This window comes from Leptosomus discolor, unplaced genomic scaffold (genome assembly GCF_034619465.1).
Source record: "Leptosomus discolor isolate bLepDis1 unplaced genomic scaffold, bLepDis1.hap2 HAP2_SCAFFOLD_157, whole genome shotgun sequence".
NCBI classification, from domain to species: Eukaryota; Metazoa; Chordata; class Aves; order Leptosomiformes; family Leptosomidae; genus Leptosomus; species Leptosomus discolor.
Window position 1 is genome coordinate 1 of NW_028237853.1, and position 68,974 is coordinate 68,974.

A 68,974-nucleotide genomic window follows, 5' to 3' on the forward strand; every position below is an offset into this window, starting at 1 on the left:
TGGGTGTCAGGGACCCCCACCCGGGTGCTGGGGTGCCCCTAGGTTGACACTGGGGTGTCCCCAGAGTGGCTCTGGGGTGTCAGGGACCCCCGCCTGGGTGCTGGGGTGCCCCTAGGTTGACACTGGGGTGGCAGAGACCCCCGCCTGGGTGCTGGGGTGCCCCTCGTCTGGGGGGGGGGTGGTGTCAGGGACCCCCATCCGGGTGCTGGGGTGTCCCCAGAGTGGCTCTGGGGTGTCAGGGACCCTTGCCCATGTGCTGGGGTGACCCTAGGTTGACACTGGGGTGTCCCCAGAGTGGCTCTGGGGTGTCAGGGACCCCCGCCCGGGTGCTGGGGTGCCCCCAGGCTGGTGCTGGGGTGGCAGAGACTCCCACCCCGGTGCTGGGGTGCCCCCAGGTTGACACTGGGGTGTCAGGGACCCCCATCCGCGTGCTGGGGTGTCCCCAGAGTGGCTCTGGGGTGTCAGGGACCCTCACCCGGGTGCTGGGGTGCTTCTAGGCTGGGGGGGGGGGTGTGTCAGGGACCCTCGCCCGGGTGCTGGGGTGCTTCTAGGCTGGGGGGGGGGGGGTGTCAGGGACCCCCGCCTGTGTGCTGGGGTGCCCCTAGGTTGACACTGGGGTGTCAGGGACCCTCGCCCACATGCTGGGGTGCCCCTAGGTTGACACTGGGGTGCCGAGGTGTGCCCAGGCTGGCACCAGGATGACATACCCGCCCCCCCCCCCCCCCCCCCCCGGGGGTGCTGGGGTGACCCCCGCGGTGTCCCCGCAGACAGCAAGGCCATCGTGGACGGGAACCTGAAGCTGATCCTGGGGCTGATCTGGACGCTGATCCTGCACTACTCCATCTCCATGCCCATGTGGGAGGATGAGGAGGAGGAGGACGCGCGGCGGCAGACCCCCAAGCAGCGCCTGCTGGGCTGGATCCAGAACAAGGTGCCCCAGTTGCCCATCACCAACTTCCACCGGGACTGGCAGGACGGGAAAGCGCTGGGAGCGCTGGTGGACAACTGCGCCCCCGGTGAGGGGGGGGGAATGCGGGGGGGGGGGGGGGGCTGGGGGGAGGGGGGGGGGGGGCAATTGCACCCGCGGGGGGTGGGGGGTGGGGGTGATTGTGGCTCTGGTAGGTGGGGGGTGGGGGGTATGGGGGGGCGATTGCACCCCCCGTTAGTGGGGGGGGGGGGGTGCGTGGGGTTTGGGGGGTGATTGCACCCCTGGTTAGTGGGGCATGGGGGGGCACAGGGGGTTGGGGGGCGATTGCACCCCCTGTTAGTGGGGGTGGGGGGCGTGGGGTATGGGGGGCAATTGCACCCCCCATTAGTGGGGTATGGGGGGGCACAGGGGGTTGGGGGGCGATCGCACCCCCGGTTAGTGGGGCACGGGGGGCGTGGGGTATGGGGGGGTGATTGCACCCCCGGTTAGTGGGGCACGGGGGGGCACAGGGGTTTGGGGGGCGATTGCACCCCCCGTTAGTGGGGTATGGGGGGCACAGGGGTTTGGGGGGCGATTGCACCCCCCGTTAGTGGGGCATGGGGGGGCACAGGGGGTTGGGGGGTGATTGCACCCCCCCGTTAGTGGGGCATGGGGGGGCACAGGGGATTGGGGGGGCGATTGCACCCCCCGTTAGTGGGGCATGGGGGGGTGGGGTATGGGGGGGCGATTGCACCCCTGGTTAGTGGGGCATGGGGGGGCACAGGGGTTTGGGGGGCGATTGCACCCCCTGTTAGTGGGGGTGGGGGGCACAGGGGTATGGGGGGCAATTGCACCCCCCATTAGTGGAGTATGGGGGGGCACAGGGGGTTGGGGGGCGATTGCACTCCCGGTTAGTGGGGCACGGGGGGCGTGGGGTATGGGGGGGCGATTGCACTCCCCGTTAGTGGGGTATGGGGGGCACAGGGGTTTGGGGGCGATTGCACCCCCCGTTAGTGGGGCATGGGGGGGGCACAGGGGGTTGGGGGGTGATTGCACCCCCGGTTAGTGGGGCATGGGGGGGCACAGGGGTTTGGGGGGCACAGGGCATTGGGGGCAATTGCAGCCCCAGTTAGGGGGTTTGGGGGGCATAGGGGCTGGGGGGGGCAATTGCAGCCCCAGTTAGGGGGTACAGAGGGCACCAGGGTTTGGGGGGGGGGTCAAGTGCACCGTCAGTTTGGGGTTTGGGGGGCAATTGCACCCCCACTTAGTGGTCATGGGGGCAGGGGTGGCAATTGCACCCCCAGTTTGGGGGCATGGGGGGGGGCACCTGACACGGGGGGCAGTTGCATGGGGGGGTGTAGAGATTTGGGGGGGCAATTGCACCCCCGGTTAGTGGGGATGACGTCATGGGGGGGCACAGGGTATGGGGGGACAGTTGCACCCCAGTGCTCAGTGGCCACTGGGGGGGGGGGGGGGCAGGGGTATTGGGGGATCTGCCACCCCCCCCCCCCCAGGCATGGGGTGCTGGGGGGCACTGGGAGGCACTGGGAGGCTCTTGGGGCCAAGGAGAACGGGGGTGGAAAGGGGGGGTGTTGACCCCCCCCCAGGAGGGGTGGGGGTGCCCTCCTGACACCCCCACCCCGTGCCAGGCCTGTGCCCGGACTGGGAGAGCTGGGACCCCAACGAGCCGGTGCAGAACGCCCGGGAGGCCATGCAGCAGGCTGACGACTGGCTGGGCGTTCCTCAGGTACTGGGAGCACTGGGAGCACTGGGAGGGCCTCGTGCCCCCCCCCCCCAGCACAGCAAGGGGCGCGGGGGGGGGCAGGTGGGAAGGGATCCGGGGTGCCAGTGAGACCCACGATGGGGTGCGGGGGCGTGTGGAGGGGGTCCCTGGTCATGGGGGGGGACCCTGGGGGTGTAGGGGGGGGGGTCCCTGGCTTGTCCTTGGCATGGGGGGGACCCTGGGGGTGTCCCTGGTCATGGGGGGGGGACGACTCTGGGGGTGTAGGGGGGTCCCTGGGGGTGCAGGGGGTCCCTGGGGGGGATGTCCCTGAGCATGGAGAGCCCCCACTGGTACAGAGGGGTCTCTAGGGTGTCCCTGAGCATGGGGAGGACCTCGGGGGTGCGGGGGGGTGGGGGGTCCCTGGGGGTTCAGGGGGGTCTCTGTAGGGTCCTTGAGCTTGGAGGGGGCCCTGAGTGTTCAGGAGGGTCCCTGGGGGTGCAGGGGGTCCCTGGGGTGCAGGGGGTCCCTGGACATGGAGGAATCTTGGGGGTACAGGGGGGGATGTCCCTGGAGGGGGGGTCTCTGGGCTGTCTTTGGGCTTGGAGGGGACTCTGGGGGGGGTGCAGGGGGGGTCCCTGGGGGTGCAGGGGGTCCCTGGGCATGGAGGAATCTTGGGGGTACGGGAGGGGGGTGTCATCCCTGGACATGGAGGGGGGGTTCCCTGGGGTGTCTTTGGGCTTGGAGGGGACTCTGGGGGGGGGGGTGCAGTGGGGGTCCCTGGAGGTGTCCCCGGTCACGGAGGGGACCGTGGGTGGGTGCTAGGGGTGCGGGGGGGGTGCCGTGGGGCTCGGGTGGGGGTGTCGCGGGAGAGGCTGACGGGTGTCCCCGTGTGTGTGTCCCCCCCCCCCCCCCCCCTCCCCGCAGGTGATCGCCCCCGAGGAGATCGTGGACCCCAACGTGGACGAGCACTCGGTCATGACCTACCTCTCCCAGTTCCCCAAGGCCAAGCTGAAACCGGGGGCCCCCCCTGCGCGCCCGCCAGCCCCAGCCCGCCCGCGCCCGCGCCTACGGGCCCGGGTACCGGCCCCGGGGGGGGGCGGGGGGTCCCTGGGACCATCGAAGGGGGGACACGGGGATGGGACATGGGGTGTCAGGGCGGGAGGGTGACCCCCGGCTCCTCTCCGAGCACAGCGGGCCCCCTTTCCAACCCTGGGGGGGTGGGGGGTGTCACCCCCCTGCTATACCCCAGGGTCCCCCCTCATACGCACGGACTCCCCTTTGATACCCCCAGGGTCCTTCCCACGCCGAGGGTCCCCCAAGAGTTCCCCCCATGCCCAGGGACCTCCCAGTGTCCCCCTTGCATGCCCAGGGACCACCCAGGGACCCCCAAGGTGCCCCCCATGCTCAGGGACCCCCCCTCCAGGGTCCCCCATATTCCCAGGGACAACCACGGTGCCCCCCCCCCCCCCCCCATGCCTGGGGACACGCCAGGGTCCCCCAAGGTGCCACCCACGCCCAGGGACCCCTTTTGACCCCCAAGGGTCATCCCAGGGACCCCCAAGGTGCCACCCATGCCCAGGGACCCCTTTTGACCCCCAAGGGTCATCCCAGGGACCCCCAAGGTGCCACCCATGCCCAGGGACCCCTTTTGACCCCCAAGGGTCATCCCAGGGACCCCCAAGGTGCCACCCATGCCCAGGGACCCCTTTTGACCCCCAAGGGTCATCCCAGGGACCCCCAAGGTGCCACCCATGCCCAGGGACCCCCCTTTGACCCCCAGGGGTCATCCCAGGGACCCCCAAGGTGCCACCCACGCCCAGGGACCCGCTTTGGCCCCCACATACCCAGGGCTCTCTCAGGGCCCTCTCCATGCTCAGGGACCCCCAGGGAACCCCCAAAGCCCCCCCTCATTCCTAGGGACATCCGTGGTGCCCCCCCCCCATGCCCAGGGACACCCCAAGGTCCCCCAAGGTGCCACCAGGACTCCCCAGACTGCCCCCCCCCCCATATCCAGGGTCCCCCCAGGGGGCCACCCGTACCCCAGGGACCCCCTTTGACACTCCCCCCCCCCTCAAATCCCCTCCATACCTGGGGGGCGGGGGGGTACCCACCTCCCCACCTCCAAGGGCCACCCACCTGGAGGTCCCGAGTTGTGGGGGTGCTGATGGGGTCCCAAGGGCTGGGTCCCCACCGTGGGGTGCTGGGGGTGGGGGTGCCATGGGGAGGGGGTGCACCCTGACACACCCCCCCCCCCCGGGGCACCCCCAGGCATCGAGCCGCAAGGGAACGTGGTGCTGAAGCCGGCGCAGTTCACGGTGGAGACCCTCGAGGCGGGGGGTGGGCGAGGTCCTGGTCTACGTCGAGGACCCCGAGGGCCACACCGAGGAGGTAGGGTGGGGGGGTAGGGGGCTTCCTGCGTGACCCACCCCCCCCCTTCCCCCCAGCACCCCACTGCAGGGCCGGGGGGGGGGGGGGGGGGGGGTGTCCGCGTCTCTCTGGCTCTGTGTCACTCCCCTCCCTCCAAACTGGGGGTCCTCTCCAGGCCAAGGTGGTCCCCAACAACGACAAGAAGCGGACGTACAGCGTCACCTACGTGCCCAAGGTCGGGGGGCTGCACAAGGTGAGTACCCCCCCCACAGCACCGGGGGTTGGGGGGGGGTGGGTGTCCCCGAGGCGAGGGGCCGCGGCCACCCCTGCCCTCCCGTCCTGCCCCGCAGGTGACGGTGCTGTTCGCGGGGCAGAACATCGACAAGAGCCCCTTCGGCGTCAACGTGGGCATGGCCCTGGGCGACGCCAGCAAGGTGACGGCGCGCGGCCCCGGCCTGGAGCCCGTGGGCAACGTGGCCAACAAGCCCACCTACTTCGACATCTACACGGCAGGTGGGCTCCGGTGCCCGCCACGGGGGGCGGGAGGGGGTGGCTGCCGCCGGGGAGCGGTGGGGGGACACGGCGCGGGACGGTGGCGCTGAGGTGTGGCGTGGCCCCGTGGTGGTGCCGGGGGGCGTTGGGGGCGCGTCCTCGTGGTGGGGAGGCCGTGGGATGGCCTGGTGGCACTGGGGATGTGTCCTCGTGGTGGTGTGGCCATGGACTGGTCTGGTGGCACTGGGGACGTGTCCTCATGGTGGTGTGGCCGTGGGATGGCCTGGTGGCACTGGGGACGTGTCCTCATGATGGTGTGGCTGTGGAGTGGCCTGGTGGCACTGGGGACGTGTCCTCATGGTGGTGTGGCCATCGGATGGCCTGCTGGCTCTGGGGGGATGTGTCCTCATGGTGGTGTGGCTGTGGGATGGCCTGGTGGCTCTGGGATGTGTCTTCATGGTGGTGTGGCCATGGGATGGCCTGGTGGCACTGGGGACGTGTCCTCATGGTGGTGTGGCCATGGGATGGCCTGGTGGCTCTGGGGACATGTCCTCATGGTGGTGTGGCCATGGGATGGCCTGGTGGCTCTGGGGGGATGTGTCCTCATGGTGGTGTGGCCGTGGACTGATCTGGTGGCTCTGGAGATGTTTCCTCATGGTGGTGTGGCCATGGGATGGCCTGGTGGCTCTGGGGACATGTCCTCATGGTGGCGTGTCCATGGGACAGCCTGGTGGCTCTGGGGATGTGTCCTCATGGTGGTGTGGCCATGGGATGGCCTGGTGGCTCTGGGGGGATGTGTCCTCATGGTGGTGTGGCCGTGGGATGGCCTGGTGGCTCTGGGGCCATGTCCTCATGGTGGTGTGGCCGTGAGAAGGCCTGGTGGCTCTGGGATGTGTCCTCATGGCAGTGTGTCCATGGACTGGTCTGGTGGCACTGGGGACGTGTCCTCATGGTGGTGTGGCCATCGGATGGCCTGCTGGCTCTGGGGGGATATGTCCTCATGGTGGTGTGGCCATGGGATGGCCTGGTGGCTCGGGGGACGTGTCCTCATGGTGGTGTGGCCGTGGACTGGCCTGGTGGCTCGGGGGACGTGTCCTCACGGTGGTGTGGCCGTGGACTGATCTGGTGGCTCTGGAGATGTTTCCTCATGGTGGTGTGGCTGTGGGATGGCCTGGTGGCTCTGGGATGTGTCCTCATGGTGGGGTGGCCGTGGACTGGCCTGGTAGCTCTGGAGATGTTTCCTCATGGTGGTGTGGCTGTGGGATGGCCCGGTGGCATTGGGCACATTTCCTCATGGTGGTGTGGCCGTGAGAAGGCCTGGTGGCTCTGGGATGTGTCCTCATGGCGGTGTGGCCATGGACTGGTCTGGTGCCACTGGGGACATGTCCTCATGGTGGTGTGGCCATCAGATGGCCTGCTGGCTCTGGGGGGATGTGTCCTCATGGTGGTGTGGCCGTGGACTGACCTGGTGGCTCTGGAGATGTTTCCTCATGGTGGTGTGGCCATGGGATGACCTGGTGGCTCTGGGGGGACATGTCCTCATGGTGGTGTGGCCATGGACTGGTCTGGTGGCACTGGGGACGTGTCCTCATGGTGGTGTGGCCGTGGGATGGCCTGGTGGCACTGGGAATGTGTCCTCATGGTGGTGTGTCCATGGGATGGCCTGGTGGCTCTGGGGACGTGTCCTCATGGTGGTGTGGCCGTGGGATGGCTTGGTGGCTCTGGGGACGTGTCCTCATGATGGTGTGGCTGTGGAGTGGCCTGGTGGCACTGGGAATGTGTCCTCATGGTGGTGTGGCCATCGGATGGCCTGGTGGCTCTGGGGACATGTCCTCATGGTGGTGTGTCCATGGGATGGCCTGCTGGCTCTGGGGGGATGTGTCCTCATGGTGGTGTGGCCATGGGATGGCCTGGTGGCTCTGGGGGGACGTGTCCTCATGGTGGTGTGGCCATGGGATGGCCTGGTGGCTCTGGGATGTGTCCTCATGGTGGTGTGGCCGTGGACTGGCCTGGTGGCTCGGGGGACGTGTCCTCACGGTGGTGTGGCCGTGGGATGGCCTGGTAGAACCAGGGATGTGTCCTCATGGTGGTGTGGCCATGGGATGGCTTGGTGGCACTGGGAATGTGTCCTCATGGTGGTGTGGCTGTGAGATGTTTTGGTGGCACCGGGGCCATGTCCTCATGGTGGTGTGTCCATGGGATGGCCTGGTGGCTCTGGTGCCATGTTCTCATGGTGGCATGGCCATGGCATGGCTGGGTGGCACTGAGCCCGTGTCCTTGTGGTGGCAGGGGCTGGCCCGGGCGACGTGGGGGTGGTGATCGTGGACCCCCAGGGCCGGCGGGACACGGTGGAGGTGATGCTGGAGGACAAAGGGGACAACATCTACCGCTGCACCTACCGGCCCGTCCTGGAGGGGCCACACACCGTCTGTGTCACCTACGCCGGCGCCCAGATCCCCAAGAGCCCCTTCACCGTCAACGTGGCTGAAGGTGAGACCTGGCCCTGGCGTCCCCACCGCGGCCTCACTGTGTCCTCCTGGCACCCATCGGTGCCCACGGTGGCCCCATGACACCCAGGGTGTCCCCATGGGCCCCTTACCTCCCCAGGGTCTCCCCATAGCACCCTTGTGCCCCAGGGTGTCCCCAGAGTGTCCCCATGTCCCTCCTGTATCCCCAGGGTGTCCCCAGGGCACCCTTAGACCCCATGGCACTCCTTTGTCCCCAAGGTGTCCCCAGGGTGTCCCCAGGGCACCCTTAGCCCCCCTGCCACCTCTCTGTCCTCAGCATGTCCCCAGGGTGTCCCCATGGCCCCCTTAGCCCCCATGGCACCCCCCTGTCCCCAAGGTGTCCCCAGGGTGTCCCCATGGCACCCTTAGCCCCCATGGCACCCCCCTGTCCCCAAGGTGTCCCCAGGGCACCCTTAGCCCCCATGGCACCCTCCTGTCCCCAGCATGTCCCCAGTGTGTCCTCATGTCACCCTTAGACCCCATGGCACCCCTCTGTCCCCAAGGTGTCCCCAGGGCACCCTTAGCCCCCATGGCACCCCCCTGTCCCCAAGGTGTCCCCAGGGCACCCTTAGCCCCCATGGCACCCCCCTGTCCCCAAGGTGTCCCCATGGCACCCTTAGCCCCCATGGCACCCCCCTGTCCCCAAGGTGTCCCCATGGCACCCTTAGCCCCCATGGCACCCCCCTGTCCCCAGTGTGTCCCCATGTCACCCTTAGCCCCCATGGCACCCCCCTGTCCCCAAGGTGTCCCCAGGGTGTCCCCATGGCCCCCTTAGCCCCCATGGCACCCCCCTGTCCCCAAGGTGTCCCCAGGGTGTCCCCATGTCACCCTTAGCCCCCCCGGCACCCCGCGTCCCCCCTCTGCCCCCCGCCAACGCCCATGGAGGCCGATCCCCGGGCCCCCCGCGGGCCCCCCCGGGGCGCTGGCGGCGGTGGGTGCTGAGGGTGCCGCCGTGCCGCCAGCGTGTACCCCCTCGGCGTGCCGGGCCACCGGGCGGGGGCTGCAGCCCAAGGGCGTGCGGGTGCAGGAGACGGCGGATTTTCGGGTGCTCACCAAGGGCGCCGGCACCGGGGACCTGCGGGTGCTCGTCAAGGGGCCCAGTGAGTGTGCGAGGGTGGGCGTGCAAGGGCCGGGGCGGGGGGGGGGGGGTGTCACCATGAGGGGGGGGGTACGCTGGAGTGGCACCATGGGGTGGTGCATTGGGGGTGGGGGGTGCCTGATTGCGGGGGGGGGGGTGTGCATGGATGGGGGGACGACACCGTGGGTGTCCCCAGGGAGGGATGTGCAGGATCGGGGGGTGGGGGGGGGGCACCCAGAGGGGTGGAGCGTGGTTGGGGGCGAGGGGGGCACCGTAGGGGTGTCCACGGGTGTTCCCATGGTTGGGGGTCGCAAGGGGGGGTGGGGGTGTTACGCAGTTTGGGAGGGTGCCCATGGTGGGATGGATGATTAGGGGGGCACGTGTAGGGGTGTCCGTGGGGGGGGGGCCATGGTTGAAGGGGGGCACCATGGGGGTCCCTATGGAGGGATGTACGGCATTTGGGGGGGCACCATGGGGTTGTCCACGGGTGGGGGATGCACCGTGGGGGTCCCTATGGAGGGATGTACATGACTGGGGGGGGGGGGGGCGTTATGCCCATGGTGGGCGGGGTATACCCCTTGGGGGGGGGGGGTGTGCCCCCCCCCCGACCCCCCCCCCCTCCCCGCAGAGGGCACGGAGGAGCCGGTGAAGGTGCGGGACGCGGGTGACGGCGTCTACGAGTGCGAGTACCACCCGGTGGTGCCCGGCAAGTACACGGTGGCCATCACCTGGGGCGGCTACGCCATCCCCCGCAGGTCAGCTGGCGCCCCCCCACCCATCGGGGGCACCCCCCCCACCCGTGGGGACCCCCCCACCCCCCACCCCGCGAGCCTGGCGGGGCTGGGTGCAGGCGCGGGGTTGGGGGGGGGGGTGGGGGTGGGGTGGGGTGCACGTTGGGGAAGGGGTGTGCAAGGGGGAGGCGTGCCAGGCACGTGAGGGGGTGTGCCCGGGGGGGGGGGGGGGTGTGCATGTTGGGGGGGGGGGGGGATGCAAGTCACGTGCAAGGCACGTGGACGGCGCACAAGGGGGGGCGGTGTGCAGGGCGTGCAAGAGGGGCGAGGGGTGTGCGAGGTACCAGCCAGCACATGGAGTGTGGGAGGGGCGTGCGAGGGGCGTGCGAGGGGCGTGCGAGGGGCGTGCGAGGGGCGTGCAGGGGGCGTGCAAGGCACAAGCGAGGGGCGTGCAATAGGTGCGAGGGGTGTGCAAGGCACAAGCAAGGGGAGCGCACAGTGTGCGAGTGGCGTGCAACAGGTGCGAGGGGCACGCAAGGGGGCGTGTGATAGGTGCAAGGGGCGTGCAAGGTACGAGCCAGGCACGTGGAGCGTGCAAGTGACACACAGGGTGTGCGAGGGGTGTGGAATAGGCGCGAGGGGCGTGCAAGGGGGCGTGCAAGGGACATGCGTGGGGTGCACGGGGGGCATGCAATGGGTGTGCAATAGGTGCGAGGGGTGTGCAAGGGGCATGTGTGGTGTGCAGTAGGCGTGAGTGGAGCCCAAGCTACAAGCAAGGGGCGTGCAATAGGTGCAAGGGGCGTGCAAGGTACGAGCCAGGCACGTGGAGTGTGCAAGGGGCGTGCAGGGTGTGCGAGGGGTGTGGAGTAGGCGCGAGGGGCGTGCAAGTGGGTGTGCAAAGGATATGTGTAGGGCGCAACAGGTGCGAGGGTTGTGCGAGGGGCGTGCAAGGGGCATGTGTGTTGTGCAATAGGCGTGAGGGGCACTCAGGGTACAAGCAAGGGGCGTGCGCGACGTGCGAGGGGCGTGCAAGGGGCACGTGTGGTGTGCAATAGGTGCGGGGGGTGTGCAAGCTACAAGCAAGGGGCGTGCAATAGGTGCAAGGGGCGTGCAATAGGTGCGAGGGGCGTGCAAGGTACGAGCCAGGCACGTGGAGTGTGCAAGGGGCGTGCAGGCTGTGCGAGGGGTGTGGAGTAGGCGTGAGGGGCGTGCAAGGGGGTGTGTAAGGGATATGTGTAGGGCGCAATAGGTGCGAGGGGTGAGCGAGGGGCGTGCAAGGGGCACGTGTGGTGTGCAATAGGTGCGGGGGGTGTGCAAGGTACAAGCGAGGGGCGCGCGCGACGTGCACGGGGGGGGGGCTGGAGAGGTGCGAGGGGGGTGCGCGAGGGGCGCTCGGGGCACAAGGGGGGTGCCTGGCGTGCGAGGGGCGCGCGCCAGGAGTGAGGGGCGTGCGAGGGGCGTGCGAGGCCCCGCCCCCCGGTGCTGACGCGGTGCCCGCAGCCCCTTCGAGGTGCAGGTGGCCCCCGCGCCGGGGAGCCAGAAGGTGCGGGCCTGGGGGCCGGGGCTGGAGGGCGGCGTGGTGGGCAAGTCGGCCGACTTCGTGGTGGAGGCCATCGGCACCGAAGTGGGCACCCTGGGTGAGCGGGGGCAGGGGGCACCCGGGGCGGGGGGCGGGGGCACCAGGCAGGGGCTGGGGGTGGGGACATGGGTGCGGAGTTGGGGACGTCTTGGGGACAAGGGCTTGGGGTGGGGGCAGCGTGGTGGGGCATGTGGGCCTGGAGTTGGGGGGGCACCATGGTGACGTGGGTGTGGAGTTGGGGACATCTTGGGGACAAGGGCTCGGGGTGGTGGGCATCATGGTGGGGACATGGGCGTGGAGCTGGTGGGGACATGGGCACGGAGCTGGGGGACATCTCGGGGACAAGGGCTCGGGGTGGGGGGCAGCGTGGTGGGGCATGTGGGCCTGGAGTTGGGGAGCAGCGTGGTGGAGACGTGGGTGTGGAGTTGGAGATGTCTTGGGGACAAGGGCTCGGGGTGGTGGGCACCATGGTGGGGACATGGGTGTGGAGCTGGTGGGGACATGGGCACGGAGCTTGGGGGACATCTTGGGGACAAGGGCTTGGGGTGGGGGCAGCGTGGTGGGGCATGTGGGCCTGGAGTTGGGGAGCAGTGTGGTGGGGAGGTGGGCGTGGAGTTGGAGGGGCACCATGGTGGGGACGTGGGTGTGGAGTTGGAGATGTCTTGGGGACAAGGGCTCGGGGTGGGGGGCACCATGGTGGGGACATGGGCGTGGAGCTGGTGGGGACATGGGCACGGAGCTTGGGGGACGTCTTGGGGACAAGGGCTTGGGGTGGGGGCAGCGTGGTGGGGCATGTGGGTGTGGAGTTGGGGGGGCACCGTGGTGATGTGGGTGTGGAGTTGGGGACATCTTGGGGACAAGGGCTTGGGGTGGTGGGCACCATGGTGGGGCATGGCGGCCTGGAGTTGATGGGGACATGGGCATGGAGTGGTGGGCACCATGGCGGAGACACAGGCATGGAGTTGGGGAACATCTTGGGGAGAAAGGCTTGGGGTGGGGGCAGTGTGGTGGGGACGTGGGTGTGGAGTTGTTGGGCACCATGGTGGGGACATGGGTGTGGAGTTGGGGACATCTTGGGGACAAGGGCTCAGGGTGGGGGCAGCATGGTGGGGCATGTGGGCATGGAGTTGGAGGACGTCTTGGGGATGTGGGCGTTGAGTTGGGGGGCACCATGGTGGGGAAGTGGGCTTGGAATTGGGGACATCTTGGGGACAAGGGCTTGGGGTGGGGGCAGTGGGGTGGGGACGTGGGCATGGAGTTGGGGGACAACTTGGGGACGTGTGAACGGAGTGGTGGGCACCATGGTGGAGACACGGTCGTGGAATTTGGGACATCTTGGGGACAAGGGCTCGGGGTGGTGGGCACCATTGTGGGGACACGGGCGTGGAGCTGGTGGGGACATGGGCACGGAGTGGGGGACGCCTTGGAGACGTGGGCATGGAGTTGGGGGGGGCACCGTGGTGGGGACGTGGGTCCAGGCTGAAGGACACCACGATGGGGCCGAGGAACGTGGTCTGGGGGGCACCACCGGGGGGCCACGAAGCCGTACCCCACCCTGGGCCCATGGGGGCGACGCGGTGCCGGGGACCCCGGTGGGTTCTCCCGAGGGACCGCGTCACGCCGGCGGCGCCACCGCCCCCAGGTTTCTCCATCGAGGGCCCGTCGCAGGCCAAGATCGAGTGCGACGACAAGGGGGACGGCTCGTGCGACGTGCGGTACTGGCCGACGGAGGCCGGGGAGTACGCGGTGCACGTGGTGTGCGACGACGAGGACATCAAGGACAGCCCCTTCATCGCCCACATCCTCCCCGCCCCCGCCGACTCCTGGCCCGAGAAGGTGCCCCTGCGCCCCACGGCGCCCCACAGCACCTCCCTCTGCACCCCCCCCGCCCCACCCCATGGGTGCTACCCACCCATCTTCGCACCCCGGTGTGCTGCTCTCCCCGCCGTCACCCTCCACCCTGGCCCCCCCCAGTCTCCCCCCACCTTGCCTCCACCCCCTCCGTGGGTGCTGGGGGGGGGGGGGTGCCAGCACCACCCTGAAACTCCCCCCCCCCCGCCCCGTTACCCCCACCCATAGGTGAAGGCCTTTGGGCCGGGGTTGGAGCCCACCGGGTGCATCGTGGATCGGCCGGCTGAGTTCACCATCGACACCCGCGGTGCCGGCAAGGGCCCCCTCAAGCTCTACGCCCAGGTAGGGTGCTGCTGGGTGCCGTTGAGCATCGTTGGGTGCCATTGGGTGCTCTTGAGTGCCTCTGAGCATTGTCAGGTTCTGCTGAGCATTGTGGGGTGCCACTGGGTGCTGTTGGGTGCCATTGGGTGCCATTGGGTGCCACTGGGTGCCATTGGGTGCTCTTGAGTGCCTCTGAGCATTGTCAGGTTCTGCTGAGTATTGTGGGGTGCCACTGGGTGCTGTTGGGTGCCATTGGGTGTCGTTGGGTGCCACTGGGTGCCATTGGGTGCCGTTGGGTGCTCTTGAGTGCCTCTGAGCATTGTCAGGTTCTGCTGAGCATTGTGGGGTGCCATTGGGTGCCACTGGGTGCCACTGGGTGCCATTGGGTGCCGTTGGGTGCTCTTGAGTGCCTCTGAGCATTGTCAGTTCTGCTGAGCATTGTGGGGTGCCACTGGGTGCCACTGGGTGCCACTGGGTGCCACTGGGTGCCATTGGGTGTCGTTGGGTGCCATTGGGTGCCATTGGGTGCCGTTGGGTGCTCTTGAGTGCCTCTGAGCATAGTCAGGTTCTGCTGAGCATTGTGGGGTGCCATTGGGTGCCACTGGGTGCCATTGGGTGCCACTGGGTGCCATTGGTTGCCACTGGGTGCCATTGGGTGCTCTTGAGTGCCTCTGAGCATTGTCAGGTTCTGCTGAGCATTGTGGGGTGCCACTGGGTGCCACTGGGTGCCATTGGGTGCCACTGGGTGCCATTGGGTGCTCTTGAGTGCCTCTGAGCAGTCAGGTTCTGCTGAGCATTGTGGGGTGCCATTGGGTGCCATTAGGTGTCGTTGGGTGCCATTGGGTGCCATTGGGTGCTCTTGAGTGCCTCTGAGCATTGTCAGGTTCCGCTGAGCATTGTGGGGTGCCACTGGGTGCCACTGGGTGCCACTGGGTGCCATTGGGTGCCATTGGGTGCTCTTGAGTGCCTCTGAGCATTGTTAGGTTCCACTGAGCATTGTGGGGTGCCACTGGGTGCCGTTGGGTGCCGTTGGGTGCCGTTGGGTGCTGTTGGGTTCCCTCACCCCTCTCTGGTGTCCGCAGGATGCCGAGGGCTTCCCCATCGACATCAAGGTGAAGGACAACGGGGACGGCACCTTCCACTGCGTCTATGTGCCCACCAAGGCCATCAAGCACACCATCATCGTCACCTGGGGGGGCGTCAACACCCCCCGCAGCCCCTTCCGGGTGGGTACCATGGCGGGGCGGGGGCCTATGGGGTGCTGGGGTGGCCATAGGAGGGCCCATGGGGTGATGGGCGTGGAGATGGGGGTCCCAGACTTATGGGGGTGGTGGGGAAGGGGATGGGGCTGCCATGGGGTGCCAGGCATGTAGGGTGTTGGGGTGCCAGATGGGGGGGCACGGAGGGTCCCATGGGGTGATGGACACAGGGATGGGGTGCTGGTCATGGAGATGGGGGTCCTAGACCTGCAGGGTGGTGGGGTGGGGATGGGAGTCCCATGGGTGGCGGGGCGCATGGGTGCCAGGCACAAGGAGGGGTTCATGGCACCCTGGGTGCCCACTGGTGACGGTCCCCATGCCCACAGGTGAACGTGGGTGAGGGCAGCCACCCCAGCAGGGTGAAGGTCTACGGGCCGGGCGTGGAGAAGACAGGGCTGAAGGCCAACGAGCCCACCTACTTCACCGTCGACTGCAGCGAGGCCGGGCAAGGTGGGTGCCGACCGCGGGGGGCACCCATGGGGTCCCCTCTGTGGGCATGACACCCATATCCTGCGTCCCTGGTCCTGCTCCATCATCCCTGGTCTTGGTCCTGGTCCTGCATCACTGCTCCATCATCCCTGGTCTTGCTCCATCACCCCTAGTCCTGGTCCACCATTCCTGGTCCTGGTCGACCATCCCTTGTCTTGGTCCTCATCCTGCATCCCTGGTCTGTTATCCCTGGTCCTGGTCCGTTATCCCTGGTCCTGCTCCATCATCCCTGGTCCTGGTCCACCATTCCTGGTCCTGGTCGACCATCCCTGGTCCATCATCCCTGGTCCTGGTCCATCGTCCCTTGTCCTGGTCCTCATCCTGCATCCCTGGTCTGTTATCCCTGGTCCTGCTCCATTATCCCTGGTCCTGCTCCATCATCCCTGGTCCTGCTCCATCATCCCTGGTCTTGCTCCATCACCCCTAGTCCTGGTCCACCATTCCTGGTCTTGGTCGACCATCCCTGGTCCATCATCCCTGGTCCTGGTCCATCATCCCTGGTCCTGGTCCAGCCCCACACCCCTGGTGCAGCCCCACGTCCCTGGTCCCACCCTCCCCTCCGTTGGTGCCACGGTGCTGAACGGTGGGGACACTTCGCAGGGGACGTGAGCATCGGGATCAAGTGCGCCCCCGGGGTGGTGGGACCCCTGGAGGCCGACATTGACTTCGACATCATCAAGAACGACAACGACACCTTCACGGTGAAGTACACGCCGCCCGGCGCCGGGCTCTACACCATCATGGTGCTCTTCGCCAACCAGGTACTGCGCACCCACCCCGCCCTCCTGCCCCACGCCGGGTGCCCTGGGTGGCCCCTCCCTGCCCGCTGACGTCAGAAAGGGGGGGGGGGGGGGGCTCCGTCCCCTGTCCCCTGACCGTGCCACCGTGCCGCTGTGCCACCGTCTCTCCCCGCAGGAGATCCCCAGCAGCCCCTTCCGCATCAAGGTGGACCCGTCCCACGACGCCAGCAAGGTCAAGGCCGAGGGACCCGGGCTCAACCGGACGGGTGAGGGGATGGGGGGACAGGGTGCTGGGGGGGGGGGGGGGGGGGCAGGGACCCTGGGTGCCACGTGGATGGGTGCTGTGGGGCTGGGTGCTGTGGGACAGGGACCCTGGGTGCTGTGGTGGTGGGGTGCTGTGGGGCTGGGTGCTGTGGGGCAGGGACCGTGGGTGCTGTAGGGATGGGTGCTGTGGGGCTGGGTGCTGTGGGACAGGGACCCTGGGTGCTGTGGTGGTGGGGTGCTGTGGGGCTGGGTGCTGTGGGGCAGGGAACCAGGGTGCTGTGGGGCTGGGTGCTGTGGGGCAGGGCCCTTTGGTGCTCATAGGGATGGTGCTGTGGGGCTGGGTGCTGTGGGACAGGGACCCAGGGTGCTGTGGGGCTGGGTGCTGTGGGGCAGGGACCATGGGTGCTGTGGGGCTGGGTGATGTGGGGCTGAGTGCTGGGGGACAGGGACCGTGGGTGCCGTGGGGCTGGGTGCTGTGGGGCTGGGTGCTGTGGGTGCTTGTAGGGCTGGGTGCTGTGGGACAGGGACCCTGGGTGCTGTGGGTGCTGTGGGGCAGGGACCGTGGGTGCTGTGGGTGCTGTGGGGCAGGGACCCTGGGTGCTGTGGTGACGGGTGCTGTGGGGTAGGACCCTTTGGTGCTCGTAGGGGTGGGTGCTATGGGGCTGGGTGCTGTGGGGCAGGGACCGTGGGTGCTTGTAGGGCTGGGTGCTGTGGGGCTGGGGGACAGGGGCCGCGGGTGCCGTGGGGCAGGCCGGCGGGTGCTGACGGCGCTGTGGGGCAGGGGTGGAGGTGGGGAAGCCCACCCACTTCACGGTGCAGACCAAGGGGGCGGGCAAGGCCCCCCTGGACGTGCAGTTTGGGGGCGCGGGGCCCGGCCCGGCCGTACGTGACTTCGAGGTCATCGACAACCACGACTACTCCTACACCGTCAAGTACACGGCCCTGCAGCAGGTGGGTGCTGGGGGGCACCCGCCCCACGGGGCACCCCGCTCCCTGCGAGCATCCCCCTAGGGGCACCCCCACCCCCTAGGGCCACCCCATCCTATAGGGCCGCGCCCTAGGGACACCCCATCCCCTAGGGGTGCTCTATAGGGGCACCCTCGTCGACACCCCATCACCTGGGTACCCCCCATGGGCACCCTCCGTGGGGCACCTGTGCCCCCCCCAGGGACCCCCAGACCTCCATTCCCCCCCTTCCTCGGCTCATGGGTGCTCCCCACCCCCCCCAGACCTGGGACTTTGAAACACCCCCCCAGCACCCATGGGTGGCACCGACTCCCAACCCCACATGCACCACCCCCCCTCCATTGAGCACCCATGGGTGACGCAAACTCCCACCCGCCCCCCACCCCCGGGTAGCTCCCCCCAAGCACCCATGGGTGACCCAAACTCCCACCCGCCCCCCACCCCAGGGTACCTTCCCCCAAGCACCCAGGGGTGACCCAAACTCCCACCCGCCCCCCACCCCCGGGTAGCTCCCCCCAAGCACCCATGGGTGACCCAAACTCCCACCCGCCCCCCACCCCCGGGTAGCTCCCCCCAAGCACCCATGGGTGACCCCCATCCCTCCATTAGCCGCATTCCCCCCTCTCTCTGCCCCCCCCCCCCCAGTGGGTGCGGGTGGGGGGGTGGGGGACCCCCAGCAGCACCCTAAAGGGTGGGTGCACCCACAGGGTCCTCTGGCCGTGGTGGTCACCTATGGGGGGGACCAGATCCCCCGGAGCCCCTTCCCCGTCACCGTCGCCCCCCCCCTGCAGCTCAGCAAGGTCAAGGTGCAGGGGCTCAACAGCAGTGAGTTGGGGGGCACCCATGGGTGGGGGGCAGCCTGGGGTGGGGAACACTGGGGTGCGGGGTGGATCACGGGCTGGGGGGCAACTTTGGGGGTGGGGCGTGGTGTCGGGGCGGGGGGGCACCGTTGGGTGGGGGGTGCACCATGGGGTAGGGTCACCCTGGGGGGGGGGGGGTGGACACGTAGGTATGGGGGGGGCACCCTGGGGTGGAGGGGACACCCTTGGGTGTGCGACACCCTGGGCTGGGGGGGGTGGGGGTGCCCCATAATCCTTGGCGGGGGGGGGTACAATGACATGACCCTTGGGTGTGGGGTGCACTTATAGGGTGGGGGCACCCTGGGGGTGGGCACACTCGGGTGTGGGGTGCACTTATGGGGTGGGGGCACCCTGGGGGTGGGCACACTCGGGTGTGGGGTGCACTTATGGGGTGGGGGCACCCTGGGGTGGGCACACTTGGGTGTGGGGTGCCCTTATGGGGTGGGGGCGCCCTGGGGGTGGGCACACTCGGGTGTGGGGTGCCCCATGGGGTGGGGGGCAAGTTTGGGTGTGGGGGCAACCTGGCGGGGGTGGTGTGGGGACCCTCCCCCCCTGACCCCCCCGTGTCGTCCCCCCCCCGCAGAGGTGGAGGTGGGGCAGGCGCAGGACTTCGGGGTGGAGGCGCAGGGGGCGGGGGGCCAGGGCAAGGTGGAGGTCAAGGTCACCGGCCCCTCCCGCCGGCCCCTCCCCTGCAAGGTGGGCCCCGCCCCCCCCGGCGGCCCCCACCCCGTCACCTTCACCCCCACCGAGGAGGGACCCCACAAAGTCGAGGTCACCTACGACGGGCACCCCGTCCCCGGCAGCCCCTTCCCCGTGGAGGCCCTGCTGCCCCCCGACCCCTCCAAGGTGAGGCCCTCGCACGCCCGGCGCGTGTGCAAGAGCCACGGGGGGGGGTGGGAGGGGGGGTGTGCAAGGCTGAGCCCTTGCACGCGCGTGTGCCCTCGTGGGCCGGGCACGCGCAGCCCGGGGACGGGCCATGGCTGCGCTGCCTGCGCGTGGCGTCGCACACCTGCCTTGCCCGGGCACGCTCCTTGCACACCCGCGCTGCCTGTGTGTGTTGTTGCACGCCCACGCTGCCTGTGCATGCCCCTTGCACACCCGCGCTGCCTGCACGTGGTGCTGCACGCCTGCGTTGCCCGGGCACGCTCCTTGCACACCCGCGCTGCCTGCACGTGGCGTTGCACGCCCACACTGCCTGCGCATGCCCCTTGCACGCTCATGCTGCCTGCACATGCCATTGCACACTCACACTGCTTGTGCGTGTCGTTGCACGCCCACGCTGCCTGTGCACGCTCCTTGCACGCTCACGCTGCCTGTGTGTGTCATTGCACACCCGCGTTTCCTGCGCAGCCCCCTCGCACGCCCACGCTCCCCTCATGTGTCTTTGCACACCCGCGCTGCCCGCGCCTGCCCTTTGCACACGCAAGCTGCCTACGTGTGCTGTTGCACACCCACACTGCTCACAGGCACCTTCCTGGCACGCGCACTCCCTGCTTATGTGTGCAGCCTGGCTGGGCCCACACGTGCTGCTCCTTGCACACTCACCCCGCTTGCACGCTGCATGCCTGCACAGAGAGCACACGTACCGATCACACCCACGCTTATCATTAGCACGCCCATGCCTTGCACACTTAACCCTATTGTGCCCATGCCTTGCACGCTTACCACCAGCACACCCATGCCTTGCACACTTACCCCTATCATGCCCATGCCTTGCACACTTACCACCAGCACACTCATGCTTTGCACACTTGCATGGCCATGCCTTGCACACTTACCACCAGCACACCCACGCCTTGCACATTTACCCTCGTTGTGTCTGTGCCTTGCAAACCTACCCCCATCACGCCCACCCCTTGCACACTTACCCCCACCGTGCCCCTGCCTCGCACACTTACCCCCAGCCCGCCCATGCTTCGCACACTTTCCCCCATCGTGCCCATGCCTTGAACGCCCACCCCATCACGCCCACCCCTTGCACACTTACCCCTGCTGTGACCACCCCTTGCACACTCACCCCCGCCGTGCCCCGCACCGTTGCGCGCGCCCAGCGCCGCCACGGCGCCCCCCCCCCCCGCCCGCCCATCGCCTCGCCAGGACCTGCCGCCGCACCCACCCGTCCCCTTGCACGTGGGTGTGAGCAGCACCAACCCCCCCCCCCACCCCCTGCCCCGTGTGTGTGTGTCCCCCCCCCAGGTGTGCGCCTACGGGCCGGGGCTGCAGGGCGGCAAGGTGGGCGTCCCGGCCCCCTTCACCATCGACACCAAAGGCGCCGGCACCGGGGGGCTGGGGCTGACGGTGGAGGGTCCGTGCGAGGCCAAGATCGAGTGCCAGGACAACGGCGACGGCTCCTGCTCCGTCTCCTACCTGCCCACCGAGCCCGGCGACTACGCCATCAACATCCTCTTCGCCGACCGGCACATCCCCGGCAGCCCCTTCAAGGCCGAGGTGACGCCCGTCTTCGACCCCAACAAGGTGACGGCCAGCGGGCCCGGTTTGGAGCGGGGCAAAGCCGGGGAGGTGGCCGCCTTCGTGGTGGACTGCTCCAAAGCCGGCGACGCCGAGCTCACCATCGAGATCATTTCGGAAGCCGGGGTGAAAGCCGAGGTGCTCATCCAGAACAACCGCGACGGCACCTACGCCATCACCTACACCCCGGCCTGCCCGGGCTCCTACACCATCACCATCAAGTACGGCGGCCACCCCGTCCCCAAGTTCCCCATCCGCGTCACCGTCGACCCCGCTGTCGACACCAGCGGCGTCAAGGTCTACGGCAAAGGCGTGGAGCCGCGAGGTGAGAGCAAGGGGCGTCCCCGCGGGCGTCTCCTCCCTGGGGGCTCCTCTTCCCCGTGGGCACCACCACGGGCGTCTCCTCCCCAGGAGCACCCTGATGGGCACCTCCTCCCCGTGGGCATCACCACGGGCATCCCAACCCTGTGGGCACCTCCTCCCTGCATGAGCATCCCCATGGGCATCTCCTCCCCATGGGCATCTCCTCCCCACGGGCACCACCTCCCCATGGGCACCACCTCCCCATGAGCACCTCCTTCGCATGGGCATCTCCTCCCCAGGGGCCTCCCACCCCTGTGGGGGTCTCCTCCCCATGAGCACCCTGATGGGCGTCTTCTCCCCATGGGCCTCCCAGCCCTGTGGGCGTCTCCTCCCCATGGGCATCACCACGGGCATCTCCTCCCCAGGAGCACCCTGATGGGCGCCTCCTCCCCGTGGGCATCACCACGGGCATCCCAACCCTGCGGGCACCTCCTCCCTGCATGAGCATCCCCATGGGCATCTCCTCCCCATGGGCATCTCCTCCCCATGGGCACCACCTCCCCATGAGCATCTCCTCCCCACGGGCACCACCTCCCCATGAGCACCTCTTTCGCATGGGCATCTCCTCCCCATGGGCAGCCCATCCCCACGGGCACCACCTCCCCATGAGCACCTCCTTCACATGGGCATCTCCTCCTCAGGGGCCTCCCACCCCTGTGGGGGTCTCCTCCCCATGAGCACCCTGAAGGGCGTCTCCTCCCCGTGGGCATCCCATCCCTGTGGCACCTCTTCATGTTGGGCATCCCCATGGGCACCTCCTCCCCGTGGGCACTTCCATGGAGATGTCCCCTCTCACGGGCACCTCCCCCTTGGATGGGCATCGCCATGGGCACCAACATCTCCTCCCCACGGGCATCTCCTCCCCATGAGCACCCCGACGGTCACCTCCTCCCCATGGGCACCACCATGGGCATCCCATCCCTGTGGCACCTCTTCGTGCTGGGCATCCCCATGGGCACCTCCTCCCCATGAGCACCTCCCCCTTGGATGGGCACCTCCTCCCCATGGCCACCCCCTCCCCACGGCCATCTCCTCCCCAATGACCACCCCTTGCCCGCCATGGGGACAGCGGGCAGGACCCCCGCCCAGGGTGGGCACCCGCCCACGGGTGCCGGGCGGGCGCTGAGGGTGCCGTGCCGCAGGGGTGCTGCGGGAGGTGGCCACCGACTTCACGGTGGATGCCCGGGCGCTCACCAAGACCGGAGGACCCCACGTCAAGGCACGGGTGGTCAACCCCTCGGGTGCCAAGACCGACACCTACGTCACCGACCACGGCGATGGCACCTACCGTGTGGACTACACCCCCTACGAGGACGGTGAGGGTGCCCCCCACATTCCCCTCCCTCCCTCCGGGGACCCTAAAACCCCTGAGGAACCCCATGTCTTAGCCAGACATCTTCCATCCTCGAGGTTGGGACCCCCACAGAGGGACTCCCCTGGCAAATGACGTCCCAGTGGGGACCTCCCCTGATCCCCTCTGGCCAGAGACATCACCCCATAACCAGGGACCACTCATGCCCCTGGCCAGGGAGCCCCCAGTTCCCCTGGCCAGGGAGCCCCCAGTTCCCCCAGCCAGGGACCCCCAAAACCACCTAAGACCTCCCCAAACCCCAACTAGGGACCCTCAAACTGCCTGAGACCCTCCTCAACCCCAACCAGGGACCTCCAAACGCCCTGAAGACCCCCAAAACCCTAACCAGGCACTCCCAAAACCCCATTGAGGTACTCCCAAACGCCCTGAGACCCCGCAAACCCCAACCAGGGACCCCCAAACCCCCTGAGACCCCCCCCCCAAACCCCAACCAGGGACCCCCAACCTCCCCCCAAACCTCAACGAGGGTCCCCCAAACCCCCTGAGACACCCCCAACCCCAACCAAGAACCCCCAAAACCCCACCAAGTGACGCCCAAACCCCCTGAGACCCCTTCCCCGTGGCGGGCGGGGGGTGACGGCGTTGCCCCTGTGTCCCCAGGCGTGCACAGGGTGGAGGTGACCTACGACGAGGTGGCGGTCCCCAAGAGCCCCTTCCGCGTGGGGGTGGCAGAGGGCTGTGACCCCAGCCGCGTGCGGGCGCACGGGCCCGGCCTGGAGGGCGGCCTCGTCGGCAAGGCCAACCGCTTCACCGTGGAGACCAGGTGGGCACCAGACCCCCGCGGCCACCTCCCATCCCTGCCACCAACCCCTCCCATGGATCTGTCACCTCCATCCCATGCCACCAACCCACCACCTCCGTCTCTTGCCGTTGGAGGTGTCACCTCTGTCCCATGCCACCAACCCGCCACCTCCATCTCTTGCTGTTGGAGGTGTCACCTCCATCCCATGCCACCATCCCACCACCTCCATCTCTTGCCATTGGAGGTGTCACCTCTGTCCCATGCCACCCACCTGGCATCTCCATCCCCTGCTGTGGATGTGGCCCCTCCAACTCTTGCCACCAAAACGGCATCTCCACGCCCTGCCCTTGACGTGCCACCTTCATGCCCCTGCCACCACCATGGCACCTCCATCCCAGCACCACGGAGGTGGCACCTCCGTCCATCTGCTGCCACCACGGTGCTTCTGCCCTCCTGCCACAGATGTGGCACCACCATTCCCGTGCCACCAAGGTGACACCATCCCACCGCCACCAATGTGGAATCTCCATCCCCTCAACACGGAGGTGGCACCTCCAGCCCCATGCCACCAGCGTGGCACCTCTGCCTGCCGTGGAGGTGACACCTCCCACCACCCTCCCATGGATATGGTCCCCCCGTAGCCACCCACCATGGACATGTCCCCCCCAAAAGCCAGGCCATCCCTGGCAGCGTCCCTGAGGGGTGCCGTGTCCCCAGGGGTGCGGGCACCGGGGGGCTGGGCCTGGCCATTGAGGGTCCCTCCGAGGCCAAGATGTCCTGCAAGGACAACAAGGACGGGAGCTGCACGGTGGAGTACATCCCCTTCACGCCCGGGGACTACGACGTCAACATCACCTTTGGTGGCCACCCCATCCCTGGTGCGTGGTGGGGCTGGGGGGGTGGCTGGGGGGAGGTGGGGGCTGCGGTGCCCACCAGGGTGGCTGTGGGTGGCGGGTAGCTTCCTGGGTGCTGGCAGGTGGAGATGCTTGTGCTGGCCCCGTGTCCAACCCCGTGCTGACCCCAAGCCCATGCTGTCCCCACCCATGGGCTGGCCCCATGGCCATGCTGTCCCCATGCCCACACTGACCCCATGGCCATGCTGTCCCCATGCCCACGTTGACCTCATGGATGCACTGACCCTGTGGCCATGCTGTCCCCACGCCAATGTTGACCCCATGGACATGTTGACCCCCATGGACACGTTGATGCCATGCCCGTGCCCATGGTGAGCCCTTGCCCACATTGACCCCATCACCACACTGTCCCTGTGTCCATGTTGACCCCATGGCCATGTTGACCCCATGGCCATGTTGACCCCATGGACACGCTGACCCCATGGACACATTGACCCCACGGACATGTTGACCCCACGCCATGCCCATCCCCATGCCCATGGTGAGCCCTTGCCCACATTGACCCCATCACCACACTGTCCCTGTGTCCATGTTGACCCCATGCCTACGTTGACCCCACGGACACGCTGACCCCGTGCCCACACTGACCCACACCCGCTGCCGCAGGGAGCCCCTTCCGCGTGCCGGTGAAGGACGTGGTGGACCCCAGCAAGGTGAAGTGTTCAGGGCCGGGGCTGGGCCCCAGCGTTAGGGCCCGCGTGCCCCAGACCTTCACCGTGGACTGCAGCGCAGCGGGGCTGGCGCCCCTCGAGGTCACGCTGCTGGGACCCTCCGGTACGCGGGGACACGCGGCGGGGAGATGGTGGGGAGCTTGGAAGGAGGGGGTGCCCGGTCCCACGGGGTGCCCTCCTCCATGGCGTGTCCTCTACAGAGCGCTCTGCCCCATAAGGTGTCCTGCCCACGGATCCCACGCTCCATAGGGTGTTTTGTCCCATGGGGTGCCCAATCCCACAGGTCCCATGCTCCATAGGGTGTCCAACCCCATAGATCCCATGGTCCGTAGAGTGTCCTGCTCCATGGGGCACCCTGCCCATGGATGCCCTGCTCCATAGGTTGTCCTGCTCCATAGGTTGTCGTGCCCCATGGCATGTCCTCCTCTATGGAGCGCTCTACCCCACAGTTTGCCCTGCCCCATGGCATGTTCTCCTCTATGGAGCGCTCTACCCCATGGTTTGCCCTGCCCCATGGCATGTCCTCCTCTATGGAGCGCTCTACCCCACGGGTTGCCCTGCCCCATGGCATGTCCTCCTCTACGGAGCGCTCTACCCCACGGGTTGTCCTGCCCCATGGCATGTTCTCCTCTACGGAGCGCTCTACCCCATGGGTTGCCCTGCCCAGGGGTGTCCTGCCCCACAAGATGCTCTCCCCCATGGGATGCCCTGCCCCACGGGTCACCCTGCCCCACGGGTCACCCTGCCCCACTGATGGCCGCTGCCCACAGGTCTGGCAGAACCGGTGGAGGTCCGTGACAACGGTGACGGCACCCACAAGGTCAACTACACCCCGGCCACTGATGGGCCCTACACCGTGGCCGTCAAGTACGCCGACCAGGAGGTGCCGCGCAGGTGAGGACCGCCACCATGGGGGGCAGCCGGAGGGGGGGGTGGTCCCGGTGCCCCTCTGACCCTCGTGCCCACCCACAGCCCCTTCAAGATCAAGGTGCTGCCCGCCCACGACGCCAGCAAGGTGCGCGCCAGCGGGCCGGGGCTGAGCGCCAGCGGCATCCCCGCCAGCCTGCCCGTGGAGTTCACCATCGACGCCCGCGACGCCGGCGAGGGGCTGCTCACCGTCCAGATCCTGGTGAGCACCCGGGGGCGGGGAGGCGTGCCGTGGTGTGGGCTGACCCCCGGGAGGGGATGGGGGGGGGTGCTGGTACACGCGGTGTGGGGTGCTGAGCGCCCGTGTGGTGCTCTGGCAGCCGTGCCGCGGAGCGCTGGGGTCCTGGTGGTGTCCGTAGGGTGCCCTGGAGCCCATGCCACTGGGTGCTGAGCCCCATATGGTGCCCTGGCACGTACACCATGGGGTGCTGAGACCCATATGGTGGTCTGGCACCCATGCCACGGGGTGCTGAGCCTCATATGTCATCCTGGTGCGCACGGCATTGGATGCTGAGCCCCATATAGCACGCTGGCACCCATGCCATGGGGGGCTGAGACCCATACGGTGCCCTGGCACGTACACCATGGGGTGCTGAGACCCATATGTTGCCCTGGCACCCATGCCATGGGGTGCTGAGACCCATATGTTGCCCTGGAGCCCATGACATGGGGGTGCTGAGACCCATATGGTGCACTGGCACATACACATGAGGTGCTGAGACCCATGTTGTGCCCTGGTGCCCATGCCATGGGGTGCTGAGACCCTTATGGTGCCCTTGCACCCATGGCACTGGATGCTGAGACCCATATGTTTCCCTAGAGCCCATGACATGTGGGTGCTGAGACCCATATGTTGCCCTGGCACGTACACCATGGGGTGCTGAGACCCATATGTTGCCCTGGCACCCATGCCATGGGGTGCTAAGACCCATATGTTGCCCTGGAGCCCATGACATGGGGGTGCTGAGACCCATATGGTGCACTGGCGCCCATGCCATGGGGTGCTGAGACCCTTATGGTGCCCTGGCACCCATGGCACTGGATGCTGAGACCCATATGTTTCTCTAGAGCCCATGACATGTGGGTGCTGAGACCCATATGGTGCCCTGGCACGTACACCACGGGGTGCTGAGACCCATATGGTGCCCTGGCACCCATGGCATTGGATGCTGATCCCCTTATGTTGCCCTAGAGACCATGACATGGGGGTGCTGAGACCCTTATGGTGCCCTGGCACCCATGGCATTGGATGCTGAGACCCATATGTTTCCCTAGAGCCCATGACATGTGGGTGCTGAGACCCATATGGTGCCCTGGCGCCCATACCATGGGGTGCTGAGACCCTTATGGTGCCCTGGCGTCCATTGCGTTGGGGTGCTGAGCCCCGTATGGGGCTCTTACCCTCCTTTAACGGGGTGCTGAGCCCCAGGCGGTGCCCGGCCCCCATTGAAGGGGGTGCTGAGCCCCACCCGGTGCCCGCAGGACCCCGAGGGGCAACCCAAGAAGGCGGCGATCCGGGACAACGGGGACGGCACCTACACGGTCTCCTACGTCCCCGACCTGCCGGGGCGCTACACCATCACCATCAAGTACGGGGGGGGACGAGATCCCCTGCTCCCTCCTTCCGCATCCACGCCGTGCCCTCCGGCGACGCCAGCAAGTGCCTCGTCACAGGTGGGCCCTGCCCCACGGCGTCCCCCATCCCCGCTACCCCATGGCATTCCCCCCCCCCCCCTCGCCCCCCATGCTGCCCCACGGCATCCCCACGCTGCCTCCTGCCACCCCACAGCATCCCTTCGGCTGCTCCACACTGTCCTGCGCTGCCCCACGGATTCCCCGCGCTGCCCCACGGATTCCCCACCCTGTCCCACAGCACCCCTGCGCTGCCCCACGGCATCCCCCATTGCCTCATGCCACCCCATGGATGCCCGCACCCCCTCTGCCCCATAGCTGCCACCCCTCCCAGCATCCCCATCTGCCCCATTGCCGCCCTCCACGCCACCCTGCTGCTGCCCCCCACCACCCACTGCTAGCCCACCCCACCCCATCTGCCCCACCGCTGGCCCCCACCCCACCGCCCCCCCCCCCTCCTAACCCTGCCCACGGCGCAGTGGGGCTGAGCGGGTGCCCCCAGAGCACAGCAGGACACACTGGCCCCCCGGCCCCCCCCGGAGCCCCCCCCGGCCCCCCAACCCTGCCCCCGCCCCCCTTCTTATGTGCATTTCCCTGGTCTCTCTTTGCAGTATCCATTGGGGGCCACGGACTGGGTAAGTGGCGCCGGGGGCCTGGGGGGGGGGGGGGGGTGGGGGGGGGTGGGTGGGGAGGAGTTGGGGGGCTGGGCTGAAGGTCCCCATGACCATGACCACCCCACCCTAAAACCCTCCCGTAGGTGCCTGCTTGGGTCCCACCATCCAGATCGGGGAGGAGACGGTGATCACGGTGGACGCCAAGGCGGCCGGGCAGGGGAAGGTGACCTGCAAGGTGTCCACCCCCGACGGGGCCGAGCTGGACGTGGACGTGGTGGAGAACCACGATGGCACCTTCGACATCTACTACACCGCCCCCGAGCCTGGGAAATACGTCATCACCATCCGCTTCGGGGGGGAGCACGTCCCCAACAGCCCCTTCCATGTCCTGGTGGGTGTCGTTGGGGTGGGTGGGTCTGCGGTGGGGGGGTGGGATGGAGGTTGTGGTGGGCACCGTGGGGTTGGGAGGTTGTGGTGGATCCAAGGGGCGGAGGGTTGGGGCCACGGTGGGCACCGTGGGGTTGGGGGACCGTGGTGGGCACCATGGAACTAAGTTGAGGCCTGGCTGTAGTCCATGAAGGTGGGAGACTGAGGAGGGCACTGAGGGGTAAGGAGTTGGGGTCATGGTGGACATCATGGGGTTGGGAGACCGTGATGGGCATTATGGGGTTGGGGGACCATGATGGGCACAATGGGGCAGAGATTTGGGAGAACGCTGGGCACTGTGGAGAGCGAAGCCTGTGATGGGGGCCAGGGGGCAGAGAGCTGGGGCCATGGTGGACACCGTGGCGTTGGGAGACCGTGGTGGGCACCGTGGAACTGAGTTGAGGCCAGAGTGTAGACCACGAAGGTGGGAGACTAGGTGGGCACTGAGGGGCAGAGAGCTGGGGCCATGGTGGACACCATGGCGTTGGGAGACCATGGTGGGCACAATGGGGCAGAGATTTGGGAGACCACGTTGGGCACTGTGGAGCAGGAAGACCATGGTGGGCACCATGGGGCAGAGAGTTGGGGCCACGGTGGGCACCACAGAGCAGGGAGACCACGATGGTCACCGTGGGGTTGGGAGCCAACGGTGGGGTACCCGTGGTTCTCACACCTCCTCTCTGCCCCACGGCGTCAGGCCACGGAGGAGCCCCCCACCACCTCTGAGAACCTCCGGCCCTTCAACCTCGTCATCCCCTTCACTGTGCAGAAGGGCGAGATCACAGGTATGGGGTGGGGTGGGGATGCGGGGATTTGGGGGGGGGGGGGGCGGGAGCATGGACCAGGCTGTGGGGTGCAGTGGGGCACGAGCCAGCCCCCTCCCCACACCCAACGGTGCCCGGCTGACGTGGTGGCCCCAGGCGAGGTGCGGATGCCCTCGGGGAAGACGGCACGACCCAACATCACCGACAACAAGGACGGGACGGTGACGGTGCGCTACGCCCCCACCGAGAAGGGGCTGCACGAGATGGACATCCGCTACGACGGCAACCACATCCCTGGTGAGACCGCTGGGGGCTACTGGGAGGCACTGGGAGGCACTGGGTGGGGGCGGAGCGAGGCTGACGCCGCTTCGCCCTGGTTGGTCAGCCGTGGGTTGAGCAGCTCGCCCTGACCTCGTCCCCCCGTGTCCCCAGGGAGCCCCCTCCAGTTCTACGTGGACGCCATCAACCCTCGGCACGTGAGCGCCTACGGGCCGGGGCTGAGCCACGGCATGGTCAACAAGCCCTGCACCTTCACCATCGTCACCAAGGATGCCGGGGAGGGTGAGTGGTGGCCAAGGGGGGTGCACCAGGGGGTCTGGGACAGTTTTGGAGACTCCCCCTAACGCCACTAGGAGAGGTTGGGAAGGGGCTAGAGACCCCCCAGTGCCTTCTGACGCCCTCCCCTTGCCCCGCAGGCGGGCTCTCGTTGGCAGTGGAAGGTCCTTCCAAGGCGGAGATCACCTGCCAGGATAACAAAGATGGCACCTGCACCGTGTCCTACCTGCCCACCGCCCCCGGGGACTACAACATCATCGTCCGCTTCGATGACAAGCACATCCCGGGCAGCCCCTTCACCGCCAAGATCACCGGTGAGACGGGACCCCTGCGGTCTTGGGGATCCCACCGAGGTCCTCGGGACCGCCATATGGCCGTGGGGGCACCTGTATGGCCACTGGGAGGGGACCCATCACACAGCCGTGGTGTCCCTGTCCATTCCTGGCCACCAGGATCCCATCACATGGCCATGGGGACCTCACAGGGCCTTGGGGACACCATCACATGGCCATGGGGACCCTGTCCAGCTCCAGCCATGGGGATCCCACTCACACAGCCATGGAGACCCTGTGCACGTGGGCACGGGGACAGCTGCGTGCATGGCCACCAAGACCCCATCACATGGCCGTTGGGACCCCATCCATCCCCAGCCTCCAAGACCCCACCACATGCCCTTGACCACTCCTGCGTGGCCACCAGGACCCCATGACATGGCCTTGACCGCCCCTAAGTGGCCACTAAGACCCCACCGCATGGCCCAGGGGACCTCTATCGCGTGGCCTTCAGGACTCTGTTCCCATATCTATGGGAATTCCATCCATCCCTGACCTTGGGGACCCTGCCCATATGGCTGTGGGGACCCCGTTCATCTCCAGCCTTGGAGACCCCATCCATCCCCCCCGCCCCCCCACCTTGGGCTGTCGTCCCCTCGGCCCCACTGATGGCGTCTCCACAGGGGACGACTCCATGCGGACGTCCCAACTCAACGTGGGCACCTCGACGGACGTCTCGCTGAAGATCACGGAGACGGACCTGAGCCTCCTGACGGCCAGCATCCGGGCGCCGTCGGGCAACGAGGAGCCCTGCCTGCTCAAGCGGTTGCCCAACCGCCACATCGGTGCGCGGGAGACGCGGGGACAGGGGACGCGGGGACACAGCGGGGCCAGGAGGATGTGGGCGCAGAAGAACTGGGACGTGGGGTGGTGGGCACTGGGAGGGTGATGGGGGACTTGGGGATGTGGGACGGGGGATGACAGGGCTGTGGGGTCGCAAGGATAGGTGGTCCCGTGGCACCGGGTGCCCAGAGCTTGGTGGCAATGGCCAGGGCACGGTGCTGGTGTCCAGGGGCTGGTGGAGGTTACCACGGCTGGTGGTGGTGGCCAGGGGCTGATGGTTGTGGTCAGGGCTAGCGGTGGTGGCCAGGGGCTGGCAGAGGTGGCTGATGGTGGTGTGTGTCCCCCCCCTGCCCCAGGCATCTCCTTCACGCCCAAGGAGGTGGGCGAGCACGTGGTGAGCGTGAAGAAGAGCGGGCAGCACGTCACCAACAGCCCCTTCAAGATCCTGGTGGGGCAGTCAGAGATCGGGGACGCCAGCCGGGTGAAGGTGTGGGGCAAGGGGCTGGTGGAAGGTCACACGTTCGAGGTGTCCGAGTTCATCGTGGACACACGCAGCGCCGGTGAGACCACGCTCCCCAGAGCCACGGGCGGGGATGGTCATTGCCATGGTGTGGTCATGGCTGGGGTGGGATGGCAGCCATGGCCGGGATGAGGTGGTGGCCATGGCCATGGCCAGGATGAGATGGTGACCATGGCTGGGATGAGGTGGTGGCCATGGCCATGGCCAGGATGAGATGGTGACCATGGCTGGGATGAGGTGGTGGCCATGGCCATGGCTAGGGTGGGATGGTGGCCACGGCTGGGATGAGGTGGTGGCCATGGCCATGGCTAGGGTGGGATGGTGGCCATGGCTGGGATAAGGTGGTGGCCATGGCCATGGCCAGGATGGGATGGTGACCATGGCTGGGATTAGGTGGTGGCCATGGCCATGGCCAGGATGAGATGGTGACCATGGCTGGGATAAGGTGGTGGCCATGGCCATGGCCAGGATGGGATGGTGGCTGTGGCTATGGTTGGGCTGCAATGGTGACCATGGCCATGACCAAGATGGGATGGTGGCCAAGGCCGTGCCATGGCTGTGGCCAGCATAGGATGGGGTGGTGGCCATGGTGGTGGCTGGGCTGGTGCGGTAGCCATGGTTATAGCCATGATGTGGCCACGGCCAGGATAGGGTGGTGGCCATGGCACCACCATGGCTGGGATGGGATGGTGGCCATGGTGTGACCACGGCCAGGACGGGGACATCTCTGAACATGTCCCCGTGTCTGCCCAGGCTACGGCGGGCTGGGCTTGTCCATCGAGGGTCCCAGCAAGGTGGACATCAACTGTGAGGACGTGGAGGACGGGACCTGCAAGGTCACCTACTGCCCCACCGAGCCCGGCAACTACATCATCAACATCAAGTTCGCTGACAAACACGTCCCAGGTGGGGACGGGGCAGGGGGAGGGGGGACAAGCGGGGTGGTATGGGGGAGCCCGGACCCCTGGGTCCCCTCTTGGTGACCAGGTCCCTGAGGTGGCCGTCACCTGCAGGGAGCCCCTTCACGGTGAAGGTGACGGGCGAGGGGCGCATGAAGGAGAGCATCACGCGCCGGCGGCAGGCCCCCTCCATCGCCACCATCGGCAGCACCTGCGACCTCAACCTCAAGATCCCAGGTAGGGGCTGGCCTTCCTCTTCATCTCCTCTTCCTCCTCCTCCTCCTCCTCCTCCTCCTCCTCCTCCTCCTCCTCCTCCTCCATGGGGCTCAGGGACGGGGACGCGTCTTGGCTGCTCCAGCTCTGATTTCTGCCTCCTTCTTCCTTCTCTCCCCGTCCGTCCGTGCGTCCGCCCCCCGTGTCCGTCCGCGTCTGCCCGTGCGTCCGTCCGCGGGTCCGTCCGTGCGTCCCCCCGGGTGTGCCTCCGCCCACCGGTGCCTCCACCCACGCGTTCATCTGTCCACACGTGTCTGCTCCTGCCTGTGGTCACCCGCATGTCCACCCATCTGCACGTCCATCCCCGTGTCCATCCATCCCTATGTCCACCCCTGCGTCCATCCACGTGTCCACCCCTGTGTCCATCCCTGCATCTCTCCACCCCTGTATCCATCCCCACATCCGTCCCTGTCTCCATCCATGTCTCCATCCATCCATCCCTGCATCATCCCTACTTCCACCCCTGCATCCACCCATCCATGTGTCCGTCCATCCATATGTCTGTCCATCCATGCCTCCATCCATCCCTGTCTCCATCCTCGTCTCCATCCATGTCTCCATCCTTCCATGCCTCCATCCATCCATGCCTCCATCCATCCCTGTCTCCATCCTCGTCTCCATCCATGTCTCCATCCTTCCATGCCTCCATCCATCCATGCCTCCATCCATCCCTGTCTCCATCCTCGTCTCCATCCATGTCTCCATCCTTCCATGCCTCCATCCATCCATGTCTCCATCCATCACTGTCTCCATCCTCGTCTCCATCCATGTCTCCATCCATCCGTGTGTCCGTCCATCCATATGTCTGTCCATCCATGTCTCTATCCCTCCCTGTCTCCATCCTCATCTCCATCCTTGTCTCTACCCATCCATGTCTCCATCCTTCCATGTCTCCATCCTTCCATGTCTCCATCCTTTCACGTCTCCATCCAACCCCACCTCCATCCCTGCATCCACCCATCCCTATCTCCATCCATCCCTGTCTCCACCCCTGTCTCCATCCATCCCTGTCTCCATCCATCCCCGTCTCCATCCTTGTCTCCATCCGTCCCTATCTCCATCCATCCCTATCTCCATCCCCGTCTCCATCCATCCCCGTCTCCATCCATCCCCGTCTCCATCCCTGTCTCCATCCATCCCTGTCTTCATCCATCCCTGTCTCCATTCATGTCTCCATCCTTCCATGTTTCCACCCATCCCCGTCTCCATCCCTGTCTCCATCCATCCCTGTCTCCATCCATCCCTGTCTCCATTCATGTCTCCATCCTTCCATGTCTCCATCCTTCCATGTTTCCATCCATGCCTGTCTCCAACCCTGTCTCCATCCATCCCTGTCTTCATCCATCCCTGTCTCCATCCCCGTCTCCATCCATCCCTGTCTCCATCCATCCCCGTCTCCATCCCTGTCTCCATCCATCCCTGTCTCCATTCATGTCTCCATCCTTCCATGTCTCCATCCTTCCGTGTCTCCACCCAACCCCACCTCCATCCCTGCCTCCACCCATCCCTGTCTCCACCCCCACCCCCACCCACCCTTCCGTGCCCCCAACCCCGCACCCCCTCCCCGTGTCCCCACGCTCCCCCCCCCTCCCCCCCCCCCGTCCCCTCCCCACCACGGCCCGTCCCGGCGGCCGGCAGGCAACTGGTTCCAGATGGTGTCGGCGCAGGAGCGCCTGACGCGCACCTTCACGCGGAGCAGCCACACGTACACGCGCACCGAGCGCACCGAGATCAGCAAGACGCGGGGCGGCGAGACCAAGCGCGAGGTGCGGGTGGAGGAGTCCACCCAGGTCGGCGGGGACCCCTTCCCCAACGTCTTCGGGGGCTTCCTGGCCCGCGAGGGCCTGGGCTCCTTCGGCCCCATCGCCCGCGCCCAGGAGGGTGGGTGTCGGAGCTGGGGGGCGTGCACGGGGGGGCTGGGGGGCGGGGGGGGGGGGTTGCATCGGGGCTGGAGCGTGGGAGTGGGCTTGCACGGGGGCTGCGTGTGTGCAAGGGGGTGTGCCTGAGCGTGGGAGTGGGCTTGCACGGGGGCTGAGCGTGTGCAAGGGGGTGTGCCGGAGCGTGGGAGTGGGCTTGCACGGGGGCTGAGCGTGTGCAAGGGGGTGTGCTGGAGCGTGGGAGTGGGCTTGCACGGGGGCTGTGCATGCAGGGGAGTGCTCTTGCACGAGGGCTGGGCGCGCTTGCAATGGGAGGGTGCTTGCACGGGTGCTGGGTGCACTGGTGCAGGGGAGCACACTCGCACAACAGCCGGATGCATTGGTACGTGGGAGCGTGCTTGCACAGGTGCTGTGTTTGCACGAGGGCCGGACACACTTGCACGTGGGAGTGTGCTTGCACAGGGTCTGCTTGTGCAGGGCAGTGTGGTTGCACGGGGGCTTGGTGCACTGGTGCAGGGGAGTGTGCTTGCACAGGGGCCACGTGTGCTTGCACAGGAATGTGCTTGCACAAGGGCTGGATGGGCGTTTGCACACGGGAGTGGGCTTGCACGGGGCTGCGCGTGCTCACACCAGGGGCCAGCAGGACCCCCCTCCCACGCCAGCCCACGTGTGCCTCGCACACGAGGCCTCGCACAAGGCCAGGACATGCGTCCGTGTCCCAGGAGCTCCGGGTGGGACACACTCACTCGCACGAGGCTGCCTTTGCACACACGTGGCAGCTGGGCACCGGCGGCTGTGCTGACGAGAGGGGTGTGCACCCCTTGCACGGGGATGTGCATGGAGGTGGCAGGGGGGCCAACGCTGGCCCTTCAGGGAATGGTCCCCTTTGCACAAGCGTGCACAAGCAGGTGTTCACGCTCGTGGGGGTGTGCATGCCCTTAGTACAAGCGTGCAAACCCACAGCTGTGCGTGCACACTCGCAAGCACGCGCGCGCCTGCACATGCTCGCGAGCGCGCGCGCGCGCGCGTGTCCTTTGCACGGGGGTGCACAAGCGGGCGGGCACGCCAGCTCACACGTGTGCGCGTGCCCTCAGCGCAAGTGTGCAAACTGACAGGTGTGCGTGCACGCTTGCAAGCGTGGGCGCGCGTGGGCACGCTTGCAGGCACACACAAGCAGGTGTGCACGCTCGTGGGGGCGTGCACGCCCTCAGCACGAGCGTGCAAACGCGCAGGCGGGCGTGCAAGCCTGCCCATGCGTGCCCACGCTTGCGAGTGGACGCGCGTCCTTTGCACAAGGGCGCACGCTCGCGGGGAGATCTGCTCCCCGCGGAGCGGGGGGGGGGGGCGCACACGGGCTCTGGTGGGTCTTGGGGTGGCGGGGGGCTCCCCGGTGGGTGGCGGGGTGACAAGGTGGTGGGGTGGTGGGGTGCTGGGTGCTGGGGTGCCGTGGTTACGTGGTGATGGGGTGCCCTGGTACCGGGGCGCTGGAGCTCTGGGGTGCCCTGGGGTGCCTTGGTGCCAGAGTGCTGGGGTGCTGGGGTGCCCTGGTGCCGGGGTGTCCCGCTGCCGGGGTGCCATGGCTACATGCTGGTGGGGTGTTGGGGTGCCCTGGTGCCAGGGTGTCCCGCTGCCAGGGTGCCATGGCTACATGCTGGTGGGGTGCTGGGGTGCCCCAGTACCAGGGTACCAGGGTGCTGGGGTGCCAGGGTGCCATGGTTCCATGGTTATATGGTGATGGGGTGCTGGGGTGCCAGGGCGACCCGCTGCTGGGGTGCCATGGCTACATGCTGATGGGGTGCTGGGGTGCTGGGGTGCCAGGGTGCCATGGTTATATGGTCATGGGTGCCCTGGTGCTAGGATGCTGGGGCATTGAGGCGCCCTGGTGCCAGGGTGGCATGGTTCCATGGTTATATGGTGATGGGGTGCCCTAGCACCAGGGTGCCCCACTGCCGGGATGCCACGGCTATATGGTGCTGGGGTGCTGGGGTGCTCTGGTGCCAGGGTTCCCCGCTGCTGCGGTGCTATGGTTACATCTGATGGGGTGCTGGGGTGCCCTGGTGCTCGGGTGCCCCACGGCCAGGGTGCCATGGCTATATGGTGCTGGGGTGCCCTGGTGCCAGGGCGACCCGCTGCTGGGGTGCCATGGCTACATGCTGATGGGGTGCTGGGGTGCCAGGTGCTAGGGTGGCCCGCTGCCGGGGTGCCATGGCTACATGCTGATGGGGTGCTGGGGTGCCCCAGTACCAGGGTACCAGGGTGCTGTTGTGCCAGGGCGCCATGGTTCCATGGTTATATGGTGATGGGGTGCCCTGGTGCCAGGGTGCCCCACTGCTGCGGTGCCATGGTTACATGGTGCTGGGGTGCTGGGGTGCCCCACTGCCGGGGTGCCATGGCTATATGGTGATGGGGTGCTGGGGTGCCCTGGTGCCAGGGTGCCATGGCTATATGGTGATGGGGTGCCCTGGTGCCAGGGTGCCCCACTGCTGGGGTGCCATGGTTACATGGTGCTGGGGTGCCCTGGTGCCAGGGTGGCCTGCTGCTGGGGTGCCATGGCTACAAGCTGGTGGGGTGCTGGGGTGCTGTGGTGCCAGGGTGCCCCACTGCTGGGGTGCCATGGCTGTATGGTGCTGGGGTGCTGAGGTGCCCTGGCACCAGGGTACCAGGGTGCCGGGGTTACACGGTGCTGGGGCGCCAGGGTCCCTTGGTGCCAGGGTGCCCCAAGGAGTGACGGGGTGCCCGGGGGGGGGGGGGGGGCTGTCCCCGCAGGCGAGGCGTCGGCGCAGGAGCTGTCGGCGCAGGTGCTGAGCCCCTCGGGGCAGCGGTTCGAGGCGGAGGTGGTGGCGGGGGGCGCGGGGGTGTACAGCGTCCGCTTCGTGCCCCAGGAGATGGGCCCCCACACCGTCAGCGTCAAGTACCGGGGGCAGCACGTGCCCGGCAGCCCCTTCCAGTTCACCGTGGGACCCCTGGGCGAGGGGGGCGCCCACAAGGTGCGGGCGGGGGGCACCGGCCTCCAGCGCGGCGTGGCCGGCGTGCCAGGTACGGGGTGTGGGTGCTATGGGGGGGGGGGGGGGGGGGGCACACACGCGGGTGCAATGGGGGAGGGACAGGGGGTATGGGTGCAACGGGGGGGATTTGGGTGATGTGGGAGGGGGTATGGGTGATGGGGGTGGGGGGACATGGGTGCAGTTGGGGGCCTTTGGGGGGGATATGGGTGCAGGGGGTATGGGTGCTATGGGGGGGGTATGGGTGCAGTTGGGGGCTTTGGGGGCTGGGGGGGATATGGGTGCAGGGAGTATGGGTGCTATGGGTGGGGGGATATGGGTGCAGGGGGTATGGGTGAAGCTGAGGGGGTATGGGGGCTATGGGGGGGGGTATGGGTGCAGTTGGGGGCTTTGGGGGCTGGGGGAGATATGGGTGCAGGGGGTCTGGGTCCAGCTGGAGGAGGGGGATATGGGTGCAGTTGGGAGGCCACGGGTGCAATGGGGGGGTGTATGGGTGTATGGGTGCAATGGCGGGGGGGATGGGGGGTATGAGTGCAATGGGGGGATTTGGGTGATGGGGGGGGTATAGGTGCTATGAGTGGGGGGATATGGGTGCAGTTGGGGGCTGAGTGGGATATGGGTGCAGGGTGGGGGGTATGGGTGCTATCGGGGGGGGATATGGATGCATTTGGGGGGGATATGGGTGCAGGGGGTATGGGTGCTATGGGTAGGGGGGATATGGGTGCAGGGGGTCTGGAGGAGGGGGATATGGGTGCAGGTGGGAGGCCACGGGTGCAATGGGGGGGGGATGATATGGGTGCAGGGCTGCAGGGGCGCAGCAGCTGGGGGTGACGCTGGCCCTGGGCCGCCAGCAGAGGATGGGGGCACCCATGGGTGTCCCTGTGTGTGTGTGTCCCCCCCCTCCCCTCCCCTCCCCTCCCCAGCCGAATTCAGCATCTGGACGCGGGAGGCGGGGGCCGGGGGCCTCTCCATCGCGGTGGAGGGGCCCAGCAAGGCCGAGATCTCCTTCGAGGACCGCAAGGACGGCTCCTGCGGCGTCTCCTACCTCGTCCAGGAGCCCGGTGGGTCTGGGGGAGCCCCCACCCCCCATCCCCAAACCCCTGCAAGGGTCGTGCACGGCCTCGCGCCAGGGCCGGGGGGCGGGGGGGGAGGAAAGGGCCCCTCGTGCGAGGATGTCCCCGTGCGAAGGTGTCCCCGTGTGTCCCCCCAGGTGACTACGAGGTCTCCATCAAGTTCAACGAGGAGCACATCCCCGACAGCCCCTTCGTGGTGCCCGTGGCCTCCCACTCCGACGACGCCCGGCGCCTCACCGTCACCAGCCTCCAGGTACCCCAGGGACACCCGGTGTCACCCCCACCCCCCACCCCGACCCTGACACTCTGCACCCCTGGGCTCCCCACACAGCCCCTGGGTCCCTCCCCGTGTCACCCCTGGGCCACCTTGCGCCCCTGTGGCCCCCTTGGAACCCTCGCTGGTGCCACCCCTGTGCCCCCCACGCTGTCCCCTTGAGCCCCCCCTCCCCGGCTGGCAGGGGGAGGGGTGTGTGTGCCAGCGCCGTGTCCCCGCAGGAGACGGTGACGGTGAACCAGCCGGCGTCCTTCGCGGTGCAGCTGAACGGGGCGCGCGGCGTCATCGACGCCAAGGTGCACACCCCGGCCGGCGTCGTGGAGGAGTGCTACGTGTCCGAGCTGGACAGCGGTGGGACACGGGGACACGGGGACATGGGGACATGGGGACACGGAGACATGGGGACATGGGGATATGGGGCATGGTGTGAGGGGACATGGGGGCACAGGGACGTGGGGCATGGGGACATGGGACACATGGTGTGCGGACGTGGGGTGTGGGGACGTGGGGCATGGGGAGACAGGGACACGGTGTGGGGACATAGGGACACGGTGTGGGGACATGGGGACACAGGGACATGAGGACACGGAGACGTGGGGACACAGGGACATGGAGACATGGGAACATGGGGATATGGGGCATGCTGTGAGGGGACGTGGGGACAGGGGACATGAGGATGTGGGGCATTGAGACACAGGGACACAGGGTGTGGGGACATGGGGACCAGGGACATGGGGACACAGGGACATGAGGACACGGAGACGTGGGGACACAGGGACACGGAGACATGGGAACACGGGGATATCGGCATGGTGTGAGGGGACATGGGGGCAGGGGGCATGGGGCATGGGGTGTGGGGACGTGGGGCATGGGGTGTGGGGATGTGGGGACATGGGGACACAGGGACATGGGGACATATGGACATGGGGTTGGGGGACATGGGGCTTGGGGACACAGGGACATGGGGACATGGGGATATGGGGCACAGTGTGAGGAGACATGGGGGCACAGCGACATGGGGACGTGGGGATGTGGGGCATGGGGACACAGGGACACATGGTGTGGGGACGTGGGGCACAGGGTGTGGGGACATGGGGTGTGCGGACGTGGGGCATGGGGAGACAGGGACATGGGGTGTGGGGACATGGGGACACAGGGACATGGGGCGTGGGGACAATGGGGCCATGGGGACACAGGAACATATGGACATGGGGTTGGGGGACATGGGGTGTGGGGACACAGTGACATGGGGACATGGGGATATGGGGCATGGTGTAAGGGGACATGGGGACAGTGGGCATGGGGTGTGGGGACATGGGGCGCGGGGCATAGGGACACAGGGACACATAGCATGGGGACGTGGGGCATAGGGTGCGGGGACATGGGGTGTGGGGACATGGGGACACAGGGCATGGGGACACAGGACATGGGGTGTGGGGCCATGGGGACAATGGGGCCATGGGGACACAGGACATGGGGTCATGGGTCATGGGGACACAGGGACATGGGGACATGGGAATATGGGGCATGGTGTGAGGAGACATGGGGGCACAGCGACATGGGGCATGGGGACACGGGGACATGGGGCATGGGGTGTGGGGATCTGGGGATGTAGGACATGGGGATGTGGGGCATGGGGACACAGGGACACATGGTGTGGGGATGTGGGGCATAGGGTGTGGGGACATGGGGTGTGGGGACATGGGGCATGGGGAGACAGGGACACAGGGTGCGGGGACACGGGGCGAGGGGACATGGGGTGTGGGGACACAGGGACACGGGGTTTGCGGACACGGAGCGTGGTGACACAGGAGATGTAGGGACACGGGGACGTGGGGGTGTGGGGACATGGGCGCAGGGACACAGTGACGTGGGCACGGGGCACGCAAGGACACAGGGGACGCGGGGACACAGGGACACGGGGCCGTGCGGTGACGTGGTGGCCCCCGCAGACAAGTACGCCATCGGGTTCCTGCCGCGGGAGAACGGGGTGCACTCCATCGACCTGCGCTTCAACGGGCGCCACGTGCCCGGCAGCCCCTTCAACATCCGGGTGGGCGAGCAGAGCCAGGCCGGGGACCCCGGGCTCGTCACCGCCTACGGCCCCGGCCTCGAGGGCGGCCTCACAGGTGACACTGCTCATGGGGGACCTGCCCGGGGCTGGGAGGGGTGGTGGTGGGGACGTGGCCATGGTCAATACCACGGCTGTGGGAAGGTGGTGGTGGGGACGTGGCCATGGGGGGGTGGCAGCACTGGGGACGCTGCCATGGGGATGTGGCCGTGCCCATGGGGTGGTGGAACTGGGGACATGGCCATGGGGATGTAGCTCTGGGGTGGTGGCACTGAGGACGTGGCCATGCCCATGGGGTGGTGAAACTAGGGACATGGCCATGGGGATGTAGCTCTGGGGTGGTGGCACCAAGGACGTGGCCATGCCCATGGGGTGGCAGCACTGGGGACATGGCCATGGGGACGTGGCCATTCCCATGGAGTGGTGGAACTGGGGATATGGCCATGGGGGTGTAGCTGTGGGGTGGTGGCACCAAGGACGTGGCCATGCCCATGGGGTGGCGGCACCAAGGACGTGGCCATGCCCATGGGGTGGCAGCACTGGGGACATGGCCATGGGGACGTGGCCATGCCCATGAGGTGGTGGCAATGGGGACATGGCCATGAGGATGTAGCTGTGGGGTGGTGGCACTGAGGACGTGGCCATGCCCATGGGGTGGTGGAACTAGGGACATGGCCATGGGGATGTAGCTCTGGGGTGGTGGCACTGAGGACGTGGCCATGCCCATGGAGTGGTGGCAATGGGGACATGGCCATGGGGACGTGGCCATGCCCATGAGGTGGTGGCAATGGGGACATGGCCATGGGGATGTAGCTCTGGGGTGGTGGCACCAAGGACGTGGCCATGCCCATGGGGTGGCAGCACTGGGGACAGAGCCATAGAGACGTGGCCATGCCCATGAGGTGGTGGCAATGGGGACATGGCCATGGGGATGTAGCTCTGGGGTGGTGGTGCTGAGGACGTGGCCATGCCCATGGGGTGGTGGAACTAGGGACATGGCCATGGGGATGTAGCTCTGGGGTGGTGGCACCAAGGACGTGGCCATGCCCATGGGGTGGCAGCACTGGGGACATGGCCATGGGGACGTGGCCATGCCCATGAGGTGGTGGCAATGGGGACATGGCCATGAGGATGTAGCTGTGGGGTGGTGGCACTGAGGACGTGGCCATGCCCATGGGGTGGTGGAACTAGGGACATGGCCATGGGGATGTAGCTCTGGGGTGGTGGCACTGAGGACGTGGCCATGCCCATGGAGTGGTGGCAATGGGGACATGGCCATGGGGATGTAGCTCTGGGGTGGTGGCACTGAGGACATGGCTGTGCCCATGTGGTGGTGGCAATGGTGACATGGCCATGAGGATGTAGCTGTGGGGTGGTGGCACTGAGGACGTGGCCATGCCCATGGGGTGGCAGCACTGGGGACACGGCCATGGGGACGTGGCCACCACCACGGGGGGACATGGCCACGATATGGGGCCACGACTCAAGGTTGGTGACAGTGGGGACGTGGCCATGGGGTGGTGGCAATGGTGCCACAGCCATGACATGGGCCCACGGCTCGGGCTAGCGGCAATGGGGACGTGGCCACGGGTGGTGGCAGTGGGGACACGTCCGTGGCGCGGTGCCAGCGCCTGACCGGCCTGGCGCAGGCGTGTGCTCCGAGTTCCTGGTGAAGACGGCCAACGCCGGGGCGGGCGCGCTGGCTGTCACCATCGACGGCCCCTCCAAGGTGAAGCTGGACTGCGTGGAGTGCGCCGAGGGCCACCGCGTCACCTACACCCCCATGGCCCCCGGCAACTACCTCATCTCCATCAAGTACGGCGGCCCCCACCACATCGTCGGCAGCCCCTTCAAGGCCAAGGTCACCGGTACGGACTGGGAGGGGACTGGGACAGGTCCTGGGGGGGGGGGTCCCTGTGGTGGCGGTGGGGTGACAAGGGGTCTCCAGGGTGGTGGGATAGGGGGATCCCCGAGGTGGGGTGACAAGGGGTCAATGGAGTGGCGGTGTTGGAGAGTCCCAGGGGTGACATGGCGGACGACCCCCAGGGTGACATGATGGAGGACGCCCAAGGTGACACGCTGGAGGGTCCCCAGGGTGACATGACTGGGGGTCCCCAGGGTGCTGTGACAGGGGGTCCCCAGGGTGACACGACTGGGGGTCCCCAGGGTGCTGTGACAGGGGGTCCCCAGGGTGACGTGAGTGGATCCCCAAGGTGACACAACTGGGGGTCCCCAGGGCAGTGTAATGGGGGTCCCCAGGGTGACGTGACAGAGGGTCCCCAGGGTGACATGATGGGGGCGTCCCTGAGGTGACACGATGGAGGGCTCCCAGGGTGACACGCTGGGGACCACCAGGGTGGTGTGATGGGGATCTGTGGCGGGGGGAAGGGGTGCGGCAGTGTGGTGGGTTCCCCGGAGGGGGTCCCCAGAGCAGTGTCACCAGGTAGGGGTGTCCTCGTGGTGGGGGGTGGTGCTGACGGCGTCCCCACGCCCCCAGGCCCGCGTCTGTCGGGGGGACACAGCCTGCACGAGACGTCGACGGTGCTGGTGGAGACGGTGACGCGAGGGGGGTCGGCGGCAGCACGGGGGCCCCCAGCCTTCGGGGGGCTCCCCAAGTTCTCCTCGGACGCGGGGAAGGTGGTGGCGCGGGGGCCGGGGCTGGCCACCGCCTTCCTCGGCCAGAAGAACCACTTCACCGTTGACTGCAGCAAGGCTGGTGAGTGGGGGGCGTCCCGGGGGGGGGTCCTGGGGGGCTTGGGAGGGGAGGGGATGGGTCAGCAGGGGCATCTCATGGGGTCCTGTGGGGGTTCCAGGGGTCTTGGAGGGGTCCTGGGGAGTCTTTGGAGGTTCTTGGAAGGGAGGTGATGGGTCAGCAGGGGAGTCTTGAGGGGCCCTGGGGGGTCCTGGGGGGGTCTTGAGGGGTCCTGGGAGAGGAGGTGATGGATCATCAGGGAGGGCTCAGGGGGTCCTGGGGCTCTCGAGGGGTCCCGGGAGGGGAGGTGATGGGTCAGCAGGGGCATTGCATGGGGTCCTGGAGGGTTCCAGGGGTTGTGGGAGGTCCTGGGGGTTCTTGGGGGGGTCCTTGGAGAGGAGGTGACGGGTCAACAGGGGGGTCTCAGGGGGTTCAGGGGGGGGTTCTGGGAAGCCTGGGAGGGGAGGTTAAGGGTCATTTGGGGGGTCTGGGGGGAGACGTGATGGGTCATTGGGAGGGAGGGTCTGGTGAGGGACATGATGCCTCAGAGAAGGGGCTCGGGGCGGTGTCTGGGGGTCCAGGGTGGGGTCTGTGGTTTCGAGGACAGAGTGAGGACTCATCGCTGTTCTCCCCCCCCCCCCCCCAGGCACCAACATGCTGATGGTGGGGGTCCACGGTCCCAAGACCCCCTGCGAGGAGGTCTACGTCAAGCACGTGGGCAACCGGGTCTACAACGTCACCTACACGGTCAAGGAGAAGGGGGACTACGTCCTCATCCTCCGCTGGGGGGATGACAACGTCCCCGGCAGCCCCTACCGCGTCACCGTCCCTTGACACCCACCCCCCTGGCACCCACCACCAGTGATGGGGAGGTGGCAGGACCTGGGGGGTCCCAAAGGGGTCCTGGACCCACCAATAAAGCACTGGGAGACTCAGGGTGCTGTGATCACTGTGGGGAGGTTGAATGGGGGGGGATGTGAGTTGGGGGGGTCCATGGAGGGGTCCTGGGGGGGTCCTGGGTAGGATATTGGGATCTGCTGGGGGTCTTGGGGGGTCCAGGGCAGAACATTGTGGTCCTGGGGGTTGGGTCTGGGACAGGTCCTGGAATGGGATGGGTGGTCAGGGGCAGGACTCCAGGGTCTAGGGGGGGTCCTGGGGGGTCCAGGGGGGGCTGGGGCAGGACACTAGGGTCCTGGGGGAGGGGGGGTTCCATGGCAGAACATTGGGGTGCAGGTGAGGTCCTGGGTAGAATACTGGGGTGCGCTGGGGCTCCAGGGAGTACAGGGGGGTCCACAGAGGACAGGGAGCCCGCAGAGGACGAGGGGTCCACGGAGGATTGGGGAGCGCATGGAGGCCCCGTGTCCCCCCCGTATCCGGGGACCTGCTCTTGCTGGTCCCCGCCGGCAGCTCCAGCGGGGGGCTCCTGGCCAAGGGCTGCCCATGGCTGCCCAGCTGGTCCCCGGCATCGTTCGAGATGAAACTGGGTTCAGTGTGTGATCAGAGGGACCCTGCTGGGTTGCAGCTTGTGCCCGTGGCCTCTGGTCCTGGCACCGGGCAGCACTGGGACGAGCCCGGGTCCGTCCTCTTGGCCCCGTCCCTGCAGGGGTTGGTGTCCATGGACGAGATGATCCCCCTGGGCCGTCTCCTCTCCCGGCCGAACAGCCCCAGCCCCCTCAGCCGAGGGTCCCCTCCCTCCCCCTGCTGCCCTCGCTCCTCCTCGCGCAGCCCAGGGCACCCCTGGGCACACCTCGGCTGGTGGCCGGCTTGGTGCCCACCCGGCCACCCCCAGCCACCCCCACGCCCCGTTCTGTGCGTGCCAGCGGTGCTCGATGGCAGCCCGTCCCCGCTGGGGTCGGGCACCGAGCGGGTCTCACAGCCCAGCCGCAGGGTGAACCACGACGCCACGGAGAGAGAAAACATTTAATGGAATTCCTGTGGCCGTGGGGCTGGAGGGGAGCGCTGCCGGAGCCGTCGCAGCAGTGCGGGACTCCGGGAGGGAGCAGGGGGAGCCCAGAGAGGCTCCCCGAGAGCGTGGCGTCCCTGGGTGCCAGCGGAGTCCTCAGGGACGGTCAATCCGTGCTCCATGACCCCGAGGTCTCATCCTGCGGAGGAGGAGAGAGAAGACCCCGCTGCACCCCGGCCCCTCCAGCGGGACCCGCGGGCAGCACCCCCTCCTCGGCCAGTGGGCAGGGCTGCCCAGTGCGGGCAGGGGCAGGGCAGGGGTGAGGGTCTGGGGCAGGATCTGGGGTCTCCCCCAGCACTCACGTAATTTCTAGGGTCACCCTGCACCTCCGCACTCTTTTAGGTGCCTCCGAGAGAGAAGCTGCCGGGGGAGGAGACGGTGTGAGCGGCCGGCAGCCCCCGGCACAGCCCCCTGCGGGTCAGGGCTGCCGTGGGGTGTCGGCCGTGTGCAGGGCGATGGGTGCTGGGGCCACTCACCACCTCTCTGCTCCTTCGGCCTCCCGCTCTCCGGCTCCATCAGGACCGTCTCGTTGTGCAGGTCCTGCACCAGTTCCTTTGCCTTCACCCAATGCCCCGACAGAAGTGTCTGCAGGAACCCCAGGGGCTGGGTGAGACGGGAGCAGCTCCCGGCCCACGCCACAGCCCCCCACGCCCCCCACACCCCACGCGTAGTGCACTGCGGTGCAGTGTGGTGCGGTGCAGCGGTCACCCACCGCGAGGCATTGCCACAGCACATGGAGACACAACACGCTATCCAAGATCAGCTGCAGGCAGTTCATGACCCAGCGGTTCATGGCGCTGTGTTCGCTGTGACCGCCAGGGAACTGTCTGCTCCCACGGGCCGGACGCCCCCTTTATATAGCCCGGCAGGCAGAGCCCCCTTTGTGACATCTTGGGGCAGGCAACGCCCCTTTTGAGACACCGTTGTCAGGCAGAACGCCCTTTGTGACACCCGGCAGCCCCCCATGCCCTTCTCCGGCTGGTCCGGGCAGATGCGAGGGGCTCAGGAGGGGCTGGGACATCCCCTGGGATTCAGGGGATGCAGCTGCTGGAAGCCCACGGTCTGCAGGACGGGGGTCCCGGGAGGTGCTTCGGAGGGGAGGGAGAAGGAGGAGGAGGAGGAGAACCCCCGGAGCTGGCCCTCCAGCCACCCGCACCACTGGCCGGAGCTCTTGGAAGGAAAGAGGATCCCCTCGACGCTGAGCCCAGGTCCTGGCCAAGCCCAGCCCGGGTCCCCTCCCCGCGGAGCTGTGGCCTTCACAGACCCCCCCCCGCCACTCTCTCCCCGGGCCGTCTGACGGCCTGGCGATCCATCCCACCAGGCGCTGCCGCCCCGCTCTCCTTCCTCTCCGCTCGCCTTTCGGCCCCCGGGGACGGCTCCTGCGCCTCCACGGCTTCCTTCGCGAGGCATGTCCAGCCCTCGGGGCTCCGCTGCCCGGCAGGACCTGCTCCCAAGGGACTGGGTCGACCAGGCTCCTGAACTGGCCACACTCTGCCCTCTGGATGTGCGAGGTGGCAGTTGTGCTGACTCCCCTCCTTACTTCTCTGAGAACCCAAAGCTCTATCGTCTCGGGATCGCTGTGCCCAAGACGGCCTCCAGCCATCACGTTGCCCACAAGTCACAGGATCACAGAGTGTCAGGGTTGGGAGGGACCTCGAAAGATCACCCAGTCCAACCCCCTGCCAGAGCAGGACCACCCAGAGCAGGTCACACAGGAACGTGTCCAGGCGGGGCTGGAATGTCTCCAGAGAAGGAGACCCCACCACCTCTCTGGGCAGCCTGTGCCAGGGCTCTGTCACCCTCCCAGGGAAAAAGTTTTTCCTGATGTTCATGTGGAACCTCCCGTGCTCCAGCTTGCACCCGTTGCCCCTGGTCCTGTCACTGGCCGTCACCGAGCAGAGCCCGGCTCCATCCTCCTGACACTCGCCCTTCACGTATTTATAGCCATTGAGGAGGTCACCCCTCAGTCTCCTCTTCTCCAGGCTCAAGAGCCCCAGCTCCCTCAGCCTTTCATCCTGAGGGAGATGTTCCACCCCCTTCATCCCCTTTGGGGCTCTGCGCTGGACTCTCCCCAGCAGTTCCCCGTCCTTCTGGAACTGAGGGGCCCAGACCTGGACACACTGTTCCAGATGGGGTCTCACCAGGGCAGAGCAGAGGTGGGGGGAGAACCTCTCCCGACCTACTGAGCACCCCCTTCTCATACCCCCCCGGATGCCACTGGCCTTCTTGGCCACGAGGGCACGTTGGTGGCTCATGGTCATCCTGATGTCCACCGGGACCCCCAGGTCCCTTTCCCCTACGCTGCTCTCCAACAGCTCTGTCCCCAGCCTGTGCTGGGACACGGGGCTCCGCTGCCCGTCAGGACCCCCCCCTCCGCCCGCCGCCGGCCCGGCCCCGCCGCCGCCCCGAGGGCCGCAGGGACCCGCTGCAGCCGCCGCTCCGGCCGCAGCGGCTGAGGGGAGCCGGGCGGGGCGGAGCTCCCGCGGCCACGCCCCCGGCGGCAGAGCCCGCGCTGCGGCGGGGCCGGTCCTTCGTCCCCGGCCGCTCGGCGCCATCTTGGGCGAGCGGCGGGCGCGGGCGGCGGGGCCGGGGCCGGTGGCGGGCCGGGGCGAGCGGGGCCGTGCTCGGCTCTGCAGCCTCCTGCCGAGGGGCCCGGTGCGGCCCCGCTGCCTTAGCGGGCGAGGGCAGCCGTGAGCGGGCAGGAGCCGCCCTGGCAGCACGTACGGGAAGCCCCGACCCCGAAGGAGATGCCGAGGGCTCGCCGGGGGGGAGCCTCGGCGAAGGGGCAGCGAGGCCGCCGTGGATCGGCCCGGCCCGGCCCGGCCCGGCAGGGAATGCCGTGAAGTTCGGCGCCTGCCGGGTGCTGAGGGGCGGACGGTGGCTGAGAGGGTGCCAGGGCTCGTTAGGAACTCGATTAGAAACTTGTTGCTCACAATGGCGCTGTGCTGGGGCAGGAATGAGCCAGCAAGGCAGAAGGGGGGCGGAATGAAGGCAGAGGGTGAGGCTCCCGGGGGCGACTGCAAGGGATGGGCTCTCGAGCTGCCTTTTCCTCTGTTCTCGAGCTGCCGTTTCGTCTGATTTTGCCAGTTGGAATCGCAGAACAGTTTGGGTTGGAAGGCACCTCGAAGACCACCCAGTCCCACCCCCCTGCCACGGGCAGGGACGCCTTCCACTAGAGCAGGTTTCTGCTCCTTGAGCGCTGCCAGGGAGGGGGCAGCCACAGTTTCTCTGGGCAGCCTGTGCCAGGGCCTCACCAGCCTCACAGGGAAGAAGTTCTTCCCAAGATCTCATCTCAATCTCCCCTCTTTCAGTTTGAAACTCTCACCTCTCAGCCCATCACTCCCCTCCCTGATCCAGAGTCCCTCCCCACCTCTCCTGTACCCCCCCTTTCAGCACTGAAGGCCGCTCTAAGGTCTCCCCGGAGCCTTCTCTTCTCCAGGTTCAACACCCCCAACTCTGGAATATGGCCCCATGTGGGAGACCAGACCTCTTTCATCCTGTAGGACTGACATCGGCAGTCGAAGCAACCCGTAAGGCTTGGCGGTGAACTCGAAAGCATCACTCCTCTGTCCTTTGCAGAGACAAAGCACTGGGAACGCGGGGCCCTTGGTGCAAGCGGAGCTCCTCACCACCACCACCACTGCTGTTGCCTGGGCTTGGCACTTGCTCAACTTCATGAGGTTCCTGCTGGGCCATTTCTCCCACCCACCCAGGTCCCCAGGTGCCAGCACACCCATGGGGGTACCAGCCACCCCCAACCCCCCGTGCTGTAGGTGCCAGCGGTGCTTGATGCCAGCTGGTCCCTGCTGGGGTCGGGCACTGAGGGTCTCACAGCCCAGCCGCAGGGTGAACCACACCACCGGGGAGAGAGAAGATGTTTAATAATTGTGTATGACTACACATCCAGGTTCTAATCTAATGGGTTCCATTTCCACGTCCCACTACTCCATGTCGTCGTCCAGTGTGGACGCGGGCGTGTGGCAGCAGCATCTCCAGCAGGACGTCATGGAGCGCCACAGCCGGGCACAGCCCTTCCGCAGACGCTGGCCTGCCCTGCGCAGCCCCCGGGACCCCTGGCCACGCTTAGGCCTGTGCTTGGCCGCGAACAGGGCTGTGGCTCTGGGGCTGGAGCGGGACGCTGCTGGCTCCGCTGTCGCTGCAATGCAGGGACCCGGGAGGGACTTGGGGGAGCCCAGGGAAGCGGAGATGCACTCTGGTGAAGTGAAGGAGGAGTGGATAGAGTGCATGGCGTCCAGCGACTTCGCTGTTGTCAGGGGCTGGTCACTTCCTGCTGCATGACTCCGAGGTCTCATCCTGCGGAGGAGGAGAGAGAAGACCCCGCTGCACCCCGGCCCCTCCAGCGGGACCCGCGGGCAGCACCCCCTCCTCGGCCAGTGGGCAGGGCTGCCCAGTGCGGGCAGGGGCAGGGCAGGGGTGAGGGTCTGGGGCAGGATCTGGGGTCTCCCCCAGCACTCACGTAATTTCTAGGGTCACCCTGCACCTCCGCACTCTTTTAGGTGCCTCCGAGAGAGAAGCTGCCGGGGGAGGAGACGGTGTGAGCGGCCGGCAGCCCCCGGCACAGCCCCCTGCGGGTCAGGGCTGCCGTGGGGTGTCGGCCGTGTGCAGGGCGATGGGTGCTGGGGCCACTCACCACCTCTCTGCTCCTTCGGCCTCCTGCTCTTCTGCCTCATCAGGACCACCTTGTTGTGCAGGTCCTGCACCAGTTTCTTTGCCTTCACCCAATGCCCCGACAGAAGTGTCTGCAGGAACCCCAGGGGCTGGGTGAGACGGGAGCAGCTCCCGGCCCACGCCACAGCCCCCCACGCCCTCCACACCCCACGCGTAGTGCACTGCGGTGCAGTGTGGTGCGGTGCAGCGGTCACCTACCGAGAGCCAGTCCCATGACACGATGAGAAACAACGCGACACCCAGCACTAGCATCACGTAGGCAGTGACCCAGCAGTTCATGGCGCTGTGTTCGCTGTGACCGCCAGGGAACTGTCTGCTCCCACGGGCCGGACGCCCCCTTTATATAGCCCGGCAGGCAGAGCCCCCTTTGTGACATCTTGGGGCAGGCAACGCCCCTTTTGAGACACCGTTGTCAGGCAGAACGCCCTTTGTGACACCCGGCAGCCCCCCATGCCCTTCTCCGGCTGGTCCGGGCAGATGCGAGGGGCTCAGGAGGGGCTGGGACATCCCCTGGGATTCAGGGGATGCAGCTGCTGGAAGCCCACGGTCTGCAGGACGGGGGTCCCGGGAGGTGCTTCGGAGGGGAGGGAGAAGGAGGAGGAGGAGGAGAACCCCCGGAGCTGGCCCTCCAGCCACCCGCACCACTGGCCGGAGCTCTTGGAAGGAAAGAGGATCCCCTCGACGCTGAGCCCAGGTCCTGGCCAAGCCCAGCCCGGGTCCCCTCCCCGCGGAGCTGTGGCCTTCACAGACCCCCCCCCGCCGCTCTCTCCCCGGGCCGTCTGACGGCCTGGCGATCCATCCCACCAGGCGCTGCCGCCCCGCTCTCCTTCCTCTCCGCTCGCCTTTCGGCCCCCGGGGACGGCTCCTGCGCCTCCACGGCTTCCTTCGCGAGGCATGTCCAGCCCTCGGGGCTCCGCTGCCCGGCAGGACCTGCTCCCAAGGGACTGGGTCGACCAGGCTCCTGAACTGGCCACACTCTGCCCTCTGGATGTGCGAGGTGGCAGTTGTGCTGACTCCCCTCCTTACTTCTCTGGGAACCCAAAGCTCTATCGTCTCGGGATCGCTGTGCCCAAGACGGCCTCCAGCCATCACGTTGCCCACAAGTCACAGGATCACAGAGTGTCAGGGTTGGGAGGGACCTCGAAAGATCACCCAGTCCAACCCCCTGCCAGAGCAGGACCACCCAGAGCAGGTCACACAGGTACGTGTCCAGGCGGGGTTGGAATGTCTCCAGAGAAGGAGACCCCACCACCTCTCTGGGCAGCCTGTGCCAGGGCTCTGTCACCCTCCCAGGGAAAAAGTTTTTCCTGATGTTCATGTGGCACCTCCCGTGCTCCAGCTTGCACCCGTTGCCCCTGGTCCTGTCAGTGGCTGTCACCGAGCAGAGCCCGGCTCCATCCTCCTGACACTCACCCTTCACGTATTTATAGCCATTGAGGAGGTCACCCCTCAGTCTCCTCTTCTCCAAGCTCAAGAGCCCCAGCTCCCTCAGCCTTTCATCCTGAGGGAGATGTTCCACCCCCTTCATCCCCTTTGGGGCTCTGCGCTGGACTCTCCCCAGCAGTTCCCCGTCCTTCTGGAACTGAGGGGCCCAGACCTGGACACACTGTTCCAGATGGGGTCTCACCAGGGCAGAGCAGAGGTGGGGGGAGAACCTCTCCCGACCTACTGAGCACCCCCTTCTCATACCCCCCCGGATGCCACTGGCCTTCTTGGCCACGAGGGCACATTGGTGGCTCATGGTCATCCTGATGTCCACCGGGACCCCCAGGTCCCTTTCCCCTACGCTGCTCTCCAACAGCTCAGTCCCCAGCCTGTGCTGGGACGCGGGGTTGTTCTTTCCCAGATGCAAGACTCAACACTTGCCCTTGTTGTAGTTGATGAAATGTCTCCCCGCCCGGCTCTCCAGCCTGCCCAGGTCTCGCTGAAGGGCTGCTGTCACGGGTCGAGGCTGGGCCGGCCACTCACAAGTGACAGACGCTCTCCCTGAACCCCTCTGCCCTCCCAAAAGGGAAAAGGAGAGAGAACAAGGGAGAGAGACTTTACGGTTTGGAAAAGAAAACTGAAACAGCTTTAATGGAACAGTATCAATAAAAGAAAAGATAAGAATAAGGAAATAATGAAATAAATGCAATATGTACAAATAGATACAAACCCAACACCAAACCCAACTCCCCCCACCCCGATGACGACCCGTCCCCCCCACGCTGCAGGGCTGGCACTGGGGCAGTCCCAGGCCGGACTGGGCAGCCGATGGAACCGGGTGCAGGAGCTGGACTCAGGCCCTGGATTCAGGGACGCACGGGGCGGCATCGACGACAGAAGGACAGACAGAGCCCTCCTCAGGTGTCGCCACCGAAGAAGAGAGATGGACCCTGGTGACCCCTCAGCTTTGCACTGACCGTGCCGTCCGTGGGGTGGAACACTCGGTGGGTCAGGTTTGGGTCACCAGTCCGGTTCGCTTCTCCCTGCAGGGGCGGCCTTTTTCGGGCTGGGGACCCTTTTCCCTCCCGGCACCCCAACACGGGGTACAAGACTCAGCAGTGGCCTCGGTCGCTCCAAGAACAAGCCAGGGCCTCTGTGCATCCCATCCCTTGGTACGAACTATAACCATCAGGCCTTGTCACTGCTGGGAGCAGTCGCTGGCTGGAAGAACATGCTGCTGTTTCCGAAAATGCCGTTAGTTCGAGCCTCAGCTACAGGCCGGGTCCTTCAGGCTACGCCATGGGCAAGGGCTTTCAGCAACATCCCCTCTCCCTTGAATCCCTGTCATCACGACAGGAAGCTGGAAAGGCGACAGCAGGGGATGAAAGGGGGGCGTTTCCTTCTGAAGTCCCCAAGGTCTCGAGACATGACGTCCCTTTACCTCTGCAGCGACAACCCGTGTGTTTACAAGCACACGGACGGACCCAGCCGCAAACGCAGCGATGCGTGTAGACGTGAACACCGCCCCGTTCATCTGGCAGCCTGTGCCAAAACCCCGGGTGCCCCGGAAGGTTGCGAGCCAAACCCGAAGCCCCGCTGCAGTCGTGTCCTCTGCGCAGCCGCCGCAGGAGCCGCTGCTTCGGTCTTTCATTTGGTCTCCCCTTTCTCGGCCGTCGAGCTCCCTGGTTGCCAGCACAGCCTTTCTGTCACCAGGTGGAGACAGCAGCCCAGTCTGTGGTCAGCCCCAGAGCCACCTCTCCAGTGCCACGCTGGAGCAGAGCAGCTGCCTAGGAGTAGGGTTTGCGGGGAGGTGTGAAACCCACCAAAGCGACCGCGGCCGCCTGGAAAGGATGACGGTGTGGAGGGATGGGTGTAACCAGCTGTGGACGGCTGCTGAGAGGGCTGGGCGGTGAGGCGGGGGTTCATTTCCCTCTTTTGGTGAGCGATGGCCTTTGGGGAAGGAAAGGAGGAAAGATGAAGGGCTGCCAGGCACGTCCGTGGGCCTGCTGCGTGGCCCCTAAGCCCTGCTCTTTCTTTTGAGATGTGGTTAGAATGTCAGAGTCACAGAGTCATGGAATCATTGGGCTGAAGGAGACCTCTGAGGTCGTCACGTCCAACCGTCAACCCAACACCACCGTGCCCACTAAACCGTGTCTAGAAGCGCCACGTCTACGCGGTTGTTGAACACCTCCAGGGATGGTGACTCCACCACTTGCCTGGGCAGCCTGTTCCAATGGTTGACTACTCCTTCGGTAAAGAAGCTTTTCCTGCTGTCCAATCTAAACCTGCCCTGGTGCAGCTTGAGGCCGTTTCCTCTCGTCCTGTCGCTTGTTACTTGGGAGAAGAGACCGACCCCCCCTCACCACAGCCTCCTCTCAGGCAGCTGCAGAGAGCGATGAGGTCTCCCCTCAGCCTCCTCTTCTCCAGGCTGAACACCCCCAGTTCCCTCAGCCGCTCCTCACAGACCTGTTCTCCAGACCCCTCCCCAGCTCCGTTGCCCTTCTCTGGACACGCTCCAGCCCCTCCATGTCCTTCTTGCAGGGAGGGGCCCAAACCTGCACCCACCATTCGAGGGGCGGCCTCACCCGTGCCCAGTACAGATCCCCTCCCTGCTCCCGCTGGCCACCCCATGGCTGATCCAGGCCGGGATGCTGCCGGCCTTCTTGGCCACCTGGGCGCACTGCCGGCTCGTGTCCAGCCGGCTGCCGACCAGCACCCCCAGGCCCTTTCCCGCCGGGCACTTCCCAGCCGCTCCTCCCCAGCCTGCGGCGCTGCGGGGGTTGGTGTGACCCGAGGGCAGGACCCGGCCCTTGGCCTTGGTGAACCTCACGGCACTGGCCTCAGCCCATCGATCCAGCCTGTCCAGATCCCTCTGCAGAGCCTTCCTGCCCTCCAGCAGACCAACACTCTCACCCAATTTGGTGTCATCTGCAAGCTCCCTGCGGGAGCACTCGATGCCCTTATCCAAACCGTCAATAAAGGTGTTCAACAAGACTGGTCCCAGGACTGAGCGCTGGGGGACACCCCTTGTGACCAGCCGCCAGCTGGGTTGAACTCCATTCCCCAGCACGCTTTGGGCCCGGCCATGCAGCCGGTTTTGAACTCAGCTTCGAGGGCACCTGTGTACGCCACGAGCGGTGGCTTCCCTAGGAGAATGCGGCGGGAGACGGTGCCGAAGAAGAAAGTCCCCCTGCATTTCCATTCTCTCCTCTCGAAAACTGAAGCCAGAGTGTTGCCCCTCTCACCCTCAGCCCCTCGCTGGCCGGCTCCTGGCAGCCATCTCAGCTCTCCCTGCCCTTCCAAAGTCGGTTCAAGACGGAGTGGGTGTGCTGCTCCGTCCCCCCCTGTCTCTGGCCATCACAGCATTTTTGCCTGGGAGCCTCCTTGGGCAGGGGCGGCTTCCTGGCTCCCAGGGTGGACATCCCTCTCGGCTGCTGCACCTGGGTCCCCTGCGTGTTTGGCTCTGGGCTTCCTTCCCTGAGCGGTCCCACACGCACCGAACGGGTCGCTGCAGACCACGGGGGTCTCTTGGCTGCAGCGCTGGGGGTTGGGAGGTGGCAAAGCAATGGCCGGGATGTGGCTGTTTAAACCAGGCTCGGCTAACGGAGCGTTTCTCTCCTGTCCGTGGCTCCCGGGGAGGGCCCACGGGCACTTTCGGATTGAAGGGCTGGAGGGGAGTGTCCGTGTCACGCTGAGAACTCACCCTGGGAGCGCCAGTCCCTGCCCCCCTCAAGGAACCAAGCTGCCACAGCAGCCACCAGAGCAGGCGCGGGACGCTCCCGCGCCCGGGGCAGAGCCTGCGGCACCCACCCCTCGGGCACCCAGCCCTCGTGGGAAGGCACGTTGGCCAGCAGAGAAAGAGGCTGTCACCCAGCGGAGCAGGGCCGAGGGGCTTCTCTCCCAGCGCAGCTCTCTCCTCTGCCTCCTGCAGCACAGCGTGCTCCTACGATCCCGTTAAGGCCGCCCTCGTCCACTCCGTCTCTTCACCCAGCTCTTGTGGCCAAAGACTTTTGCAGCTCCAGTGCCCGTGGGCCAGAGGCCGCGGGGACAGGAACGGCCTGGAGCTGCGGGCCGTACCAGAGCCACCCCTTGCCACAGGAGAGGCGAGCGCTGAAGAGCGCGGGCCTGCGAGGCAGAAGGTTTTCCTCGCCTCTCCTCTTGCTCTCGCAGGCCAGCAGAGCAGCTGGCGCCTGTGGCCAGGCCACAGGGGGTCGGCGTTGTCCGGCGCCGCCACCGGCTGCTGGAAAGCGGGCATGGCTGGTCACTCTCTCCCGAGGGTCCCAGTTGCTTCAGCACCTGGGTTCTCCTCCGCCGTTTCGTTCTCCCCAAGGAAAGTCGCACAGACGAGGTGAAGGAACAGGACTGCTTGTTCAGGGCAGAGCCCGTGGGGGCCCTGGCGTCAGCTCTGCACACAGCTCCAGCAGCACAGGCAGCGCAGCCTCCTCCACGCCCTGCGGAGCCGGTCTTGCAGCGGCCGGAATCGGGAGGAAGGATTGCTCTCGGCAGCTCTTAGCTGCAGCAGGGTCTCAGCCGCCAGGTTCGACACGGAGAGGCTGATGTCGTAGGTCATGCCTTGAAGGACTGGAAGAGTGAGGGACAGAGCCCAGGTCAGATCAGGCAGAGCGCGGATCGGCGGGGAGCCCAGGAACCCCTCCTGTCAGGGCCACCCGCCCAGCTCTTCCCACGGCCAGGAGGGAGCCGCCGGAAGGTGCTGGCCACAAAGACCCCACGTGCCCCTGAAATCTCTGCCTGCTCTGCCCGTGCCGCTCGTCGTCCGCGCAGGCAGCAGAGCCCTGCCCAGACAGGGCTCCCATCTCCCTGCCCGGGGTCTTTTTTCCTCCCTGCCAGCCCCTGCTGCCGCCCCGCTGCCCTCACTCACCCTTGGAGATGACGTGGAGTTCTTCCCGCTGCCCCCTGCCACGGTGTCCGAGGAGCCCTAGGAACACCCAGCCCGTCACAAACCCCGCTGGCCCCAGCAGCACGGCTGCCCCCCGCCAGCCCAGCCACCCGCTTCCCTCCCCTTGGCAGGGCTGAGCCCAGGGCCTTCCCCGAGCGTGACGCCCAAGGGCAGGGGTGGGAGAGGGCAGCAGGGCGACCCGTGGGGGCCCTGGCCCCGCACCGGCTGCTCGGGGCTCTGCAGCTGCAGGGCCGATTGCTGCTGCCGGTGCAGCGGGCGGGGCTGGGGCCGAGCTGCAGTGGGGCAGGGAGGGACCCCGGGGGGTCGTGGCTCACCCATGAACCTGACGGCCGCCTCTCGCACGGACTCCTGTGGGCTCAGCAGGTACGGCAGGGACTGGTGCAGGTACTCGCCTGCTCTGCCGCTGTACTCTGCCAGCTGGAGAGAGGACGAGGGGATGGAGGGAAGGGTTGGTGCCGTGTCCCCCTTGGCGGGCAGTCCCTGCCCCCAGGACTGGCCTCCCCTGCCGGGACACACACGCCCCCCGGCCAGCAGCCAGCTGGTGCCGGGCTTTGGAGGAGGCAGGGGGCTGGGTGCTCCCCGGGGATCCACGGTGCCACCCTCTGCCAAAGCCCAGCTGGGCCAGGGCTCTGTTGGCACCCCCGGGCTCAGGGAGGGAGAGGAGTCTGGAGACGAGCCCGCGGGGAGGGAGCGTGTGGGGTGCAGGCTGGCGGCGATGGGCTGCAGCCGTGGGCAGGGGCACAGCTGCCAGCCCCGCACACCGGGCATTGGGGGCAGGGGGCTCGCACAGGCCGCATCTGGGGCTTCGCGGCCATCCTTACCAGGTACTCGCCCACGGCCCCTGTCTGCTCCGTCTCCAACAGCAGCGCGAGCTTCCGCTTCCTGAGGAACTCGGCAGCTTCACGCAGGGCTTCCCGAGAGGCCTGCAGAGCAGCAGAGACGGGGAGATGGCACCGCTGCCCAGGGCACAGGACCTGCGTCCCCTGCACCCGTGCCAGGCTCGGGGCCTTTCCTGGCCCCTGCCGGGAAGAGGCAGCAGCTGGGGAACGCGTCCGCCAGCGGGTTCGGTGCCCGGGCGGAGGAGTGGGGCAGCCCCCAGCTCGGGCACCTGGGGCAGCCGGGGCAGCGGGACAGGGGTCCCCCAGAGCTGCTGCTCTGTGGCCAAGGGCAGGGGGAGGCTGGAGCGCTGCGGTCCGAGAGGCACCAGGGCAGGAGGCGGCGGAGCCACCTCCCGGAGGTGGAGCTGCAAAAGTCTTTGGACATGTGGAGGTCGGAAATCCTCACCTCTGCCACGTGCTTATTCTCGTTGTGCAAGTGGAAGAAGAGCGGGAGCAGGCTCCCGACCACATGCCTTTTCAGTGGCTTTCTTCCGCCTTTCACTACAAGTGCCATCACCTCTTGGAAGAGGCAAATGGAGAGCAGCTGCACATGGTTGCCTTCCTGGTGGAAAGGAAGAGGGCAAGACCTCAGCACGGGATGCTGCAGGCCCGCCTGGGCACGGCTCTGAAGATCCGCAGGGCACAATGTGTCCGGGCAGCCGCCAGCCCCCGTGGTGGGGTCACAAAGCCTTACGTGGTCAAAGAGCAGCCGGAGCGTGAGAGCAAGCTGCAGAATGGTGGGGCTGGCAGGTAGGCAGCGTTTGGCCGGGAGCACCTTGCTGAAAACAGAGAGGGTCATCCCGACCACCTCGGCATCTGCATCCTGCAGCAGCTGAACGAGCCTTCGCAGCAGGTGGTGCTTCACTTTGAGGGCCTGTGTGGAACACGACGCCGTAGTGTGAAGCCCTAAAAGGCTGCGTTGCCCAAACTGCTCTGGCGGCTCAACGCCACGCTGCCCAGAAGCCCGATGCCTGCCCCGAAGGACTTGGGCCAGTGCACGGGGAGGCAGGGGCGCTGGGAGCAGCTGCCACAGGTCCCGAAGCCCGGCCAAGTCCCAGCTACGGTGCTACCCAGCCCCCCTTCCACAGCCCCACGTGCCAGCACGGCTTCAGCTGGCTGCCCCCCTTCTCACCATCGAGGGTGTCTTGCAGAGCACGAGGAGGACTCTGAGCACCAGGCGATGCATCTCTCTGCTCTCCCCCTGCAGGAGCCTTGGGACGAGCTCCAGCATGCAGTCACCCCATCCCGTGACGTCAGGGCAGGCCAGGAGCTGAAACCCACGGAGCAGTGACAGGCCTGCCGGGCCAGCAGGGCCCCAGCACAGGGCACGGGCACCGTCCCAGGCAGCTGAGCCCGACGGCAGCAGTGGCTGCGCAGAGCCCCTGGGCTCCCTGCCCTGCGCCGCGGGGCACAGGGCGCAGGGCGCTCGCCCACTCCGCTCTGTGCCAGCCCTCGGCAGCCTCTGATTCCTGGGCCTGGGAGGAGCCGTGACGGCAGAGCGAGAGCTGGCACAGAGCGGGCAGAAACACAGGTGGGGACAAGTGTCGCCCCAGCAGCAAGGGGCCAAGGGCACGCGGCGGAGCCCACCCTCTGCCCCAGCCCCTCTGGCTGGGCTCCCCCCGCAGCTGCAGCTCCGAGAGGGCAGAGTGGTGGGAGGCAGCTCAGCGCGGCGGTGCTTGCCATCGGGCTCACCTCGACAAGGAACGCCATGGTGGGGACCTCCCAGCGCAGCTCCTCCCTGCAGAGCGCTTCGACCAGGTGGCACGAGAGCCGGGAGCGTACGCTGCTCGGCAGTCTGCGCATCTCCCTGCAGGGGGAAGGCGGCACCGTGGGCAAACCTCTCCTGGAAGTGACTCACCGAGGCCTGCTCCTTCCCCACCACCCCTTCCCAGGAGAAAGGCAGTGCCCAGCACCAGCAGGACTCATGCCCCCACGCTCTGTCACTGGCCCTCAGCGCCTCCTGCGTTGCCCCGGCAGGATGCCCTCGGTGGGGCTGCCTGCAGACAGGCCCCCTGCTCTCAGCCGTCAGCCCAGGCCCCACCGGAGGGCACGCTGGCATTTTGGGAGGTGGCTGCTCCTGTGCGCCCACCTCTCCCAGGCTTTTCCAGTATGCTGAGCTATCCCTTGGTGACAAGTCCCTCAGCACCCGTGGGTGCATCCCGTCGGGGCCCACGGATTGATTGCGTGTGTCCCGCTTGCTTAACTGACCCCCAACCCAGTCCTCACCGACCCAGTCAAACTCCTCCTTTCTCCTGACTTCCTCTGGGGCCTCAGGGCTCTGCGGCTCCTGAGGACAGGCTCCAGCAGGATAGACAGAGGCAAAGGAGGCATTCGGTACCTCCGCCTTCTCTGTACCCTCTGTCACCAGGGCACCCGCCTCGCTCAGCAGTGGGCCTGCAGTGCCTCTGGTGTTAGTGTTGTCTGCAGGGTATTTGAAGATGCCCTTTCTGCTGTCCTTGACCTCCATTGCAGGGCTGAAATCCAAGGAGGCCTTAGCTTTCCTAGTTGCCTCCCTACATCCTCTGACAACAGTCCTACAGTCCTCCCAAGCGGCCATCCCCTCCTTCCAAGATCTACAGACTCTCTTCATCCCCTTGAGTTTGCCCATCAGCTCCGTGACCGAGGGGTTGGATTGGGCGGGGTGCCCTATCTGCAAGGGAGGAATGGCAGGGGGAGTGGGGAGAAGAGGTCTCTCACCTGGCCAGCAGACCCATTGCCCAGTGTCTGGTCTCTGCCTTGAGGAGTGTGTCCCAGCCACGCTTACGTTCCACTTTAAACACCACGTCCTCAAGGTCAAGACAGCAGAGCAGCGTTTTCAGGGTCAGCACTGCAAACCTGTGTGCAGAGCAAAGCCCAGGTCACGCTGGGAGCCTTGGCCGCAGCCCCGGGGCCGTGGGAGGGATGGGAGGACTGGGGTGGAGCACCTGTTGGGGGTGGTGGGAAGGCAGTCTTCCTCCTGGCATTCCCTCCAGAACCTTTCAACCTCCTCTGGCATCTGCTCTGTGCTGAAGAAAATTTGGAAGAGCAGAGCCAGGAAGAGACGGGGGAAATGCTTCTTCAGCCACCCTCGGAAGAAGAGCATTGGCCGGAGGATCTCCCGCAGCACCCTGGTTGCCTGCAGGGAAGAAAACACGCAGAGACAGTGCTCAGTGCCAAGACGTCCCCATGGCAGGGCCCGAGCGTAGGAGGGTGAGGCTCAGGCGCTGCCTGGGGCCACGGGAGACGCAGGGGGAGCACCTGGCCCGGCTGCCCCTCAACCTGCCCCTAAGCCATGTTCCCAGCCCACCACGCGAGGCAGGGGGATGCAGCGGTGGCACAGGCTGGAGAGCTGCCCAGAGAGGCGACCCTGGGGGCGAGCAAAGGCCTGGCCCAGAAACTCACGGCCAGGGCAAAGACGTCGCTGTCGTTCCCATCGGAGGTGGACGTGCTGTGCAGCGGCCAGTCCTCCAGCACGCAGAGCAGCTCCAGCAGCACCTTCTCGGCAGTCGCGCTCTCGGACGCCATCGCCCTCCACATGGTCGCAGCAGCTCTGCAAGCCCAGAGCTCCGTGTCAGCGCGGTCTCGGCCACAGCACCGTGGCCCGGGCAACCGCGGGGTCCCAGGCTGGCAGCCAGGGGCAGGTTCTACAGCCTGATGGGCTCTAAAGGTCTAAAAGTGAGCCCTGAGCCCTCGAGGCAGGTGGGCTGCATACGTGTCACACGATGGACTACAGCACAGGAGGGTCACCACCACATCATGGGGGTGCACGCGGGTCAGCTCCAGAAGGGCACCGTCCAGCCTGTGCTCAGCAGCCCCTTCCGTGTTGAACACGAGCCACCAGTAGATGCACCTCACAATTCTCGGCACCTGAAGGAGACATGGCTGAGGGTTGGAGTGCTGCCAGAGCAAACCCTTTCCCCAGCTTCCCCCGAGAAGTGCTTCCCGTCCCACCACCCTCTGCTGGCCTAAGAAGCTGTCAGGTGCCCAGCGGACCTGGGCTTCAAGGGGCACAGGATCCCTGGGGGGGCCACAGGCTACTTACTTGCTGCAAACTGGAGGGGTCGCTTCCCACAAGCACATCCAGCATGGCAGCGGGAACCTCTGCATCGACCGAGTCAGAGTCTGTCATGTGCTTGATGGACGCGATGGTGGTGGCTTCACGCTCAGCGGGCTGGAGGGATTCCCAAAGCATCTGCAGGTGAAGGAAGGGCAGGGAAGAGGAGGATGTCCCCTCAAGTGCTCCAGCGGTGGTGCTGGGCTGACCAGTGAGAGCAGGCCCAGCCCAGGCGAGCACGGCTGTCGGTACCTGTGCTTTCCTGTGGAAGCGGACACGGGTGTCTTCCTGCTCCTGCTCCTCTTCCTCTTCTGGCAGGTCCCGAGTGGGTGGATCTGGCAAAGCCCGAGCACAGGCAGAGCTGAGGGGCTGTGGGAGAGGCTGGAGAAGGGAGCCGAGGGCCCTGCCCTCTGCAGGCAGGGGCAGCCCCAGGACTGGGGCTGGTGGGGACCCCTTCTCTCTGGCTGCAGGTTGGGGCTGGGGCTGCCCATTGGGTGGAGCATGGGCAAAGCGTGGCCGTGGGGAACAGCCCTGCCCCCTCTTTCCCTGCGGATGTCCACAGGGCATGGGATGGGATGGGATGGGATGGGATGGGATGGGATGGGATGGGATGGGATGGGATGGGATGGGATGGGGTTGAGCTGGCTGCAGCCACTAGCCCTGTGGCCCAGCTCAGCCACTCACCAGCCTGCAGAGGTTGCACCTTTTCCTCCTCATCAGGCTGCAATGCTGGGGCAGTGCCAGCACCTTCCTCCTCCTCCTCCTCCAGCCAGGGCATGCTGGGGGATCTCTCTGCCATGCCACTGAGGAGGCCTGGCCTCGAGGGCTCCTGCCACGGGGACGGGAGACGCCTTGGAAAAGTGCCACAGACGTGGGTCGGAAGGGAAGGAGGTGGCTGCGCAGGGGCTCCTCGCAGCCCTGTCCTGTCCCGTCCTCCGGGCAATGTGGGGTGGCTGCGTCACCGCCAGCGCTCATATCCTGGAGGGTGACAATGGGCCTTGTGACACGCTGCCCTGCGCCGTCCAATCCGCAGCGCTCGGATCATGGCGGGTCACAAAGGGCCCTGTGACACGCTGCCACGTGCCCGTGTCCTGGGGTCTCCCTAAGCCCAGCCAACCTGCCCCGCAGTGGCACAGCCCGAAGGAGATCCGCAGGGGCCGGCTAAAGAGGCACCTGGGACCCCTCAACAACCCAAGCAGCAACACCCAGGCGGGAAGCAAAGGGCAGTCCATGGCGGGGAGAGGAGTTGTGGAGACCCCCAGGGACACGTTGTTCAGGGATCTCCACATCTCTGGGCTCTGCCCATGAGCTTTGTCGGCAGCATTAAGGCTTCGGCAGAAGAACCAAAGGGCAAAGGGGTTTCTGGCCACTTTTCCCACCGTGCTGCACGACCGGGCAACTGTTTCTCAGCACAGGTACCCTTTTGCTCCTCTTCCCCAAGGCTCTGGGGACACTAGGGACCAAAGCAAGACCCCCCGGTTGGAGAAAGACGGGTAGAAGAGAAGTCGCTCGAGATGGGCAGGTGCAGCCATTCACGTGCTGCTTGCCACCACCAGAGGATGGCCAAGTTGTGCGCAAGGTGTGGGACAAGCTACAGAAAGCAAGCCAAGAACCAGCCTAGACATCGCATCACTTCCTTCCTTGGTCCTTTCCTTTCCTTTTCCGTTCTTCCTCCAGAGCTTTGTTCCTGCCTCTGTCCGCAGTGTGGCAGCCACAGCGGTTGGGTTCAGGTTGCCTTGGAAAGCGTGAGGTTCTGCAGGTCTGAAAGCCGTTACTTGTTCTCTCCTCTTCATGCTCCTGGGCCTCCTGTAGAACAACATGGATTTCGTATTCCCACGGTGGGGTGTCAGAAAGTGCTCTTGGAGAAGAGCTGTCCCACGGGCAGGGAGAGGCCAGGAGCCCCCCAGCCTTCCTCGCAGGCTCAGGTGGCCCCAGCAACCGGGTCTGCAACGTCACCTCCACGGTCGAGGAGAAGGGGGACTACGTCCTCATCCTGCGCTGGGGGGACAACAACGTCCCTGGCAGCCCGTACCACGTCACCGTCCCTTGAAACCCCCCCGGCACCCACCACCAGTGATGGGGAGGTGGCAGGGCCTGGGGGGTCCCAAAGGGGTCCTGGGCCCACCAATAAAGCACTGGGAGACTCAGGGTGCTGTGATGGCTGTGGGGAGGTTGAATGGGGGGGATGTGAGTTGGGGGGTCCATGGAGGGGTCCTGGGGGGGTCCTGGGTAGGATACTGGCATCTGCTGGGGGTCCTGGGGGGTCCAGGGCAGAACATTGTGGTCCGGGGGGGACCTGGGATGTCCCAAAGGGGTCCTGGACCCACCGATAAAGCACTGGGAGTCTCAGGGTGCTGTGATCACTGTGAAAAGGTTGGAGGGGGGGGGGGGGGGGCATGGGAGGGGGATCCTGGAGCGTGCAGTGGGGGTCCAGTGCTGGATACTGGGGTGTGCTGGGGGTCTGGGGGGGGGGGGGGGGCCGGTCCAGGATACTGGGGTCCTGGGGTGTAATGGGGGGGTCCAGGGCAGGACACCGTCCAGGTGGAGTCCAGGGGGGGCGTGCGCATCCACCAAACACTGGTGCTTGGGGAAGGGACTATCTCGGGCTTTGGGGTCCCCCAGTGAGGTCATACCCCCACCCCCCAAGCACCCTAGGGTACCCCCACAGCCCCACGGGTGCAGGACTGGGGGGTGCAATGCCAGGGGGGTGTAGTGCTGGGGAGGGGGGGAGTGCATTGGTGGGGCTCACTCTGACACCTCCGAGGGCATCCCTCTGCCCGGGTGCACAGCCACTCCCGGAGCCGAGGGGACGGTGCCAGAGTGTGGGGTGCCCCACAGCAGCGCCATGGACTGCGGGGCCTCCCCCTGCGCGTAGAGTGAGCGGGGGGCACTGGGATCCTCCCCCCAGCCCACGGGTGGGCACCCCCAGAGATCAGCACCCCATGGCGGGGGGACAGGCACCCCCAGGGATGGGCACCCCCAAGGATTGGAACCCTCGTGGCCATGGCATGATGGGATGGCGGCCACGGTGTGGCAGTATGGTGGCCATGGTGGTTGGGTGGCCATGACTTGATGCATTGGTGGCCATGGTGTGGGGGGTTGGTGGCCATTTTGTGGTGGGGCAGTGGGCATGATGTGGCGAGATGGTGGGCATGGAGTGGAGAGATGGTGGCTGGGTGGTTGGGTGGCCATAGTGCAGCGGGATGCTGGCCATGGTGGTTCGGTGGCCATGGCATAATGCGTTGGTGGCCATGGTGTGTGCGGTTGGTGGACATAGAGTGGTGGGATGGTGGGCATGGTGTGGCAGGATGGTGGCCATGGCATGATGCATTGGTGGCCAGCGTGTGGTGGTTTGGTGGCCATGGTGTGCTGGTGGGCATGGAGTGGCCTGGTGGTTTGGTGGCCACGGTGTGGGTCCCTGCTCGGTCCCTTGCCCAGTCCCTGCCGGCAGCTCCAGCGGGGGGCTCCTGGCCAAGGGCTGCCCATGGCTGCCCAGCTGGTCCCCGGCATCGTTCGAGATGAAACTGGGTTCAGTGTGTGATCAGAGGGACCCTGCTGGGTTGCAGCTTGTGCCCGTGGCCTCTGGTCCTGGCACCGGGCAGCACTGGGACGAGCCCGGGTCCGTCCTCTTGGCCCCGTCCCTGCAGGGGTTGGTGTCCATGGACGAGATGATCCCCCTGGGCCGTCTCCTCTCCCGGCCGAACAGCCCCAGCCCCCTCAGCCGAGGGTCCCCTCCCTCCCCCTGCTGCCCTCGCTCCTCCTCGCGCAGCCCAGGGCACCCCTGGGCACACCTCGGCTGGTGGCCGGCTTGGTGCCCACCCGGCCACCCCCAGCCACCCCCACGCCCCGTTCTGTGCGTGCCAGCGGTGCTCGATGGCAGCCCGTCCCCGCTGGGGTCGGGCACCGAGCGGGTCTCACAGCCCAGCCGCAGGGTGAACCACGACGCCACGGAGAGAGAAAACATTTAATGGAATTCCTGTGGCCGTGGGGCTGGAGGGGAGCGCTGCCGGAGCCGTCGCAGCAGTGCGGGACTCCGGGAGGGAGCAGGGGGAGCCCAGAGAGGCTCCCCGAGAGCGTGGCGTCCCTGGGTGCCAGCGGAGTCCTCAGGGACGGTCAATCCGTGCTCGATGACCCCGAGGTCTCATCCTGCGGAGGAGGAGAGAGAAGACCCCGCTGCACCCCGGCCCCTCCAGCGGGACCCGCGGGCAGCACCCCCTCCTCGGCCAGTGGGCAGGGCTGCCCAGTGCGGGCAGGGGCAGGGCAGGGGTGAGGGTCTGGGGCAGGATCTGGGGTCTCCCCCAGCACTCACGTAATTTCTAGGGTCACCCTGCACCTCCGCACTCTTTTAGGTGCCTCCGAGAGAGAAGCTGCCGGGGGAGGAGACGGTGTGAGCGGCCGGCAGCCCCCGGCACAGCCCCCTGCGGGTCAGGGCTGCCGTGGGGTGTCGGCCGTGTGCAGGGCGATGGGTGCTGGGGCCACTCACCACCTCTCTGCTCCTTCGGCCTCCCGCTCTCCGGCTCCATCAGGACCGTCTCGTTGTGCAGGTCCTGCACCAGTTCCTTTGCCTTCACCCAATGCCCCGACAGAAGTGTCTGCAGGAACCCCAGGGGCTGGGTGAGACGGGAGCAGCTCCCGGCCCACGCCACAGCCCCCCACGCCCTCCACACCCCACGCGTAGTGCACTGCGGTGCAGTGTGGTGCGGTGCAGCGGTCACCCACCGCGAGGCATTGCCACAGCACATGGAGACACAACACGCTATCCAAGATCAGCTGCAGGCAGTTCATGACCCAGCGGTTCATGGCGCTGTGTTCGCTGTGACCGCCAGGGAACTGTCTGCTCCCACGGGCCGGACGCCCCCTTTATATAGCCCGGCAGGCAGAGCCCCCTTTGTGACATCTTGGGGCAGGCAACGCCCCTTTTGAGACACCGTTGTCAGGCAGAACGCCCTTTGTGACACCCGGCAGCCCCCCATGCCCTTCTCCGGCTGGTCCGGGCAGATGCGAGGGGCTCAGGAGGGGCTGGGACATCCCCTGGGATTCAGGGGATGCAGCTGCTGGAAGCCCACGGTCTGCAGGACGGGGGTCCCGGGAGGTGCTTCGGAGGGGAGGGAGAAGGAGGAGGAGGAGGAGAACCCCCGGAGCTGGCCCTCCAGCCACCCGCACCACTGGCCGGAGCTCTTGGAAGGAAAGAGGATCCCCTCGACGCTGAGCCCAGGTCCTGGCCAAGCCCAGCCCGGGTCCCCTCCCCGCGGAGCTGTGGCCTTCACAGACCCCCCCCCCGCCGCTCTCTCCCCGGGCCGTCTGACGGCCTGGCGATCCATCCCACCAGGCGCTGCCGCCCCGCTCTCCTTCCTCTCCGCTCGCCTTTCGGCCCCCGGGGACGGCTCCTGCGCCTCCACGGTTTCCTTCGCGAGGCATGTCCAGCCCTCGGGGCTCCGCTGCCCGGCAGGACCTGCTCCCAAGGGACTGGGTCGACCAGGCTCCTGAACTGGCCACACTCTGCCCTCTGGATGTGCGAGGTGGCAGTTGTGCTGACTCCCCTCCTTACTTCTCTGAGAACCCAAAGCTCTATCGTCTCGGGATCGCCGTGCCCAAGACGGCCTCCAGCCATCACGTTGCCCACAAGTCACAGGATCACAGAGTGTCAGGGTTGGGAGGGACCTCGAAAGATCACCCAGTCCAACCCCCTGCCAGAGCAGGACCACCCAGAGCAGGTCACACAGGAACGTGTCCAGGCGGGGTTGGAATGTCTCCAGAGAAGGAGACCCCACCACCTCTCTGGGCAGCCTGTGCCAGGGCTCTGTCACCCTCCCAGGGAAAAAGTTTTTCCTGATGTTCATGTGGAACCTCCCGTGCTCCAGCTTGCACCCGTTGCCCCTGGTCCTGTCACTGGCCGTCACCGAGCAGAGCCCGGCTCCATCCTCCTGACACTCGCCCTTCACGTATTTATAGCCATTGAGGAGGTCACCCCTCAGTCTCCTCTTCTCCAACCTCAAGAGCCCCAGCTCCCTCAGCCTTTCATCCTGAGGGAGATGTTCCACCCCCTTCATCCCCTTTGGGGCTCTGCGCTGGACTCTCCCCAGCAGTTCCCCGTCCTTCTGGAACTGAGGGGCCCAGACCTGGACACACTGTTCCAGATGGGGTCTCACCAGGGCAGAGCAGAGGTGGGGGGAGAACCTCTCCCGACCTACTGAGCACCCCCTTCTCATACCCCCCCGGATGCCACTGGCCTTCTTGGCCACGAGGGCACGTTGGTGGCTCATGGTCATCCTGATGTCCACCGGGACCCCCAGGTCCCTTTCCCCTACGCTGCTCTCCAACAGCTCTGTCCCCAGCCTGTGCTGGGACACGGGGCTCCGCTGCCCGTCAGGACCCCCCCCTCCGCCCGCCGCCGGCCCGGCCCCGCCGCCGCCCCGAGGGCCGCAGGGACCCGCTGCAGCCGCCGCTCCGGCCGCAGCGGCTGAGGGGAGCCGGGCGGGGCGGAGCTCCCGCGGCCACGCCCCCGGCGGCAGAGCCCGCGCTGCGGCGGGGCCGGTCCTTCGTCCCCGGCCGCTCGGCGCCATCTTGGGCGAGCGGCGGGCGCGGGCGGCGGGGCCGGGGCCGGTGGCGGGCCGGGGCGAGCGGGGCCGTGCTCGGCTCTGCAGCCTCCTGCCGAGGGGCCCGGTGCGGCCCCGCTGCCTTAGCGGGCGAGGGCAGCCGTGAGCGGGCAGGAGCCGCCCTGGCAGCACGTACGGGAAGCCCCGACCCCGAAGGAGATGCCGAGGGCTCGCCGGGGGGGAGCCTCGGCGAAGGGGCAGCGAGGCCGCCGTGGATCGGCCCGGCCCGGCCCGGCCCGGCAGGGAATGCCGTGAAGTTCGGCGCCTGCCGGGTGCTGAGGGGCGGACGGTGGCTGAGAGGGTGCCAGGGCTCGTTAGGAACTCGATTAGAAACTTGTTGCTCACAATGGCGCTGTGCTGGGGCAGGAATGAGCCAGCAAGGCAGAAGGGGGGCGGAATGAAGGCAGAGGGTGAGGCTCCCGGGGGCGACTGCAAGGGATGGGCTCTCGAGCTGCCTTTTCCTCTGTTCTCGAGCTGCCGTTTCGTCTGATTTTGCCAGTTGGAATCGCAGAACAGTTTGGGTTGGAAGGCACCTCGAAGACCACCCAGTCCCACCCCCCTGCCACGGGCAGGGACGCCTTCCACTAGAGCAGGTTTCTGCTCCTTGAGCGCTGCCAGGGAGGGGGCAGCCACAGTTTCTCTGGGCAGCCTGTGCCAGGGCCTCACCAGCCTCACAGGGAAGAAGTTCTTCCCAAGATCTCATCTCAATCTCCCCTCTTTCAGTTTGAAACTCTCACCTCTCAGCCCATCACTCCCCTCCCTGATCCAGAGTCCCTCCCCACCTCTCCTGTACCCCCCCTTTCAGCACTGAAGGCCGCTCTAAGGTCTCCCCGGAGCCTTCTCTTCTCCAGGTTCAACACCCCCAACTCTGGAATATGGCCCCATGTGGGAGACCAGACCTCTTTCATCCTGTAGGACTGACATCGGCAGTCGAAGCAACCCGTAAGGCTTGGCGGTGAACTCGAAAGCATCACTCCTCTGTCCTTTGCAGAGACAAAGCACTGGGAACGCGGGGCCCTTGGTGCAAGCGGAGCTCCTCACCACCACCACCACTGCTGTTGCCTGGGCTTGGCACTTGCTCAACTTCATGAGG

The 68,974-nt window shown here is 66.9% G+C and overlaps 2 protein-coding genes across 2 annotated transcripts; one reads left to right on the forward strand and one right to left on the reverse strand.

Annotated features, from left to right (window-relative positions):
• Positions 1–767: 767 nt before the first annotated feature.
• Positions 768–44,213, forward strand: LOC104351315 (filamin-C-like; the record flags this gene model as incomplete). The annotated part of the gene is given in 49 exon segments (XM_086481182.1): positions 768–1,016; positions 2,557–2,654; positions 3,555–3,653; positions 3,655–3,733; positions 4,899–4,963; positions 4,965–5,018; positions 5,173–5,250; positions 5,348–5,510; positions 7,779–7,979; positions 8,959–9,096; positions 9,703–9,829; positions 11,306–11,442; positions 13,027–13,220; positions 13,464–13,577; positions 14,639–14,782; positions 15,142–15,265; positions 15,905–16,065; positions 16,220–16,310; positions 17,090–17,259; positions 17,982–18,099; positions 18,718–18,980; positions 20,331–20,928; positions 22,109–22,282; positions 22,939–23,101; positions 23,798–23,958; positions 24,601–24,768; positions 25,436–25,559; positions 25,638–25,794; positions 27,075–27,212; positions 27,215–27,266; positions 27,836–27,859; positions 27,982–28,229; positions 28,962–29,049; positions 29,185–29,325; positions 29,461–29,589; positions 29,724–29,897; positions 30,539–30,700; positions 31,055–31,258; positions 31,972–32,124; positions 32,232–32,354; positions 34,029–34,271; positions 37,034–37,303; positions 38,193–38,330; positions 38,480–38,595; positions 38,838–38,967; positions 40,569–40,745; positions 42,337–42,555; positions 43,185–43,403; positions 44,026–44,213. Coding segments are annotated over 49 exon segments (7,748 nt in total), but the record flags the coding sequence as incomplete, so codon positions are not given.
• Positions 44,214–55,855: 11,642 nt separating this feature from the next.
• LOC147412602 (maestro heat-like repeat-containing protein family member 6) lies at positions 55,856–62,063 on the reverse strand. The gene is given in 17 exon segments (XM_086481183.1): positions 55,856–56,037; positions 56,336–56,392; positions 56,689–56,791; positions 57,196–57,297; positions 57,659–57,814; positions 57,947–58,126; positions 58,385–58,522; positions 58,945–59,059; positions 59,950–60,087; positions 60,177–60,367; positions 60,634–60,781; positions 60,944–61,113; positions 61,115–61,138; positions 61,140–61,196; positions 61,274–61,423; positions 61,538–61,620; positions 61,970–62,063. Coding segments are annotated over 17 exon segments (2,088 nt in total).
• Between the last annotated feature and the right edge of the window lie 6,911 nt (positions 62,064–68,974).